The sequence below is a fragment of the Heterocephalus glaber genome, unplaced genomic scaffold, assembly GCF_053883595.1.
Source record: "Heterocephalus glaber isolate CG9 unplaced genomic scaffold, H.glaber_assembly_v1.0 deba00000594, whole genome shotgun sequence".
Taxonomy (NCBI): domain Eukaryota; kingdom Metazoa; phylum Chordata; class Mammalia; order Rodentia; family Bathyergidae; genus Heterocephalus; species Heterocephalus glaber.
In genome coordinates this window covers 18,399,519-18,469,925 of record NW_028258151.1, presented here as the reverse complement: position 1 = coordinate 18,469,925, position 70,407 = coordinate 18,399,519, and the positions used below count along the sequence as shown (strand labels likewise).

General features: G+C 52.7%; 2 long non-coding RNA genes across 4 annotated transcripts; one reads left to right on the top strand and one right to left on the bottom strand.

Annotated features, from left to right (window-relative positions):
- The first annotated feature begins 19,287 nt into the window (after positions 1-19,287).
- On the top strand, positions 19,288-44,001 carry LOC147829526 (uncharacterized). Of its 3 annotated transcripts, none has more exons than XR_015448947.1 (4): positions 19,288-24,570; positions 25,075-25,207; positions 42,038-42,154; positions 43,350-44,001. It is a non-coding gene; the product is annotated as an uncharacterized LOC147829526 (long non-coding RNA). The 3 variants fall into 3 exon arrangements; XR_015448945.1 differs by having other exon boundaries at positions 19,288-24,725; XR_015448946.1 differs by having other exon boundaries at positions 19,290-24,725; positions 42,041-42,154.
- Positions 44,002-56,008: 12,007 nt separating this feature from the next.
- LOC110350606 (uncharacterized) lies at positions 56,009-62,034 on the bottom strand. The gene is made up of 2 exons (XR_002397277.2): positions 60,096-62,034; positions 56,009-57,253 (listed from the first exon to the last, which is right to left on the bottom strand). It is a non-coding gene; the product is annotated as an uncharacterized LOC110350606 (long non-coding RNA).
- Positions 62,035-70,407: the final 8,373 nt, after the last annotated feature.

Below are 70,407 nucleotides of genomic sequence, written 5' to 3'. Positions count from 1 at the left end.
AGCAGAGCAGGGTGAGGGCCATCAGTAGGGGCTTCCTGATCTCATTCTCACATCTGATTGAATGGGGGTTCACAGGCAGGGAGGCAGACACGGCTGCCCAGGTGTGGCCCAGAGGCAGAGATGGAATGGTCCCCCTCAGCCAGGAAGCCTGGGAGCCACAGGTCAGTCACTGTCCTGTTTACATCATGCCTGAAACGCCACAGTTGTCATCAGGGATGACCCAATATGGGTACATTTATTATCAACTGACATCTATGGCTTTCCTTAGAGCCTTGCTTGGAGTTGTTAGTTTCATGGTCTTTGCCAAATGTGTAGTGTCCTGTGTCCACCATCACAGTGACATACAGAATAATGTCCCTGCCCTAAAGCCCCTCTGTGCTCCTCCTGCTCAATGCTCCCTCTCCCAGCCCCCGGGGAACCTCAGATATCTTTCCTATCTCAGTAGTTTTACCTTTTCCAGAATGTCAAAGAGGTGGGATCATGAAGCACGTAGCCTTTCAGACTGGTGCCTTCCCCTTAGCAATATGCATGGAAGGCCACTCCATTCTTTGTCCTTATCACAGAATGAGATTCCATCACCTGTGGTTCCACTCACCTGCTGAAGGGGCCTGGGGTGCTTCCACATTCTGGTGATTGTGGATCAGGCTGCCATGAACACCCTTGTGCAGGTATCTGTGAGGATGTAAGTTTTCAGGTCCTTTGGGTAAACAGCAAGGAATGAAATACAATTGTGGGATTGTATATTATAGTATGGTGAGACTCTTTAGCTTTGTGAGAAAGTGTTTATTTTCTAATGTGAAAAATAAAGAATGAATTTAATTAGGAAAAAGACGTACCTTTTAAGTCCCAGGGATGAGATTATACTGTCTGCTTTCAGCACTGTGGCCGACAGGGCCTCACCTGCTTCCCAAAGAACTTGCCTGCCATGGTGTAACCAGGAGGGTGCTCGGTGCTTCTGAAAACAGCGAGCTCCTCCGAGCTTGGGGTCTTAGACCCAGTCCCTCCAATCCTTCCTTCCTAGGCACATTATTCCCCTCCCAGGGAGCCATCTGGTCACATTCTGCTCAGGGACCTTTTCTTTTCTCACCTGTACACCCTCAGCCTCTCCTGAAGCCTTCCCACAGTGGCCTTTGGAACTCAGAGGAGGCACTGGCCACAACCCCAGGCTCAGTTTGGGCTCCTCCCAGGCTGCTCTGAGATAAGGACTGGGAGTGGGTGGTTTACTAGGGAGGGGTTTCCAGGAAGCATGAGTAAGATGGAAGAGGGAGCCCCACAGTGTGTGCTTTGAAGAGGGCTGGCTGGTGGCACCTGGGTCAGGTCCGTTCCACAGGGGTGCCAGGGCTCTGGGGAGCCGAGTACACACATTCCAGACTTGTCCTTTGAAAGCAAGAAGGCTGGAAACCCGGGTCCTCACTCATTGGCTCCTTTTGCTGGCCCAAAGGGGGACAACTCTAGGGCCCCGTGCAAGGCCCACTGAGCCAGAGAAGCCCCAGAAGAGAGAGAAGTCCCCTCATTCTTCAGTCCCCACAGGAAGGCCACCTGCCTCCTGCCCACCCTCCTCTTGCTTTGACCTTGGGCCACTGACTCTGCTTTCCGCTCTGGGATTATCTACCCATCCAGGGTGCCCTTACTCCTGATGAATTTTGGTTCTGGATTTGCTGTCACTCCCCACCACGTCACTCTTGGCCCAGCCATTTAATATCCCTAGGGGAGTCCTGGCCCCCCGGGACATTCCCCTCTTACCGCCTGGCCTTCTCCTTGACCCTGCTTTCAATACCTCCTCTCACACACGGGCACCCAAGTCCCCCACCTCCAGTACCTCCAGCCCCCATGGTCACCACTCTGGCCTCTCACCTCTGCCCTAGTGTCCCTTGGTGCCACTTCTCTGCTTCTGCCTGCTGCACTTGGTGCGGCTGAGGCCAGAGCAGCATAGCCAGCTGACCGTCTCTCTGAACATCCCTGCCATCATTCACCTGGTCACAGGACCTCGTTACTGGGTGTCAGGATTTCCATCTCCTCTGCCCTCAGCGACTCTCTAGGCCATCATTTCTGCTCAGTGGTCCCTGCGTGCAGGATGCAGCCTCCCACAAGTCCTCACTGCAGTGCCCTCCCCTCGGTCCCAGCAGTGCAGCTCTGCCTGGTGGTTCCCATGGGTGTAAACATGCCTGAACCTCAAAAACACAAGTGAAAGCCAGGTGTGGTGGTGCATGTCTGTAATCCCAGCTCTCAGGAGGCTGACGAAGGAAGACTGCTGTGAGTTCAAGGCCAGCCTGGGCTACATAGTGAGACCCTGTCTCTGAACAAACAAACCAACAAACACAAATGAAACCTGCCTGAACCTCACTTCCCCTTCTGGCTACTGCCCCATCTCTGTTCCCTTGCAGCCAAACTGCAAGTGGTATTGGCACCCTTGCCACCCCAGCACCTGTGCCTTCTTTTCAGCCTGTGGCAAGCTATTTGTGCCCTGCCCTACCCTCCCAGTGGCCTCCTCAGTCACCTCCCTCCCCTCATGCTCTCGGCTTCCTTCTGCCCTTCGTCCTCTGTTTCAGGTTCCTCCCCATGCCATGTGTGGAGCCTTCCCAGCCCCTTTCCTTCTTCCAGGGTCGCCACTTGCTCCCATGTTCTCTCACTTGCTCTCCAGGGAAGGCTCAGCCCTCTCTCCTCTGGTCTGGACTCCAGATACAGAGATCTTCCCACCTACCCGATGTCCCTGGGCAGCTGAGTGATGCATCTCCGTGTCAGTGTCTGGCACCGCACAGTCTCCCTGCCCTCAGACGGCTGGGTCTCCCACCTCCCCAGTTGAGCACACAGCATCCCCTCTGCCCCCTTTCTCTCTGGCTCTTTCCCTCTCTCTGCATCCTGGCAGCTGTGAGGTGAGCAGCTTCCTCCACACCACGCTGTTCCGCCATGATGTTCTTCCTTGGAACCAGCTAGTGGCCATGCATTCAAACCTCTGAAACTATGAGCCCAAATAAACTTGCCTTCCTTAATGCGTTTTTCTCAGATATCTTGTTACAGGGACCAAAAGCTGACTGGCACAGACCTTACCCGTGGCCCGACTGTGCAGTACCCCCCAGCCCCACTGCCATCTCCAACAGCCCACTCTGGCCTTGCTCCTCATCCCTTCTGCCCCTACTATGGGCAGCCTTACTGCATCTGCCCCCTGTGCCAGCCATCCTGGCCTCCTCCTCCTCCTTCCTTGCCCATTCCAGGTGCCTGCACAGGACAGTCCCTTCTGCCTGGAAGGGTCGCCTCAGGCAGCCCCAAGTGCGTTCTCACTCTGCTCCAGCAGAGGCAGCCCTGGCCACCCCATCAAACACAGTCATGGCCCCTCCCTGCCTGGAAAACCATGTTCTTCCCACCTCTGGGGAACAAGCTTCTGTGCCAGTCAGTCCCCCAACACAGCAGAAATCGATTTTTTATCCACATAAAGTCCAGGTGGTGATCCTGATCCATGAGTGGCTTGCTTTCAGGGGGTGACTTCCAGCTGGTGGCTGTGCCATGCCCAACCTCTTGGCATCCTGTGCTGGCTCCCTGGGCTGGCCAGCATTTGGCAGAGGGGACACAGAGCTATGCATGGGAAGTCTCCACGGGCCAGGCCTGGGGGGAGTGTGTCCTGTACCACTAGGCTACTGGCTCAGTGAGACGGTTTGGGTGTGATTTGAGTGTCCTTATGTGTCAGTCCTGAGGGTGGTGGTACTGGGAGATGCTGTGGACCCCTAAGAGGTGGGGCCTAGTGGGGCAACCTTGATTACCACAGGTATGTCCTCGAAAGGAACGGTGGGGCGCCAGTCTCTCTCTCTGTCCTTAGACACTCCCATTCCCTGTCCTGCCATGACATGCCACCTGCACAGGGGCACAAACCTACCAGGCCCTCAGGCTTGGACTGAACCACCAGAACCATGAGCCAAGCCACATCTCTCCACTTCACAACATGTGGCCTATGTCTGGTGTTTCTCCACAGTCACAGAGAGCTGCCTGATGCACTGGGATGCAGCCATAGTGGCAGTGGACATGCAGCGTGTGGTTGTCTCCTCCACGATGTCCCACCTGCTTAGCTCCCCCTCAGCAACCTCCCCTCTGACGTACTATGTATTTTATTAAATTTTAATTTTCTTAGTACATGTTTGTGGTACATAATAATGACATAGCTTGTGTGGAGTTGGTACATGTTCGTAATGCATCTTAACTTCTTTTTTCATCTTCCGTCCCTCTCTTTCCTCCCTTCTCTTTCCCTTGATCCTCTTCCTGTTTGAGAAAGATCTATCTCCCTACTTCTTATGATCTATCCCTTATTTTGTTCCTTATTTATACTTTGCATTTCTCACGTAAGAGAAACCACACCATATTTAAGCAGTGTGTCTGATGTACTTCACTTAACATTATGGTCTCAAGATGTATCAATTTTCTCACAAATAACTCATTCATCATTATGGCAGAGTAATACTCTATTGTGAATAAATACCAAGTTTCCTTTATCCATCCGTCTGTTTGTGCAAATATAGATCACTTCCAAGATTTAGTTATTATGAGTTATGTTGCTATAAACATGGGTATGCATTTACGTACTGCTTACCCTGTGACTCCCATTCAGACGAGCAGAGCCCCAGTCTGTCATGTTCACCACATTGTCCCTGGGCCCTGAGCAGCTTTTGTGACAAGCAGGTGCTATGGCATCATCTTTGGGTTGTCAATCACTTGGGGGAAACACCCAAAGCTATCTCTGGTCCACATTCTCCTATCTTAACATTGGCTTGGTTTGGGGGCCACCTATGCCTTTTTATTTGCTCACTTCACCATTAACAGAAAATGTTTAAGTCTCTAGCCTAATGATGCTTTGTGACGGTCACACTTGTAACCATCTTGTGGATGTGCATTGCTTCTCCAAACAGCGAATATAACCCCCCCATTATTTTATTGATAGTGCTACAATCCAAATATTAACAAATTGCATAGCTGTGTTCTGTGGAATTATTTTCTTAGGGAATTTTCTGTGGGATTAGGATGTCAGATGTGTGTGTGTGGGGGGACCTTTTCCGCCCCATCCAATGGGCTGGACAAATAAATGAACATATGGTGGATGCTTTTCTCTCTAATGTGTATACAGCAATTCTTATTTGAAATTATAATATTTCCTGATTATGAAATTTAAAATCATCTGGAGAAATTTGGTAAATACAGAAAATGATAAAGAAAAAAATTCTGATTTGGAGACGCATGCCTACAATTCTAATGCTCTGGGAGGCTGAGGCAGAAGGATTGTAAGTTTGAACCCAGCCCACGCCACTTAGCAACTCAACAAGGACCTGTCTCTAAGGAAAAATTGCGGTGAGGCTGGGGATGTAGCTCAGTGGGAAAGGACAGAAGGAAGGAGGACAGGGATATCTTGGGTCTTCAAAAATACTTGGCTCCCAACATCACAGTGTGCACTGGGCAGCCTTCTGGATCCAAGATACTCAGGCTCCTTTCCTTTGGTAGACATGGGGACAAAGAGGCCTTGCTGGCTCCAGCCCAGCACTTTCAGCCCCAGTCCTGGACTTGGCCTCTCTCTGCCCATGGCCACAGCCTGGAGCACAGAGTGGAGTGAACGGTAGGGCTCCGGGAAGGAAGGGGAAACACCGCTCTCCCTCCCTCCCTCCCTCCCTCCCTCCCTCCCTCCCTGCCTCCCTCCTTCCCCTCCTTCCCCTCCTTCCCCTCCTTCCTTCCTTCCTCTCTCTCTCTTCCTTCCTTCCTTCCTTCCTTCCTTCCTCTCAGTGGCATTGCTGTCTGTGCCAGCACTGCTCTGGGGGACATGGCAGAGGACAAGGTGCCTGCTCAGGGCTCACTAGGTTGGAGAGAGGCTCATCAAGGAGACTGAAGCTGAGGATCTGGGCAGCTGGACAATGGCAGGAAGAGTGGGAGCACTGGAGATGGGATGGGGGCTTCTCCTATGGAGGTAGGGGAGCCCGAACCCTCAAGGCCATGTAAGCACAGACCTGAGCATGGTGGGGAAGAGCCCATCTCAGGCAGTGGGAGCAGCAGGGCCAATGCCCTGGGGCGGGATCAGGCCAGCATCCCCCAGGAAGCGTGGAGGGCCTAGGCTGGAATGGGGTGGGAGAGGTTCTGGAAGCTCTGGACCCAGCAGGCTCAGCAGGTAGTATTTTACTGAAGGTGAATTTCATCATATTTAACTGACCAGAGCCATCATGTAGGTCTCAGAGACCCCACTCCCTGGGCCAGTGGCCGGATGACGGAGAGGGGGAGTTCCCAGCAAGCACCACGGCAGGGATGTAATCAACAGCCCGAGCGGTTGCCCCAGCGTTGTGGAATGGCAGCCAGGATACTGAGGGAGGCAGCGGCTCAGGGCAAGGCTCATTCTTGGAGCCCCGCCTCCTGAGAGGACTCAGGAGGCAAGATAGGGCCAGGGTGGCCCCGACTGGGTGTGTAGCAGAGGGCAGCCTGGTGAGCAGGTCCCACAGCAGCCCTTATGCTTCCTGGGACCCAGGGAGTCCTGGGGGTCAGCCCCTCCTGCAGGCCAGCCCTGGTGACTCCCGCACCCCCCACATATCACCCACCTTCACCCTCATCAGGATGAGAATTCTCCACCTTGGGCTTTTGCTGCCATTTCCGGAGAGAGGGCTGCTGTAAGCTCCTTGGGGCCTGGCGATGGTGGCAGTGACTCACACAGACCTGATTTCCAGTCACCCCTCTGCTGGCTGCTTGCTGGACCTTGTCCCAGCCCCTTCTCGTCCTTGGTCTCTGTTGGAGTGATGCCTGTGTGACTCTCCAGTCACTGCAAAGACCAGGAGAGGCGGAGGGTGCTGAGCCCGGGCAATGTCCAGTAGGTGCCAGGACACAGGGGTGGTGGGCACCCTCTCCCCACCCTCCCCAGTGCCTTAGGTAGAGTGTGTAAAACCCAAACTCCTCCAGTCCTAGAGGGAAAGAGGAAGCCCGGGCTCTGGTTATCTGTTTATCTATTTACCCAGCCTCTCATCTACTTATTTCCAACTCTAACATCATCTCATTAAGGAGGCACCAAGAGGAGGAAAAAAGCGAAATTGATACAGGTCCTTTTTAAGTGGGGAGAGGGCTGCCTGCGGCCTCGGAGGGAGGCTGCTTTCTGATCTGCTTCCAGCGTGCGGGTGCCCTGGGGCTTGTGGAGCATTTTCTAAGATCCCTCTCCATCCCAGCCCAACCACCTCCGTCCTCACCACATCAGGGGGTGGCTGCACGCTGCTTCAAAGTCACAGCCACACTCTGAAATTGGAAACACGCATGTTTTGCAAAGTATCAATTTAGCAGCTAGCTCAGTTGGCAGGGCAGGGCAGGCCAGCTGGCTGGATCTCTGCTCAGGAATGTCCCACGGTCTGGAGTCCAGAGGTCCTGGGCTCGAGTCCTGGATTTGGCACCAATCAGCTGGGTGACCTTGGGTAAGTCCATGCCCCTTTCTGGCTCAGCTGCAGTTCGTGGAAAAAACACCTGAGCACCTTGATCGATTGGCTCAGGTGCAGGGCAGAACCAGAAGAAAAAGGTTTGCAAGACCTAGTCCTGAGACAGTGAGAAGAGGGGCTCATTACACACTACCAAGCCCAGCTCTTGAAATGACCGTGGAACTCGCAGCCAACCTACTCCGGGGTGGGTGGGGGGTATCTCTACCAGTGAGAGCTCTTTTGTGGTAGGAGGCAGAAGATCCAACTTAATGTGGCTCACTCAGCTGGAAGGTTTGGTGGCAGATGGGCTTCAGGTGCAGTTTAACCAGAGCTCTGGCTTCACAGTCCGACAGTTCTCTTCCTCTGTGTGCCTCTGACCTCTCACTGGCCAGAGTGAGAGACAAGTCTTAACTGAAGAGAGGTCTCAAGGCCTACTGTGGTTGGACCAACCTGGAAGATGGCCATACTGGCCTAGACCAATCAGTTTGCTTCCAGAGCTGGCGAGGACCCCTCCTGTTCTGCTGAGACCCAAAGTTGGGATGGTGGGGTGTTCTTGCCATCAGACTGTCAGGCTCTAGGCTGGGTAATCCATTTGGGTTCCCCTCTGGGACAACCTTGAATCTGGGCTCTTGAATGCGGCTCCAAAGTGACAGTGCCTGTCTGCAACTATGGTTGAGGAAAATGGAGGAAGGGAATGCACATTTATTGATTTCTTGCTGTATGCTCATCTCCTGTGCCTGCGGATGGGCCATGACCGCTTTTGCAGGTCGGGAAGTGGAGGCAGGGAGAGGTGAGATGACTTGTTGCTTGCCTTTCGTGTGTGGCTGCAGAGCTCCTGGTGGCCTGACAGTCACCAGACCAGGTGGGTCATGGAGGTGGGGTTGGAATATTCTGGAATCAGGGATGATAATTTGTGCCAATAGTCAAGTCCTTAAAGGTCACAGGCATCCTGAGGTGGGGGCAGGCTGATACTTGAGAAAAAGCTGAGCTGGATCTGGGTCCACAGCCCCTACTGTGATTCAGCTTTTTGTCCTGCTGGATGTCCTGCTATCCACCAGAAACGGGACACAGTCCTGTGTGAGGAGTGAGCAAGTCTACAGTGCTCCCCAGAACTTTCTAATGGGAGGACGAAGGGACTCCTCTCCTCAGCCATCATTCTGTGTCCCCAGCCACCTTCCAGGGGATGGAATGGCCCCTTGGGTCCTCTGGATTCACACACTGTCTCTGGTTATGGCACGCTGTGCACATGACTTCCCTCCTGGCAGGATCCTATGAAATGACAAAAGACATGGCAGGGAAGTGTCATGAGAAAGACAGTCATTTGTGTGTTAGAAGTCAACGGGGGCAGGCACAGGAAAACTGCCACAGCCCAAAGTCTTCTCAGCGGGCCTTGGTGAGGATAGGGAGCCACTTCCAGGACAAGGGATCTGGGAGGAGAAGGCGGGAGACAGGGTGGGCAGGGACGGTGCGGCTGTCCTCCACACACCAGTGTCCTCACGCAGCATGCGGCCAAGACATTTGCCCAGGAAGCACAGAGTTCACCTCCATCCCTGCCCAGCACCATCACAGGGGAAGCTTGGTGACTGCAGGGACACAGGCACAGGCCAGCCCTGCACCACAGACTGGGTAGCCCGGGACCCCAGGCACTGGACCAGCAGGTGGGAAAATGAGCTCCTATGGAAATAAAGGTGACAGAGCAAATGAAAAAGAATCTTAAACACACACACAGAAAAGAAAAGAACCAACGTGTGAGTCAAACATCCCAATGGACAGTGACCATGTGCTGACATCGCAGTGAAGAATTTTCCCAGGATGCCAAGGCTCAGGATCAAGAGACAGATCCGGATGTTCCAATGTCTGCTTATGAAACTTCCAAGAGGCACTAAAAGAGCACACAGAGACGAGGTAATGACGGGAGGAACCGTGGAAGGTGATTTCCCAAGTGGGACAAGAGGTGAGTCCTCAGATGGCAGGGTCTATGCAGAGGCAGGCGAGAGCTGGGGCAGGGGAAAAGATTCTGGGAGAAAATGGAAAAGCAACTCTCAGCAAAGATTAAAAATTTACTGTAAAAATGTGAGGCGTTTGTTACAATGATTTGAAGTACAGACATATATGAAAGGTTCTTACAGGGAAGTGATTTGACATAGTTCTCAAGTCATACAGCTACCTTCTTCTTTTGGGCTAAGAGCAGCTGAAATCTCTTAGAAGTTTCTGTTACGCAAGTACGCAAGTACGCTATTATTATCTGTAGTCTCCTGCTGTACCTTATTTATCTTATCTAACTGCAACTTGGCGCCCTTTGACCTATATCTCCCCCCACACCCATTACAGATTTATGTGGGTGAAATTTCAGCACAGCATGGGTAGGAAGTCCTGCAAGCTTTCAGGGGTAAAAACAGGTCATGTGCAAGGACAGGAGAATCTAATGGAATCAGCTGCCTGCCCTGCGGCCACATCAGACACTGGGCCCAAAAAGTGCTAGGAAACCCATGAGGAATCTTAAAGCATGCTGGGAACTCAGAGTTGGCCTGGCCAAAATGCAGCATTCTGTAGAAGGGAAGATGAGGCCACACCCGAGGAAGTGACTTGCACAGCTACCTGGCTGGGTGGAGCTGTGGCTGAATCTGGGGAGAGGTGGGCGAGGGCATAGGGGTGGAATTTCTTCTCCAGGTGTACCCAGGGTTCCTGGATAGCCCTCTCTGAGCTGTGGTGCACCCTGGGTGCAGTGACAGAAACAGAAAAACAAAACCAGACACCATCTTTATTGTCTTGCAATTCATGTCCTCCTGGAGGAGAGGAAAAAGTGCCAAATTCTAGTTCTGGAAGCTGGGTATGGAGGGGGCAGGGTCTCGGGCTTCCCAAAGAACTAGATGATTTTGCTGAGCTCCGGAGGACCAATGGGATTGGAGGAGATGCATAAAGGCCTTGTGGTAGAGAGAAGCATGTGGTGGCTAGAACCCAGGAGCCAGGGCCTGTGGAGAACAGCTGTCAGGGCAAGGCTGGTAGACAAGGTGGGAGGATACATGGGGGCCCTGGAGCATCTGGCAGCTCAGGTTGGCATCTGACACAGTCACTCTGGCTGCAGAGAGGAGAATGGACTGGAGGTTGGAGGATGTAGGCTGGTCAGAGGTCGTTGGTATTGTTAGGGGAAGACTTGGTGCATAGACCAAGCAATGGCTAGGAGGGAGCAGCAGTGAGAAAATGCAGACGGATGGAGAGACTTTGGGGTGGGACGTGGGAGATGTGGGTGTTTATGATCCAGACTCTCGTGTGAGTGGAGTCAGGCAGCGCATCCATCTGGGCTCGTCCTTCCTCAGCACCGTGTTTGGTCACTTGCAACCATTGAAGGGTTTTAATCAGGTTGGAGACACGTTCAGATCTGCCTTCCAGAAAGATGGCTCAATACCACTCATGCAGCCAACCTGTTCCACTGCCCGGAGGGTTCTTGGCACCCCATCCCCTCTGGAACCAGCTTCCCTCTGCTGTCTCTCTGAGGCATCTGTCCCAGCTGTCCTCTATGACCAGACCAAGAGCATCTGGGCATGCAGGGAGGAGTGGGCCACCCCTGGGCCATTTGTTAGAGGAGTAGTCCAGGTTGGAGTTCCCCAGAAGCTCAGGTGTGCCTGTTCTGCCCTCTAAGTTAAACAGCTAGATTGTGCAACCTGATTTGCCCAGGTGGCTCCAGGGACACAGGGTCAGGGAGACTTGAGAACCACAGGAACTGTAGCTTTAGGTGAACTGGATCCTTAAGGTTAGGCCAAGTTGTAGGGCACTTGCACTGGCACAGATCTCATGCAGAGGGGGCTCAGCTGAAGTTGCTTGAACCCCATATTTGGTTTGGGCAATGTCCCATTCAGGAACCCTGAGACTCGGCTTCTAGACGTGGCTCCTCCATTGCTGGCTGTGTGCCCTCACGCAAGCAGCACAACCTCTCTGAGCCCCAGTTTGCTCCTCTCTGTGGTGAGCATCAGGCCTCTGGCATGCCTTACTGAGAGAGCTCCCTACAGTTGACCCATGGGATGCTGCTGCCTTCTGTGACTCTTGCAGCGCCTGCTGGGTCCTCCATCTTCACCACCAGCTGTGACCATCTGCATCCCACTGGGCTGAGTGCGTTGGAGGGCAAGACTATGCTGTAGGGACATTTGTCCCTTTCCCCTTTTCTGTTGTCCTTTTGGCAGCCTGGGATCTGAGCTGTCTTTCTGCTGGGAGCTTCCTCAAGGTACCTATCCTAGTGGGACTCGGACTCAGGAGCTGATGAAGTGGAGAAGCAGGGACTGGGAAAAGGAAGCTGTCACTTTGGCAGCCCTTGTCCACACAAAACACAGTGAACAGCGTGTGTTCCGGGCAGGTGGCCACTCCTTACCACATGTTCAGGGCCCTGGTGGTTCTGGGAAGTCTGGGTTTCTCTGTGTCAGCAAACATCTGGGGTCAGACAAAGTCACCATATGGGGCTGTCTGGGGTACAAGGGGACACATGGAAGAGTTGGAGCAGTAGGAGGCTGGGAAACCAGGGTTTGTGGCCGGGATGCTGGAGCTGGGGGCAAAGCTCTCACAAGCTTCCTGTGCCAGGGCAGGAGCCAGCCAGATGCAGTTGTAGGCAAGGAAAGCTAGTTGCAGCTGAGTGTCTCCAGAGGGCCTGGCAGCCTGTATAGGGGGTGAGCTTTCCATTCCTAGGATTAATCAAGCTGAGGTTCTGTCCCAGGCCTCAGAGTACTGCTGGGAATCCTCCCATTTCCTGTTTGTGCCTGACTCAGTCCCCTCTGTAAGGGAAGGGAGAGATGGGAGGCAGAGAAGGAGAGAGGGAGAGGAAGAGAAAAGAGTGGAGGAGAAGAACCCAGTTCCCAGACCCTCCCCTCCCCACCCGCTGCAATGCGGTGAACACTGGCAGCTAGGACAACTAGTGTGCACCTGGCCCCTGCAGGAAACCTCTGCCGCACTGGCCTTTGGGAGATGAAGACCAGGTTAGCTGGCCACCATGCAGCTAAGGAGGAGGAGAAGTGGGGTGAGCCTCTTGTGTCTCGGACCCTGAGTGTCACTTGTGTACAGGATGCTGATGGCAGCCCCAGCAGTGAGGACAGGGGCTGCCATCGGGGTGGACATGGGAGCTGGGAATGGCCTCTGGGAGGCCTGCAGACTCAGGGGAGGAGGGAGCGGGTGCGTGGGGACAGTAGAGTGTGAGAGGGCAACTGCTTTGCTGACCCAGAAAGGTTGCAGGTCCTGGGGGCTCTGAGTGCTGCCATACTCAGGTTCCCATCTTGGGCATTGAGGGCCCCTCTGCTGCTCCCAAGGAGGGATCAGTGTCTTGGGTTCTTTTGGATTTTGTGCACCCTGGAGTTCAAACCCACTTGTCAAATGAAAGACCTACCCCTTCTCAGCTGTTCTAGACCCTGAGCGTCACCCCAAAGCAGAAAGCCAGCTGTGGGTGGTACCTGTCCCTGGCAGTGTCTGAATACAGGCTGGAAAAATCATTCTGCTTGAGACCGAGTCACCCCAGGATCCTCACCCATGCCTACTTTCCCCAGGCTCCCAGTTCTGTCCCCGCACTTCAGGGTGATCTTGAGGATCTCCCAGCCCTGCCCACAAGGCATCCCAGGTCCTAGGGTGCCTCAAGGTTTCCAGGCAGATCAAAGATACACCATGTTGATCATCTAGCCAAAGCCATCTCCACAGCCATTGTGTGAGTGTACCCATCGGGTGCCAAGCATGCCCCTTGGGGAAATGCTCCTCTGCACACCCCTGTGCGGGTGAAGATCTGCAGGGTAAATGCTCTAGGGCTCACATGGGGAAAACACATCTGTGTGTGACAGGAGTCTTGGGAGTCACCATCCTCTCCTTTATGGCTCTTGGATGGATCTCAAACTCTGGCTCACAAGAGTCACCCAAGGATGAGGCACAAGGTCCCCACACTGCCATCCTGGCTGATAGTCACATCCAAGTGGCAGAACAAGCTGGCTTCAGGGCAGCTTGGTGAGCTGGGGGCCTCACTCCTGGCCCCAGACTTCCAAATTCTGCCCCTCAGCCTCCATCTGTCTGCTATGAGTCAAGATAGCCAAGTGGCCAAGTCTTCAGATTCAGACGGGGTGGGGCAAACACTTTCACTTTGCCACTTGCCAATCCAAGGGACAAGTTAATTGTTAATTCTAGGCATCACTTTGCACTTGATGGGGGTAAAATGACATTTGGAAAATTAGCGAAACAGGATGACAATCATGTCTGCCTTCATGGGTTTCTAGTAGTGTTGGTGGGGTAGGAAGGATCAGAGGGAAGCGAAAGCTCCCTGTGGAGTCCAGTGGGTTTTGGGAAGACATTCAGGACCCCCGGTGTGATACCAGGCCCCGGCATGCCCTCCACATGGGAAGGCAATGGCTTGTGTTTGCAAACAGATGTGTTACTTTCCTGCATTTGGCAGTTAAAAATAACGCTGTGACAACTGAGAGCCGCCTCCATCATTGATCTCATGAGGCTGTTTGGCAAGAAACAGACGACCTCGAGGATCCTCCTTCCAGCCATATGTGACATAAATAAGCCCAACCTCAGGAGCTTGGCTCTGAGGATGGAATAGCAGCATTATTTCTCAGTCGTTTCAAATGTAAGTTACCACGAAGCAGCTAAAATGATGAGTGTTGCCCAAGTGACGACTTAAACATTTCCATCGGACTCCAGTTTGCTGGGTTTGACAATTTTCCTATGCTACAGGGAGAGGAGGTGCCCTGTGTGTGTGTGTGTGTGTGTGTGTGTGTGTGCTAAGTCTCTTCATGGGAGGTTGAGACAACAAACAGAATCCAGGGTCATGGGTTCGAGCCCCCGCTCTGCCTTAGTTTGCTCCTGGGCCTGACCTGCCTGGGCCTCTGTTGGAGGGAAAGGTTTGCCAAGGCTCTGTCCCCTCTCCAGGGACCAGAGCTGAGTTGTGGGTCTTCTCCCTCCACCCCCTCACATGGACAGGAATGCTGATTTCCCTCCTTCCTTCCTTCCTTCCTTCCTTCTTTCCTTCCTTCCTTCTTTCCTTCTCTCCCTTCCTTCCTAGGGATTGAACCCAGAGCCATTCACTGAGTGACATCTGCAGCCCTTTAGATCTTAAAAAAAATTTTTTTTGAAACAGGGTTCCACTAAGTCCTTAAGTTGCCCAGTCTGGGCTTGAACTTATGATCTTCCTACCTCAGCCTCCATCAGTGCTGATTTCTGAGGATCCAGGGATGCCCCCTTTCTCATGAGCTAAATTGGTCACTGTCTCCAGTGCTTCCTTGGTTCCTGCTGACCCAGTATGGCCATTTCTAGCGGCTGAACTGCATCATCAAATGTCACGCCCAGTTACGGTTTGAACTTTGGGTAAATGATCAACCACTTTTTATACCAGTATTCCCAGTATAGGCACCAAATATTGCATGAGACACACTTGCAATTTATTTTATTTTCAGTAAAAAAATTATTTACAATTCACCTATAACTGGGCATCTTCTTTTTGGTACTAAACTTTGCAAACCTATCAGAGAAGTACGTATACAGAGATTCTCTGGGTGGATGGAAGAAAATGTCCAATGGCCAGATCTTGGTGGTCGTGTGGATTTATGCACATGTGTAAAAATTAATGACGGCTGAGGTATGGCTCAGTGATAGAGTGCTAGCATACTAGCATGCACAGAGCCCTGGATTCAATCCCCAAGCCTGAGGGAGAAAATTTACCAAGCTTGTGATTTGTTTGTACATTTAAGATGTATTAGTTTCATTACATGCAAATGAATTTTACAAAACCTCAATAAAAGATATGAAAAAGTACTACAAAAGGCATATAAAAAATAAGCAAAACTTCCCAAACTATCCCAACAACTAACATCATACATTAACAATGAAGACTAGATGCTTTCCCTCTAAGATCAGGAACAAGATAAGAGGGCTACCTTTACCTTTTCTGTTTAACATTATTCCGCAGGCTCAAGCCAGGGAAATTAGTTAAGAAAAAGAAATAGAAGTCACCAGGAAAGTCACATGGAAAGAAAGAAGCAAAACTATGTGGTTTTGCAGATGATCTTACACGTAGAAAATCCTTAAGGCATTCACTTAAAAACTTTTAGAATTAATGAGCATGGTTGGAGAATACAAGACCAATATATCAAAAGTCAGTTGAACCATTCAAAGGGGGCAAGAATAGTCTTTTCAATGAATTGGTGCTGGAACAATTTGATGCCCACATGTAAAGAATGAATTTGAGAACCCACCTCATAATGTATATACAAATTAACCTACCACTAACTGAAGACCTAACTGAAAGAAACAAAACTATGAAAACCTTAGAAGAAAACATAGGTTTAAGTCTTCATGACCTTGGTTTCTTAGATATGACATCAAAATAGAAAGGTAATCAAAGAAAAAATAAATAATTCCATCAAAATTTTAAAAATATGTACATGTCAAAGGAGACAATCAAGAAAGTGAGAAGACAGTTCAGAGAGTAGGAGAAAATATTTGTAGATCTTATATTTGACAAGGACCTAGTATTCAGAATATATAAAGAAAACTTACAAGTCAACAATAAAATGACAAATAACCCAGTTAAAAATGGACAAAGGACTTGAAATAGACTTTTCTCCAAAGAAAACATCCAATGACCAACAAGTAATGAAGACATTCAACACTCCCAGTCACTGAGGTATTGGAAATTCAAAGCAGAATGAGATAAATGCAAGTCACTAACTCAGAGATCTAAAATGAGTGATCCAGTAGGGGTGGTGGGAGGGGAAGGGGAAAGGGAAGAAGGGAAAGGAAAAATTATGAGAAAGAAAAAAAAATGGAAACAAAGTCTATGTAAATAGGGAAGGGTGGAGGGGGTGAAGGGCACCTAAGTAATGAGGGAAAAATAAGAACCAAGATACATCATGTTCAGGTACAAGCACCCAATGATAAATGTAAACGTATACCTAAAATGTACCGATAAATATATAAATAAAAAAATAAAATAAAATGAATGATCCAGGTAGTGGGGAACAGCCGTGAGGTATGAAAAAAATCAGAGCCTCAGTCATGGCTGGTGGGAAATGTAGAAAATGGTGCAGCTTCTGCAGAAAGCAGCGGGTGGCTCCTCAAGACGTTAAACACACAGTCATCATATAACCCAGCCACTCTGATCCCATGTACTTGCCCAAGAAAAGCAAAAGCATTTGTCCACATGGAAACTTGTACCTGGATCTTCATGCAGCATAAAAGCTCCAGTGTGTCAGCAACTCAGTGGCCCATCAACCAAAGGATGTAAAAACAGCTTGTGGCCCAGCCATACAGTGGGATCTTACTCAGCTACAGTGTGGATATAAAGTGGAAGAAGCCTGTGTGTGTGTGTGCTGTGTGTGTGTGCTAGACATTGAACCCAGGGCCTCATGCACACTAAGCAAGTGTTCTACCCATGAGCCACACCCTACTCCTTTACAAGATGTCCAGAGACAGAAAGGAGAGCACCGTGTAATGTGTAATGTTTTCGGGGCCCCAGTGGGGAAGTGGGTGTGGACTGACTGCTGACAGGTATGGGGTGATGAGAATGTTCTAAAATTAGATAGTGATAATGGTTGCACAACTCTGTGAATACACTAAAAACCACTGAGTTTTACTTTTTAAAAAAGTTAAGAGGAGATATGGGTAAACAACTAAGCACCAGGGATGAGATGAAGCATCCTACTATGGTGCCCAGAACAGCCTCCCCCTCCTGCAACAAAGAGTGATTGGGGCCCCAAATGGAAACAGCATGGTGACCAAGCACCCCCAACCCATGAGGATCCTCAGTCTGTGGGATGAGCACAGACCCTGGCAGAGGGCGCCTGGCACAGCAATTCTAATGCCTGACATGGGTTGAAAAGATGCTCGTTTTAATTTCTGACTTAAAAGTGATATATGCTTGTTGCCTAGAATCTGGAAAATATAGAAAAATACCAAGAAGAAACTCACCTGGCACCCTAGAAGAGCCACGGTAAGAATTTTTTTGGGGGGAGGGGAGGAGAAGTCACCTTATTCACCAAGGTCAAGGCGGCCAGAAGGCTAATCAGAGAATGAAGCTGTTGACGGAAGGAAGAAGAGCAGTAAGACACATGATCTTGGTTATCAGCATCTTATTTAACCCCAAATAGCATAAGTGTACATTGATTTGATGTAGCAGCTGCCCCTCCTCTCATTTTGAAGTGGGATTTTGGGGGTTTTTCCAAGTAATTTATCTGTGTCAATGTTTTCTAAAGCATCCGGCTTTGCCCTCATAAAATTAATAACTGTCTTTTTGTACTTAGGTTTCATTGGTGTGTATACCAATTAACGAAGTCAATCAGATTATACAGATATAATGAAAAATGAGGAGGCATTAACAGTTGGATGACTCAGCTGTGCACAGCTGGCAGATACAGGTGACAGCAGATGGGGGCAGTGGGAGTAGTCAGCAGGGCTGGGGTGTCTGTCAGATGTGGCAGTTGGCTCTGTGGGGCTCGACCTACTACAGGTCAGCCGGGTGGGCAGTTAAGGGACCTGCTAGGGTCTTCCAGTCTTTGTTTCTCTGCATGTGGATATAAGGTTGCAAAACTGCGATCCTACTTTCCACGCTGTTTTCTCACCAGACAGCTCCACGTAAGTACCCACGTTCCTGATGTGGTGTTTTGGTACCTTGGAGGAGGAGCACAAGGCTCTCTCTGTCCCTGGCCCCAGATTTTGGGGCTGCACCAAGAAAAGGAACTGTGAAGTTGGGAGGAGGATGTCCAGGTGGGACAGGGCCAGGTGGACAGGCCAGCAGCCTCGTTGGACTCTCAAGGGTCCATTGCTGTGAGCACTCTGATGCTGAGTCTACAGGCAGGCGATGGGGGGATGCTGAAACCCCTCGGTCAGAGCTGTGTGTGTGGCAATGCCTTCCTGGGCAGCAAAGCAGGGCCCTTTCTGGGTTGGCGCTTCCCCTGGTTGGTGGAAGTGGGGGCATGTCCATATTGGTAGGACCTCCCAACTGGCGGCTTTCGAAATTCTCTGATCGCTTGGATATATTAGAATTCCTTCTCGTTGGCAAAACAAAACCCATCTGGAAAAGTCCCTGGGCTTTGGGTCTTTCCATACTCACAGGGGATTTCAGAGTGCACAGGAACCGGGCTGTGTGACCTGGCAGGCATGCCTGGCTACCGGTGTCCACAGGCTCATCGTGTGCGGGGAGTCGGCCTGGGCACTGATCGGCACCTCCCCAGTGCAGAGCAACTCGGTTCGGGGAGACCCTGTGCCTTGGGCTTGAGGGTGACTGGGTGCCATTTTATTTGTAAGAGGAAGGGCACAGCTTGTGCTGGATGTGGACAGCTCCCACCCATCCCCACGGCTGAACCCCAAGTGCGTCGACTGTATCTGTGCACATCTATTCCTTCATTCCTCCCTCGGTCCACTGCTCACCTATATATCCATCTTTCTTTCCCTGCCCCTTCTTCCCTTCCTCCTGTCCATCCTTCTTTTCTTCCTTCTTCCTTCCCTCCTTTCTTTCCTCCCATCCATCTTCCATCCATTTTCTATTCATCTACATTTCTAGTCTTCCTTAAATTCTTCCACTTGTCCAACCTCCCTTCCTCCTTTCCTCCCTTCCTCTTTCCTTTCCTCTCCTCCTCCCTCCATCTCTTCTTTCTTTCCATCCAACAGATTCTCCTGATCCCCCGCCATTGCCAGACTGGGTCAGATCCCCGAGATAACAAGGGGCCAAACTTTACCCTCAATTTGTCCACAGCCTAGTTGGACAGGGGCAGGAACTGTGGCTTTTCCTTAAGGGTGATGCCTGCCTAGGTTCTTGGGAGCCCAGAGAGGGTGCTTGGTCCAAGCACTGGAGAGTGGGACTCTCCCCTCCCACCTGTACTGGGGAGAGAAGGCAGCCCTAGAGCTGGGGGTGTCCAGAAGGTAGGAAGTTTGCTTATAACAGAGGCAAGCCATTGACCTGTGGGTGGCAAGGAGGGTGGGGTGCATGGAAGTGTAGGGCAGGGTCTTGTCTGGTCAGGGGCAGGGCCAGGTGGGTAGGATGTGCTGAGGCTGGACCCTGTTCAGGGCCCTGTACCTGCATGTGCAGAGACTGAGGTGCTGCCTACAAGGACAGTGTACCCACTGTGCCTGCTGTCCAGCAGGAGCGGGCTGATGTGCTCACTGCTCATCCTCCCTGAGCTGTTTGGGGTCTGGAGTGGGGACTGAGCAGCAGACAGCACACTGCCAAGATGTCCCCTGTGGTCAGGCCAAGGGCCCTCCATGGCTGCAGGGATAAGGCCTCCTGATCTCAGGAGAAGTGGTCCCGGTGCTGGCTGACATTCTGATTGGCCTCGGGGAGGTCCCTTCCCTCTCTAGGGAGCTGTCCTGGCTGAGTGGATGTGACAGCTGAAGGCACAGGTTTCAAGTTGCAGGTTGACATTCTGGCTGTGACCTCAGGCAAATGATGTACCCTCTGGTCCTGGAGGCCCTGTCCTGTAAGATGGGGACAGTAGCACTCCCGTGTGCATGTGGGTGGCGGTGATGGCTGTGGCCAGGACTTAGTAGCCCACAGTGAGTGTTATTCAGGGATCCCAGTGCTGGGCTGTGGTGTGCTCAGTAATTCAAAGCCTGCCTTATGGGGAACACTTTTCAGGATAAGGGGATCCGGACCCTCCAGGATCCAGGCTTGGGAAAAAGCCCTCTGGCCACAGGGATGGAGCAGGAGAGCCCAACTTTGCAAACCCAGGGGCCTCCAGTCACCCCATACACCCCAAGAGATAGGATCTAGCCCCACGTATGAGAGGGAGCTTCCTACCCACAAGGGTCTGCCATCAGGAAGTGACAGAACAGGAGGGTCTCTTGGTGCACACCTACATCTTCTCTCTCAGTCTTCATCAGAGGAGACTTCCAGGTCACCCCATGTGCAGGCTCCCCTGCGTTGATGGTGTTTGTCTAAGTCTCTAGCGGGGGAACAGTGGCTGGTCCTGTAATCGAGACGCTGACCACCTGTGGTGCGTCCCACGGGGACTGGGTCGTCATCACGTGCGTTTTTAATTTGCGCTGTTAAGTCTAGAATGGTTCTATATTTACAAAAAAGAAGTGGACGTCATACAGACAGCTCCCTTATATTCCACCCAGGTTTCCCTACTATTGCTATCTGACATTAGCATGGGATTACCGTCCTGAGGAACGAATTGGTATCAACACATCACTGTTAACCAAAACCCATCCTATGTGCAGGCTTTGTGGCTGTGCTGTAACACACCTCTGTCCCTGGATCCCATATGATGTCCTGTGGCTCTGTCTCCTCAGGCTCTGCTTGGCTGTGACAGTGTCTCAGACATCCCTTATTTTTGCTGACGGTCTCGTGGAGGATGGTCAGGTACTGTACAGGGTGCCCCTTGGCTGGGATCTGTCTGATGTTCATCACATGATGAGACCCAGATTTTGGAAGGAAGCTCAGGCGGTGAATTGCCCTGCTCACCACTTATGTTAAGGGTCCATGTTGTTGACATGCTCATTACTGAGATGTTGACCTTGATCTCCTGCTGAAACACATGTGCATCCTGTCCTCTGAGTTCACAGAGGTGAACTGACCCCAGAACATTGCCTGGCTGGGAGCAGAGTGGGTCTCACCCTCCTGCATCCATATCTGCATTAGCATTTTCATAGTGAACCCAGGGGACTGAAGTCCCAAGCCATGCTGTGGGCTTCCAGGCACCCTGGAGCATCAAATAATCCCACTCCCATCTCTCCATGGGCCAAGACAGCCACCCTGTGCCTCCCTGCTAGAACAGGTCCCCTCGGTCCAGCCCCTAGGAGCATGGTCATCATCATTCATGGAGTGGCCGGGCTGCTGGGGCTGCTGGGGCTGCTGGCACACAAAGGCTGGCTCTGGGGCTGTGCCAGGCAGGCCACATTCTGGCACATTCTTGCGGCCTGCAGCCCAGCCTGGACAATAGCTCCCCTCTCTCCCCACAGGGCTGGCCTCCATAAGCCGAGCTCAGGCGGCAGCCAGGGCTGCTCTCACTCCTGAAGAATTCCAAAAATGGAACAATGTGTGCACGTCCTGGGACTCTCGGGCAGCTGCCCAGGGTGTCCCCGGAAGGCTGTGGCCTCTGCCTGGTGATGCTTTGTAGCTGAGCGTTTGGTTGGCATTTCCATAGGAACTGGGGTGGAGGCGGGGGCAGAGTGGAAATGGAGGACACCCGGTCTCTGGACACCAGCCAGCACCCCTCTGGCCGCACAGTGCCTGCGCTGAGGATGCTCCAGAACTGAGGTGAAGCAGATTGTGCTGTCTACACCAGCTCTGACTGCCATCCGAGACCTGAGCAGTCCACCTGTCTCCAATAAGTAAACGAGATGTCTTGGGAGATGCAGAGTGGGGAAGGGGACCCCAGCCAATGCCTGGCCCTGCTCCTTTCCAAAGAGATCCTGTGCCCAGTCCAAGCAGGGGTGCCCTGTCCCTCAGCACAGCCCTTTTGCACCCAGCCCTGGCAAAAAGCTGGAAAAGCCAGCTGGGCATGCTGGTCCTTGGCCATTGTCCTGAGGCATCTCCACTGTGGCCCCGTTGGCATTGGGGGCCGGGTCTCTCTTTGCTGTAGGCTGCACCCTAGAGGGTGCTTAGCAGCTCCCTGACTTTACCCCTAGGTGCCACTAGCAACTTCTCCCACCCCCTCATGACCATGCAGAACATGACCAAGCATTGTTGCTGTCCCTGGGGGTGCAGTCACCCCCCTGCTGGGAGCCTGAGGAAGTTTGAAGCACGACTGGCTGCCACTGCAATCTGAGGTCTGTGTCCTCTGTGCCGGCATCTGGGTGGGCTCGTGCTCACCTTGGCCAGTAAAGAACAGTGACAGTGACACCATGTGACTCCCAAAGCTGGGTCATAAGAGGCTTGCTCTTGGGTCCTGAGTTGCTCCCCAGACAGCTGTGCTGGGAGAACCCAGGCCACAAGGAGGCTGCAGGCTGCTCTCCTGGTTCATGTCCAGCCAAGGCCCAGCCTAAGGAAAGACAGGGTGAAAAGGCTTGAGACAGAAGGTCCTATGGCCCAGCTGAGGCCTAACGTCATGGAACAGAGGTGTTTCATCCGCTGCACTGTGCCTGTCCCATCCCCAAACCAAGAAATTCGAGATGAAGGATGGCTGGCCCCTCTAGGAGCAGGGTTTAGCACAGATTTTGCAGCAAGCCCAGGGTGGCTTAGGAGGGTCCCATGACCCCACATTGGCAGAGAGACTCAGGGACAGATGGACAAAGCCAGACTCGAGTGAGTCCTCCTCCATCTTCTTTCCAAGAGGTTGCATCATTGGCCCTTTGGATGTGCCTGAAGCTGTGGGCGTCTATGATGTGGCCTGCTCAGTGTCTGTTCCAGTGCCTCTGGCCATGGCTCGCTGATTTTTCTGGGGGCAGCCATGCTGCATCTACTTACTCTCAGTGTCAGAGTTCAGTGGGGCTGGATCTGCCCCCCATCCAGAGTGAACATCTGACTCGAGCCAGGGAAGCAAGAGCCTGGGTCAGGCCAAGACTTGAGTTCAGATTCTTGGGAGAAAGAGACTTCTGATTACTGGGACCAGAGAGAAAGGATCTACCTGCAAATGACATGGAGTGACAAGGCAAACAGAGCTGTGGGGGAGGGGGTAAATGCCAAGTTCAGGTGATGGGTGCCTGGAATCAGCTATACCTGAAGCTGCTCTATCTCCACAAACCCTCCTTTGGCTATAGCCAGTTAAGTTGGCTGTGTCACTTGCAGCTGGAAGATTCTGGTGAAGGCTATCTTCTTCACGCAGCAGCCAGCTGCTGTCTCCCCACAGCCTCTCATGGTCAGGCAGGAACTGCATATCTGCCCAGCCTCGTGTCAGCTGACTGCCTATGGTCAGAGCCCTAGGGAGTGGGGAGAGCCAGGCGTCCTGTCCTCCTCAAAGTGTGCTCACCACCTGCAGTGTCATCACTTGATGACAGTAGTGTCATCCTTGCTGCTCCTGCCTGCTCATCCCAGGAGTCTCTGCCATCCAGCACTGCCTCCTCCCTTCTTCCCGGAGCCCGGAGGTACTCGGGACAAGGGTCCTTCTGCACACTTTGCAGGCCCAAGAGGTGAACACAGAGGTGCTGGAGCTGGGACTCAAGTCTCCACCCTTTCTATCTCAGTTTCCATAGTGGAGGTATGGCCTGGGATCAGCAGGGCTCACCTTCCCTCCCAGCCATGCCCATGAGGCCCTGGGGAAGAGGCCAGTTGTGTCACCAGATTTGCAGAAAGCACTCTGCAGGTGGGAGAGATGCAGAGTCCAGCTGGCCCCACAGGGGACAAGGACACTTATGGGAAAGGCGCTCCTGAGCAGCGTGTGTGTGTGTGTTTGTGTGTGTGTGTGTGTGTGTGTGTACATGCATGTGCACCAAGTCTAATGGGCATATTGAGGGCAGCTTCTTCCACTGCCTGGGCTCTAGGGAGGGCGCTGGGTGGTCTCAGTTGTCACTTTCCTCCTACTGCCATCCCATCCTGGCACATGCCTCTAGCACCCCCGGGGCACAGCAAATCCCACATGGACACAGCAATACTGGAGAAGCTTCACAAAAGTGGCCAGGGTCTCCCTCCAAATCCCTGGAGCTTCCAGCCCTCTGTGTCTCCTGTTGGAGATGGGAATGCTGGGGACTGGGCTACTGTCTGCATGGCTCTTTCCCAGGGGCAGAGTCCCAGAGGACTCTGAATCGCTGTGGTCGGTCACATCTATGGGCTGCATCTCACCCGGCTCTCACTGATACTCAGACCTGGGGAGCTTCTGGCTGTTTTGCTAGGAGCAGACTCCGCCTGTTCAGGGTCACCATGGTTCCACATGGCCCTGGAGTCTAGGACTTCTGACTCTGTTGGGGCTTTTCCTCTGTCACTGCAGGTTGGAGGGGCCATTTCCATGGCAAGGCTGGCTTCCCCTGTGGCCTAATACCATGCTCTGTAGAAAGTCTGGTCTCCTAGCCCCTCACCTCCTTGGTGGGGGTGGGTCAGGCCCGGCTACGCCAGAGAGGAACATCAGTGAACCGCCGGATGGCGTCGTACACAGAGAACAATTGGGTGATGACAATGGAAGGAAGGTGGAGGATCTTGTCCCAGTGCTTCCTGTTTGGATGTGTGGGTGACCCAGATGTCACTGATAATGTCATGGAGATGGTCCTGCAGGGAGGATGTGGCTGCCCAGGATGGGGGTGGCGGCTCCAGAGGGCTAAGCCGATGGACTTGGTGAGTGGTCGAGGGGCACCTGCTCTAGATCAGTGTAGAGTGGGGACCAGGCTGAAAGATCCCCACTTCCTACCACTGGGAAGCTATCAAGATGACCGCACACAGGTGACAACCATGGCTAGAGAGCTGTGCTCTGTATGGTGGGGCTGCAAGGGGTAAGTTTCTCTTCGAGAGAAGTACAGGGGGACATGGAGGTCTCCAGCCTTCACCCCAGAGCAGAGGCTGCTGGCAGCATTGCTGTCTGGTTTCCCTGGCCTCATCGGGGAGGCTGGGATGTCAAGAAAGCCTCCTTGAAGGTCGGAGCTTCTTTGTCCTTCCACCACTGGACAGCTTGCCTACCAGCGTCCTCTCCCCACCCTGGGCCTCAAGCTACCCCAGGTGCCTGAGGTTCCTGACCCCATCTTCTGTGCATGCCCTTTGTCTTCTAGAGTGTTTTGGCTGTCTTCAGCATGTTTGCTTTGTTTATAATAGCCCAACCTCGGGGATGACCCCGATGTCCTTCAGGTTGTGGCCCATCCGGACAATGGGACAATATTCAGCATGGAGAAGAGCTGAGCTGTCGAACCAGGGGAATATGGAAGAGATGGAAGTGTGTACTGGCAAGAATAAGAAACCCGTCTGGGAATGCATGTGCCATGTGAGTCCACTTCCATGACATTCTGGAAAAGGTGGAAATGGGGAGACAGAAAAGGATCCGTGGTTACAGGGGCTGTGGGGGAGGGAGGAAGGAATAGCCGAGGCAGGGAGTGTTTTGGGCTTCCCTGTCCTGTGTAATGCTGCGATGGTGGATACGGGACATCATACAGTTGCCCAGCCTTGCAGACTATACAGAGGAAAGAGCAGATCCCATCAGTTAATAATCATGTATGAATATTTTTCATCAGTTGTAAAAAACAACTCTCACCAATGCCAAGATGTCAATGATGTGGGGCACTGTGTGCCTGTGTTCGGGAAGGTGAGTGTGGGAATGCTCAATTTTGCAGTGAACCCCAAACTGCTCTAAGAAGTAATATGTTACTTAAAAAGACTGAAGGGAAGCTGAGCAAGCCACACACTGCCTAGGACCATGAGAGCTGCCATCTCTGGCAGGCAAGTGCTCCTTAGTCTCCATCCAGTTCAGACCCTTGGAAGAGGGGCAGATTCTACAGGTTCCAGCTGTTTGCTGAAATCTCTTTTATTCTAAGGTTGTGGAGATAGTGTGAGCACAAAGTTGGGACACACTTGCACACCTGGCAGCTCTGATGCAGCCCTAGAACCAGAATGAGTGGACAAATCACCAAGTCTAAGAAAGTGAGACAGCTTTCACTGTGAACGTCACTGTGAGGAGGGACATTTTTCAGGATCCAGCGTGCAAGGGGAGAGAGGGCTGACTGGCTGTGTGCTGGTTCACATCTGGGGGGCCTTGCCGAGGCTGTGACATCGCTTGGAGCCCAGGTGGTTTCACCTCCACGTCTGTCTCCATTCTCAGTCCACAGCATGAGCGTGACGGTCCATACCACCATCGAAGTGAGCTAAAACGCACATTCAGTCTCTGAGTTCTGCAGGCCAGACCTCCGACCTCCAGTCTTGCTGGACCACAGTAAGGCGTGGCAGGGCTGGTTTCTTCTGGAGGCCCCAGAGGGAATGGCTTCCCTCTTGTTTTCAGCTTCAGTGGCTAATGAGGTCCAACACCATCTCTCTATTCTCCTGGCTGCTAAGCTCCAGCCTCACGGGGCCTTCTTGCTGTCCACTAATACACCTGCCCCGGGCTGTCCCCTCGTCCTGGCCATCCTTTCACAGTGTCCCCTGGAATCGCCACCCCCATGCTCCAGATGCTTCCTGCGCTGCCCGCTTCCTCCACATCACTTCCCACAGACCCCGCCTTTTAGTTATTTCTTCTTTGCCTGTCTCTTCCCCCACCAATGTGGTGTTGAAGGCCGGGTTTTGTCTGCCTGCCTGCTGACCGCAGTGCCTGGCTCCAGGGTGCTCCTTAAAGACCTGTGGAGTGTGCGTCAGGGCACAAGCGGAAGTGGGCAGAGGCAGGGAGGCAGGAAGAACAGAATGCAGAGCTGGCTGCATCTCAGGGGCCCGGGTGTGCGGGTCTATGGTTGGCTCTGGGCTGAGTGGGGAGACCCCAGCTAGCTCACCAGGAAGTCAGAACCCCTCTCTGCTCTCTCAACCCACAACTGCCCTGCGTTGGCTCCTCTGTTGAAGAGCTTTTTGCAGCAAACACAGTACCATTCATTTGCTCAGCTGCAGTTGATGGGGCTGGTCTGGGTTTGTGGATGCTGGGATAGGTCCCAGGCTTGTGGAGTCAAAGTTCAAGGTGGGGAGACAGAGGAAAGTGCAGGATCACACTGATCCAGCCTCTGCTGTGTCCCTCGAACTTCCATTTCATCCTCCCACCTGCGCCTGTCTGCTCAGGTGCAGTGTGACGGGTCCCAGACCTCTGCCTTCAGCCCTCCGCCTTCAGCCCTCCAGCTATTGACCATCTTGCCTGGCCAGCAGCAATCCTATTCTTGTAGAGAGACCCTCCCCAGGACAGGGGCCCCTCCCAGGCTCCTCATTTGTCTCTTCCCCTAAACTGGGGGCTCCTGGAGGTCAGGGCTGGGGTCTTCGATGTCCTCACATCTCAGGCAGCTGGCGCATAGCACATGCTCAGAAAACTAGCGGATGGCGGGCTGGCTGCATAATGAGTTGGTAAATGAATGAATTCCAGGGGGGCCCAGCTTGGGTTAGTGGGGAGAGGCCCCTCACCCCTCCTCAGGGAGGGCTGCAAAGTCTCCTGCCTGAGAGCAGTCCAGAAAGGTGGGGGAGGCAAATGTCTTGGTTCCCCTGGCTGAGCCCAAGCTGTATCCTAAAACTGGGGCCCCAGGGGGATCCCACTGCACCCGAGGTGCACCTGAAGAAATGGCAGAGTCGGGCCTCCATAGCAGTGGCCTGAGCTGCCTGGCAGAGGCATCTGGACTGTCCTCTGGCTATGCTCCAAGTGCCCACAGGGCTGACTTTCCAAGCTGGTCTTAGGCCCAGCCTTACCTGCTTTCCAGAGCTCTCTGCTACTGTCTGCTTCAATATCCCTATGTTCCCAGATGAGTTTTGTGCTGGGAGGAAACAAGGATTCATTGACCATCTTTCTAGCTGCTCTAGGCTAGGTACTGGGGAGCCGTGGAATGTTTTATAGCAGAGGAGGAACTGGAAGAAAGTCTGCCCCTGCCAATTGTGGTGCGTCATTGGCTTTGGGGGTTCTTGGTCTTCACTGCACACCAACTCTTGACTGTGTGCATCCCAAGACCCATGTTTGGGCAGGCCTGGCTGCCTCAGAGGGCTGTGAATGGGAATCTGTGTGGATGAGGCTGAGAACTAGGGATGGAGGCTTCTCTCCTTCCCAAGATGTGCTCGGGGTAGGAGTGGGGCAGCTTCCTGCTGTCCCTGGACCAAGTCCCTACTGGGCAAGGATGAGGGGCTGGGGGCTGCACAGTCAGAAGTGCAGGCCTGTTTCTGACCTGTAGTGGGCAGAGTGTGGCCTTGGGCAGAATTACCCCACACTCACAGGGTACAGGGTAGAAGGGCCCCTGCTTCAACAGGCGCTGGCAGGGCTACCTGGGATGACACCGCCACCCCTGGGGGGAGGTTCCCTGGGGACCAATGCCTAAGCACTCAGGCACCCCGGCCTAGGGCACCCTCTTCACCTTGAGTGTGCTGGGTGCTGAGGACAGGCAGGAACCCCCACCCACCAGGGAAAAGACGCTCCTTCCCTCCAGACCATGGTCCTAGAGGAGCAGCCACAGAAACCCCAGGGGTCTGATTTTGCCTTTTTGATTTTGCAAGTGAGACTCAACCCTTGGCTTCTGGCATGGCCACTGCATGGACGCCTCTGGGCCCCTCAGGGCACCCACAGCCAACCCAGCAGCGCAGGGGACTGGGGTACTATGGCTGGAGCATTTTCCCACTGCCCGAGGCTATTCTTAACAAGCCTCGGGCTCCAGGGCTAAAAATATAGCCCAGTGGCCTGTGGGAAAGCTACCCTGTCTATTTCCGCTGCTCAGTGCTCAGGGCCAGGGTCCCTGCATGCTGCCAGGGCAGGGAGGGGATCACTGGGGTCCCTGTCTATTTCAAGGGTCCATGGTGCCTGGCTGCAGCAACCTGCAGCATCGGGGAGGCTGAAAGAGCCTGAGAGTCTCAAACTCCATCATTGTGGTTTCAGGGTGAGCAGCTCCAAGAGGGGAAGAGAGGTCCCTGGGGTCACAGCGTGTCAGTAACAGGAGGCCTGCATCACAGAGCTGGGCCCAGCTCTCCCTGCTGAGGCACTTGGAGGCTGCACTGGGGCTGAAGTTCTAAGCAGCTTCTCATGTCCATCCTCCTCTTCTCTGCACTCCAGAGCTCCCACGAGCTTTCCTGTCCCTATTCCCATGCTCTCCCCCAGCTCAGCAGGGGAGGCAGGGCAGCCTGTGTCCCTACCGTGCTGACACCAAGACCAAGGTCCAGGTCACTCTGAACCTCAGCTTCCGTCTCCATGTCCTGTCACCCATGGCTGGCCCCACCCTCCCAGCTTGGGGATTCTGGTGGTGTCCGGGGACCTCACGTTGCCCTGTCCATGGTTCCCTAGGCTTCAATAGGCACTGTGTTTCCAGATGAGAGGGTGGCATTCCTGAGTGTCTAGAGACTGACCTGCCATGGGCAGCCCCTGCATCTGTGCCCGTTAGCCATGTGTCCCCAGTAAAAGAGCCTGATGGGCGAGCATGGTGATCGCCCATCAGGCTGCACAAGGTGCCATTGTGTGGGGGCCACCAGGCGGTTCGTCAACTGCCTCTGCCCGCAGCCGGGGCTCAAGTGATGCTGTGGACGGCACTGTGGGTCTCTGGGGCCCTCTGCAGTGCTGGACAAAGGCCCCTTCTATGTGCTCTCCTGTTGCCCCTGGAGAGGTGTGGATATGATGCCCAGCTCAGGAGCTCAGAGGAGCTGCTGGGGGGGGGGGAGTCGGGGTGGCCCTGGTCAGCTTCCCATTATCGCCTGTGCAGCCCAAGGGGCCAAGTCTGGGAGTTGTGGCCAGCTTGGACAGTTGGCAAACCTCTCTGAGTCTTGGTTTGTACTCTCCATGCCCCCTAGTAGCAGGTGTGATCAGGTCCGGGGTATTGGAGTGGTTGTGCCCAGGGAAACCTTCTGTGGCCTGGGGACAGGTGAGTGTGATGTGTTGTGATGCTGGTGAACCGATGAGAACAGTGAGACAGGAAGGAGCCTCTTCCACCAGCTCCTAGTATGGGACCAGCCAGGGGGAGAAAGGCAGACCTTTTCAGGGGACAAGGAGAGGCTCCCCTGCCTGAGTGGGGTGTCCCGCCTGGAAGACCAAGGGCCTTGGGGCAAATCCCTTCACACCTGTGCCTCAGTTTCCCTCTGCAGAGTGATAATCTTCATCTTGGCCCTTGGAGGGACTCAGAAAGACAAGGGATGCAGAGGCACGGCTGCTGCCAGGTTCCCTCTGCAGGCAGGGGCTGGGACCTATGACAAGATCCCCTTTGCACCTGAGTGGTGCCCCTCTCACTCTTTGTGGGCTACGTGGGTCCCTTGGGGCCTGCTAGGAATCCCACACCTCATAAGAAGTCAGCCACAGGAGGCCTGTTCCAGTGACTGAGGGCATAGGAACCCAAAGAAGAGGGCCACACATGGCCACCATGTGGCCCTTCTGAAGATGAGGCTGGGGCTGAGCCCAGTACCCCATCAGTCCGGTGCTGACTGTGCCCTGCATGGGGCCTTCTCATGGAGGACAGAATGGGACCCAGCGGGGATGCTCGCTTCCACACACAGACGGTTGCCTCAGTACTTTCTGATACCCCCGGGGCCTATGCCTGCTCTGGACTCCCTCTCCTACCCCCATCCCACCCCAGCTGTCTCGCAGGGGCTCCTTGGTCCCTTCCTCCTCTCATCTTCTGCCTCCTCTCCTTCCCCCTTTCCTCCCCTGCCAGCTCCAAGCACCCCACCCAAGCCTTGGGGACTCACTGGCCTCCAGCATTCCTGCCCTGTTTTCATTTAAGGGACGCCCCCTAAATACCAGCCTTCACAAGGTGGTGGCTGCCTGGGCCCCTGGGAACTCACTTGAAAGCTTGGGCAGGGCAGTGGTGGCAGCAGGGTCCCCATGATGAAAGCTCAGCAGTCCAGGGGCCGTGGCCAGGAAAGGGCTGGGACCCCCAGCGTGGCTTTAGGCTTTTCGGGTTAACCCAGAGGAGGAGACAGGGCAGCTTGAGGCCAGAAGGCGACCTCAGGAATGTGGCTGCTCGGTGCTGACATCCACATTTTCCTGCCTGCCCGGCTCCCAGCTTCAGGACAGTGGGGCAGGGCCACGGGCCTGGCTGGAAGTTAGGAGCCCTTCCCTGGAGCCCAAGCCTGCCTTCCATGCCTGAAGCTGTAGAGCTCTGTGGATGGGCCGGGTCTTTCCTGGCTCTGACCTTCAGCTCTGGGAACGGCCCTACCCAGTGTCCACAGGCTGTCCCCTCTTTCTGTACCTTGGTCTCTGGGCACACGGTCCTCCCTCAGGAAGCCTTCCCAGGATGGCCAGGGCAAAGGCAGACACTCCTCTGGGTCCCTGCTAGAGCTGCCAGACTGAGTGCTCCTCAGCCAGGAGTCCCCTCAGCAGAGGTGCAGCTCTCTGGGCCACCAGAAGGCTCCAGGAGCTCGGGTCACACTCCACCAGCACCTGAAGGAGGTGCACATGGGCTCCGAGTACAGACCGATGCTCAGAGTTGTCCAGACATGGCTGAGCTGAGCTCCGTGCTCCCCTAGGCATCCCCACCTGTCATTATCTGTGCCCTCAGCTAAGTCACCAGGGGTGCTGGTCACAGGAGACCTCAGGTCCCAGCAGCAGGCCAAGGTGACCCAGTGGTCACTGTGTGCCTGGGAGGTCCAGGGTTGCATTACTCTAGATGAAGCCCTGCATCCTTCTAGGCCTGAATTTCCTGATCTGTCACGTGGGAAGACCAGGGCAGTCCTGCCTGTGGCTAAGGAGGGGCCCAGAAGAGAAGGACTTCAGACAGCAGCACTCGGATGTAGGAGGAACAGGGGCCCTCAGTGAGAGACTCAGGTGCAGCTGAGGATGGAGAATGAAGAAGGGGCTCCCTGTCCCTTCCCCCAGGCTGGTCCGGGAAAGTGCTGGCTGAATGCCACGCCCAAGCGCACGGGCTCCAGGAGGCAGAGTGGCTGCAGAGCCGGTGGCCTCCTCACAGAAGCCTGTTTGCCTCCCAACCTCAAATACTGGCTCTGGCAGGCAGAGGGGTCAGCATCATGGGCTGGGATGCAGGCACCAGTCAGTCACCCTCAGATGCCAAGGCAGAGGTGCATGCAGGCTGGCCCTGTCCCCACATTTGCCTGGGGAGCAGGCGTACCTCTGCAGCAGGTACAACAGCAGCAGAGGCCTCCTGAGGGTCCCATCTCATCCCCAGCATCAACATCACTGTTCCTGCTCTGGGACCAGAGATGAGGGGTGAAGCCTCCCCTAGCTCTTCTGGCATTCGGCATAAACATTTGTGGAGTTGGTGCTATCACCAGCCCTGACTGCAAGACCATGGACTGGAGCCACCTTTCCACTCATCCTGCCATCTGCTCACCTTGACAGAGAGGGCAGGGAGAACTAGAACCTGCAGGATCTGGCCAACTTCCAGCTCCATGGCATGCTGTGTGCCCTTGGGAGAGGCCCTCCATCTCTCTGACTCTGTTGCCTCATCTGTACTCTGGGCCCCGAATTGTCTGAGGTGTAAGGTCAGCTTGGCTCTCAGAAGACCTGCCTCTGCAGGGCCCCACTCAGTTCCCCGGGCTGATCCCAGACACTCGCCCTCAACCTCTTCCCCAAGGAGTTGCTGGTCAGCAAATAATTGTCAATAACACGCATTACAAGATTCTCTGTACTCAGAGCAAGGAGCCTGTGATGCCTTCTGTGTTGTGGGTGGCTTGTTGGAAGCGATGGCCTGCAGGTGGTCCTGAGTACTGGGCTTGAATCAGCAGGAAATGCCAAGCACAGACTGAGAGCCCTTGGAGCCCAGGCACTCTGATCCTGGCCTCCAGGAGCTGCTCTAGCACTGAGTGCCAGTGTCACACAGGCCTGGCTAGCCTAGAAGTAGCCGAAAGGTCCTTCACATTGTAGACATCGCTGGGCCTTTTCTATTGACAGAAATACTCCTACACCCCATTAAGATCCTGAAATCTCTTCCAGGGTGAGGAGACCTTTGTGAAAATCTTTCTAGTACAGATTCTCAGGGGGCAGGGGAGTCGTTGGAAGTCAGTGACAGCTCAGACTTCCATGGGGACAACAGGTCAGACCATTCTAATATATTGCTTGGTTCATTCATTAATTCATTCATCCATCCGTCCATCCATCACAAGAAATCCCAGACAGCAAAACCCTTCCAGCAGTGGACGAGAAGCAGATGCTGGGGCCTGGGAGGGCCCAGTCTCCATGGCAGTTAGCAGTTTGCTCTCCCACCCAGCCTGTCTGCCTCAGTGCTGGGCCTGGGGCCCATTCCGACCCTTTTCTGGGCCTGTAGCTCCCATCATCAGCAGGGGGACCTGGTCTGGAGGCCGAGCCCCAGCCTGCCTGGCTTCTGCCCGGTTGGGGTTGCATCGCTTGATGACTCTGCTCTCGACCTGGTGGGTTTAGGAGTGCAAGCTTGGCCCCCATCAGTGCTGGGGTAGGAGTGTCAGGTCAAGGGATGCTCTCAGAGGATTTCCATGCTCCCAGGATTTGGAGATTCAGAGAAGAGGAAACAAAGGGTCCAAGAGGAGCCCCGAAATCCTGACCTAAGAACCCTTTCCAGCATACCAAGGGAGTGACGACTGACTCGGCTGGAGCCTTGGGTGCCCATGAGGGCCGCATCTGCATCCCGGGGGCCTGGGCCACTCTCCAGGCCGCTGAAGACTCCTGGGAACTCTCCCTGGGAAGCTGCTGGGGTCCTGGGACACACTCGGGGTCAGGCCTGCAGAAGGGCCAGAGCCACGGTGGGTGGGAACCGGCTTCTGGCTCCAGCCTGGGCTCGTTGTGTGTGGCCCAGGCCCACTGTCACCTCCATCCCTTGCTGCCCCTGGAGAGAGCATTGCGAAGGCAGCCAGGGCAGACTCTCGGTCCTGTGCCTGCTGTGGGGCAAAGATGTTGGTCCATCCAGGCTGTGCTGGCTGCCAAGCAAGGCCTTGTCCCCTGCCCTGTCTCACGGGGGCTGAGGAGTTCAGTGAGTGGTTATGGGGGGACAGGACAGTCAGGGAGGGGTCAGCGAGCCCTTGCCCAGAGCTGAGCTGGCCACGCCTGGGGCTCTGGCACAGGGGGAGAGGCAGGAGGGGACAGCAAGGGGACTTCTAGGGTGGGATCCCCAAGCCAAGGGACCTGCAAAGCCTCCCCTGAAACGATGGCTTCTAAGCAGCCACAAGCTAGGAAGCCATGCATCTGCCAAGATGGGCAGGAAGGCGGCCAGCTCGGGGGCCCACCATGGGCACAGGTGGCACAGAGGCCATGACTGCTCTGGGGCAGCCAGGCGGGGAGGAGTTGTGCTGTGGCCACACTGGACCAGCTCCTCTGCCTCCTGCCTTCCAGTCACCTCCAGCAGCCCCTCTTGTCCCCAGTGTGCATGACAGGGCATATTTCTGGATAAGAAGATCATGTGTTCATTGCAAAGCCATCAGCAAACGCAGAAGCGTACTAATGGGCGTCCTCGGCCATCCTCCCCTCCCCAAGACAATCGCAGTTGAGTTTCGGCCAGCTCTTCTTATCCTGGGTGTTTGCTATTCTTTTCATACACGTTCTCTCCTGGTTCTTCTTTAAAAAAAAAAAATCCTATCACTGTATTGTTCCATAAACTTCCTGGGTTTGTACAGGAAAAAAATCTTTTTTTCCCCCTCTTTATTTATTTTTTGGTTCTGGGGAACCCAGGGTCTTTACACTGAGACATCCTCAGATATATTTTCATTTAAAAAATATTGTGAGACAGGGTCTTGCTAAGTAGCTAACTTGCCTAGGCTGAATTAAAAGCTTCGATCCTCTGGTCTCAGCTTCCCAGAATGCTGGAATTACAGGAACCTGCCTCTGCAACCAGCTTTTTCTTTTGAATGTTAAGAGCTTTCCACCCAGCTCAAGGCTAGAGAGTGAGAGAGAAGTCAGAGGTGGGCAGGAGGTGACTGCTGAGGCACCCAAAGGCCCTGGACGCAGCTCAGAGTGGCCCTGAGAGCAGCACCCGGAGGCCTGGGCCCCATACCCCTTGGCTGTGAGAGGAATCAGCAGGGAGGACCCAAGCCAGACAGGGGCTGCCCTTCTTCCAGCTGCCCATCCCACAGACAGCTGTCGGTATTCATGGAGCTTCAGCTACCCAGTCACCTATCCGCGGTGGCATCCCCAGTGACACCCTCCTGTGGCTCAGGGAGCCCAAACAGGCAGCCTTGGTGTTTGCTGTTTGCCATCACCCTCCACCTGGAGTGAACGTCCCAGGAAAGGATGGAGCCCATGAGCAGGACCTGTCTAGCACCAAGCCAACTGCCACCTGTCATTTCTTACCTTCCCCTCCACAGGGGCACGGGCTGCACCCAGAAGGCCCTGCTTTGGTTACTGCTCTGGTCATTTTGCTGTAATGGGACTTCAACCCAGGGCTTTCACTCTGAATTACATCTCCAGCCCATTTTAAATTTTTATCTTTTATCTTGAGACAGCGTCTCACTAAGTGGCTGGGTGGCTCAGGCTGGGCTTGAACTTTTGATTCTCCAGCCTCAGTCTCCCAGAGTGCTGGGATCTGCTGTGACCATTTTGGAACAAGGGTCCCACTTTTGCATTTAGCATGGTATCCCACCAATGATGGAGCTGCCCACTGTCTCCCTTGGAGCTCTGGTTGGCCAGCGGAGTCCAGTCTTCTCTCTGTCCCTGGCTGGGTGTGGTTTTACCCTACAGGGTGCTGGGGAGTTCAGCACCAGTGTTTGCGACTCCCGAGCCAGGCAGGTGGGTGCGGGCCATGGACACACAGGTGTGCATGAGGTCAGTTCTGTGGTTGGCCTGGAAGCTGGGCCCCAGGGTGGCAGTGTTGAGAGGTGGTACCGTAAGAGGTGGGGGCTAGTAGGAAGTGATCAGGTCATTTGGGGTATGCTGCGGAGAGGGATGTGGACCCCCCTTTCCCGCTGGCTTCCTGTTTCCTTTCCTCCAACATTCTCTCTGGCCTTTGCCATTTTACACGGGGAGTAATTCCATGGGGACACTTTCTAGGCCTGCACTATGCTGTTTAGACTTGTAGCCTCCCAAACTATGTGCTAAATAAACCTCTTTTCTTTATAAGTTATCCTGCCTTGGGTATGTCACAACGGTAACACAAAATACAGTCAGCACGTCCCTCTCCGAATGCTGGGTCTTGGATACGGTGGCCCTACCTCTTCAGAGGAGAGGCACCCAACTGTGACAACCTGTGAGGATCTGGGGTTGCCTGAGCCTCCTCGCCCCCAGGATAGAGATGATACCATGCAGGGAAGGAGGGGGGTCGGTCAGAAAACCCTGCATTCTGGGCTCCATGTGTTTTTGATATGTGTGTGATCTAAGGCAAGTTATTGAACTTAATCTGAAAAAACACAAGCTTTGGTAAAGCTCACAGGAAATGATAGACAAAGGATGCAGGGTAAACCATAAAGTGCAGTGACTACACAAACAAGAGTCCAAAACCAGAAAAGCCCTGGGCCAACGGACAAGGAGTCTACCTTGATGACAGAGGATGATGCTATGCTGAATAGAAAGGCCCACACATGTCCATCCCACGACGGCCCCTCACCATCATGTGTTTGTGGGACACAGCTGTGACTTGGGCAGAGGTCTCACAGCGACCAGGGGAGAAGGCTCATGGACCACCTAGATAGCTGCTTGGGTGTTTCTGAGCCCTCCAGAGCCTCAGTTTCCCCTATGTAAATTCTTGCTCTGCCCATATCCTGGGGGTTCAGGTGGGCTGGAAGGCATCAGGAATCTGCAATGCTTTGTAAAGAGCCAAGAACAGAACCTTCCACGTGAGCCACGCATTCTCACTTGGCTCCCACAGCCATTCAGAGGGAGGGATGTACTCATTTTCTAGAATGTTCTTCAGACAGGGATGTTTTGGGGCCCGGTCTGCCCCTGTACCTTCTGTGCCTTGAGCTGGAGAGTGGTCTGGCCTCCTCCTCAGCCCCACAGCCTCGCCTGGTGGGACCTCAGGACCCCCTGACATGCTGCTGGCTGTGAGGAGCTTCCCCAAGCAGCGCTCCCGGTGGCCTAATTTGAGGGAACAATGGGCCCCATCCATGTTAGTGACCCTCGAGTGACCCCTTTTGGTGCCTTTGTCTGCGGCGTACAGGGAGTAATCAGCAGGGTTTCTGGGGGTCTGGCCTAATTTAGAGGGGCAGGGCTTATCATCACTCAAGATTCCAGTGATCCAACCTGACACCTCCGCCACCGCCTGGGCACAGCGTCCATGTCAGAGATAGGCTTTGTCACAGCAGCAACCCTGGTGGGCTGGGGAGGGCAGAGGGGAGGTAGCAGTCGTGGGGGGGGGAGCTCGGAGCGAAGAGGAGGTCTCGCCAGGGTCAGGAGGAGCAGGGTAGTGGTTAGCTTGGGCTGGGAGTGAGGTGAAGGCCACTCCCCTGGACATGTGTTTTCGGCCTCCCACCCGTAAGCGTCTGTTGGCTGCCAGTGCCTGTGGCTGGGTGGGGATTCTGGCACAGCCTGGCCTCCCAGGAGGGGCCAGCGGAGCCAAAGAGCTGGCTCTGGGCACTCGTTCTGCCAGCCAGGGCCCAGCCACCCTCACCTCCTCAGTGAAGGCAGGAGTGGAAGCATTCAGCTGGCCCTTGCCTGAAATCCCTGTGGTGCCTATTTGCAGGAAGGAGCTGTGGTGCCCTAACAAGCCTTCTGGGCACTGCTCAGGTGCCAGGCACCTCGTCAACAGCAGGGCCAAGGTCCTCACATGCTGGGACAGGAGCCCATCTGAGGTCACAGGGCTGGCGAGTGGCAGGCTGGAGAGACACATCAGGGAGCTGCTCCAGAGCCCTTCAGAATGTTCTCATTGCAGGTGCTCACCAAGCTCTCCGGGCCTCCCTGCCTGCGGCTGCTGTTTAGTTGGATTTTCCCAGAAGCAGAGCCTGAGGCAAGGATTTGAGCCTAAGTATTTGCTGCGGACTGGCTGTTTATGTCCTCCAAGTTCATAACCCCCCCCCCCCCCGCAACGTGATGGCATTGGAAGTGGGGCCTCTGGGAAGTGGTTAGCTCTTGATGGTGGGGCCCCAAGATAGGATTAGTCCCCTTTAAAGGAGAGACCCCCAGAGCTGGCTCTCTCTGGCCTTCTCTGTGTGAGCACAACACAAAGAGTCCACTCTCAGAGAATAAGGAAGGGCCTTGTGGCCCACTCCATGTGCCACCCTTCAATCTTGGACATCCTTGGGCACCTTGGCTGCAGGTCTTCTGCCCTTCAGCAGCTCCAGTCTCCTCCAGCCTTGCTTCCCTTAGTATCCAGCCAGCCATATCCTGTCACCCTCCCTGCCCTCAAATCTCCTCATCCAAGAGGCCTCCCTGGACCCTGCAGAGGTTCTTATATGATCCTGGGATGCCCTTCACCTTCAGCATATGCCTGTTCACCTCTCCTTCACTGCCTTCCTTTTAGGCCAATCTGTGCTCTTGGTTTCTATGATGAGATAAAGCCCTGACTACAGCATCAGCAAGTGTATTCAATCCACCTGTCACCCTTGGGTCCAGCAGAGTTTCCCAAGTTTCTCTCTGAGTTACTCAAGCAGTGCCCCCAGATACCCACCTCTGACCTGCTCCCCAATCTAAGGAATAAACAGATGAAGAGGATGAGTAGACAGTGCCCATCCTGGAGTTTTCAGACAGAGAAGAAAGGTAATCTTTAAAATATCACTGGCCCCATCAGCTACACACCCCGAGCCTGGCCAGTGTGTCATAGTCTTTTGCTTGCCCAGGCAGGCCAAGACCTAGTAAAATTGGTTCCCATCCCAAAGACATTCTTGGCGATAAGGCTGTGCAGTGACTAAGTGAGAGAGCCCAGAGTTATTTATTCGACTTAATTTAGTTCATTTCAATTCAATTCAGTTCATTCAATTTGACTAACCTGGGCTCATCCAGGTCAATGGAGTGAGTATTCTCTGAGTGCCTGTGTGGGGTGGTGGGTCAGCCTGCACCCTATTTCCTGTCTGATGCTGGGACACAGAGGAAGTGCGCCTCCCTCACCTGCCTTCTGAGCTCTTCCAATCTAGTGGGGCTGGAAGCCACTAGAAATACATAGTTGGCACAGCACAGGGGAACAGCAGGTGCAGGGGCGAGGTGGCTGGCCAAGGGCTGCGGTCCTGGCTTCACTTTTCCTGAAGTGGCTTTTGCATTTCTGTGGGCTCCCCTGGTCAGAGCAAGGAAGATGGTGCTCAACCCTTGTCTATCTCTGGCACTGGACCGCAAGTCCCTGCCATGCCATCTGAGGCTCCCAGGGAGTGGGTGGATGACACTGTGAGGCAGGGGTTTGCAGCCCTGCCTGGGGGGCAGGGTCCCCTGTGATGCACCCATCTCTGCTCTGCAGGCTGGCATGGTCAGGAGAAGATGATGGGGGGCACTGGAGCTGAGCTTTGGGATGGGGACAGAGCCAGGCCTGGAGACAAGTGGGAAAGAGAGCGACTGAACATAGGCCCTTTGTTGCCTGGATGCAGACATCATGAGCTGCTTGTCATCCAAAGCCCTGGTCACTGGGAGCCCTTGGCAGCTCCGCAGCCCTGGAGAGTGACTGAAGTGTGAGAAGTATGAGAGTCCTTGGGGTTTGGAGAGCAGATAATGCAAGTAGGTGTGGGGAGGTAATCTGGTTGAACACCCATTTCCCCAAGGCATCAAGTGAGTCATGGGGTGGTAGGCCAGATTCACCCCCATGTCTGCTACCTCCCCACTCAGTGGGTACCAGGACACAGAGAGAGATGTGCCGAAAGCAGAGTCAGTATCCCTGGCAGTGGTCAGGTGGTCACTCAGGGTTAGCCCCTTAGAAGGGGCTCCTTGTTTGGCTCCTGGCCATGCTGTCCCTGGTGGGGATCCCTCCATCTGTGCATGTGGCTCCCCATTTTCACATTGACCTGGGCCCCACAGTTTACGAAGCTGGTTGTCTTTATTCCCCGCAAGGCACAGGCAGCAAACAGCACACGGTCCTTCTCCGTAAAGCATCGGAATGAAGGTGTGAGGGGGAATGAAGGGCAGGATGGAGCTGCCGAATTTGGTGTGACAATGTGCACTCAGAGGTGTGGTGGAGACGGCTCCTTTAAAGTGCTCTGCAACCCATTCTGGCGGGAGCAAGGCTGGGCTCAGTAGGGGCCAGGCCGCCCCAGGACCACAGTGGGCTTAGGCCCCATCTGCTTCCTCCTGGCTCCTGAGAGTCATCTTGTTCCCCACCAGCTCCCCAAAGCCAGACTTCTGTCTCCCCTCTGCCCACCCTGTCCCATTAGGAGGGACTGGCAGCCTCCAGCCCTGCCTGGCCCAGTCCCCCTTGTCCTGAGGGCCAGGTGGCATGGAGGCTGTCGCCAGCTGCCTGTCATCCCCAGCAGAGGGGCCTGAGAAAGTGAGGGGTGGGCATGGGAGCTTGATCCTGGCTGTGGGAGGGGATCGGGCTCCTGAAAAGCACACAAGCCACATGACTCCGACAGACAGGGTGCCTCTTCCTTGGCAGTGAGGACAATGAGGAAGACCTCACTCAGGATACGGCGCTGGCCTGGTGCATGGCTGAAGGTTTTTGAGACAAATTAGCAGGTGATGGTGGAGCACTCTGTGGCCATGGAGGGCATCGGTGAGGCTGGGCACCAGGGCTTCATCAAGGCTTGGGATGAGAGGAGGTTTAGGGCCTCTTTCTTTACTGTCAGGGAGAACAATGTCCTGGCAGAGCCTGGCTTCCCATTATAAATCTCCAGAAGCCCATGGTTCCCCTCTTTGCCTAGGGGTTCAGAGGGCTGGCTCAGAGCAGGAGCAGAGCACCAGGCCCTGGCTGCCCAAGGCCTGCTCTGAGGCTGTCTAGAGTCCCGGGGCACCCAGCCTCAGGCCTGCTTGACCTTTCCGTGGCTTCCTCAAGCCCCATCTATGGGAAGGTTGTCTGGTCTCAGCTCCCAAAAGCAGGACATCTTGGGCCACTAAGAACACCAGGGGCTGATCACCCCAGTGATGACAGTGGGGTGCTCAGAGCCCACCTTGAGACCTGGAGGTCAGGAAAATGCCAAGTGTCTGGCTCAGTGCTTCCAAGGTGGTTAGACAGACCCCCAGGGCCTGCTGGTCTTCCCCCTGGTTCTAAGAATGCTTTACAAAGCAAAAAAGAATCCCAGAGAGGGGCAGAGATCTGCTGAGGGTCACACCAGGTGATGGTGGCACCAGGCAGGGCAAGGACCCAGCCTTCTGGACCCAAACCCACTTCCCACAGCTAGTGAGACTGGACTTCCTCAAGGGCCATCTGCTCCAGAAGTGGCTCCTCACCGCTTGCTTCCTCTGGCTTCTCATTTACCTGCCTTCCACTGGCCTGTTCTCCACTGGGGAGACTGCAGCCTGGCCCTCCTTGGGGACAGACACAACAACAGGGAGAGGCAGGTCAGACCTAGAACTGGGGCACCTGACCCTTGACTGATGGCAAGGTCTCCCCAGAAGGGCCCAAGACCACGAAGGGTAGAGGTTTTGGGTTTTAGAAAGGTCACTACGTGCAAGCAACACATGGGATTGCCCCTCCCCCACAGGGCCGCAGCAGCACAAAACCCACGAGCATTCTCCCAAAGGAGAGAGACACAGGGATGCCAGTCCTGCCACTGCCAATTCCAGGACAGGTCAGGTCAGGTTAAGTTGGTGCCAAATAAAAGCCAAGGAAATCCTGGGATTCAGAGCCGTTTAGAGTGCAGAGTTGGGTAAGGGGGTGCCTTTGACTTGGAACTTGGGTTCCACACTCTGCAATGTCACGTGGCTCTGCTACCACCTCTCAAGCACATCAGGACTGGTGCCAAGGTGACCCTCAGCCTTATTTCCTGTTATCTCACAGGAAGTAAAGTTCAGCCTCACCTCTGTGAAGCCAAGGAGCCAGGGTATGGTTGCCCCTTGTGCTCCCCTCTGTTCCCCAGCAATCTTAGAGCCTCCAAAATCCTTAGCTCTTGCCTAATGAGTAGAAATTCCTACTGAGCCCGTGATGTGGAATATGAGCAAGATGCAAACTTTGTAGTTTTTTTTTTTTTTTGGTATCAGGGATTGAACTCAGGACCTTGTGCTTGCAAGGCAGGTGGCAGCACCACTGAGCTAAATCCCCAGACCCCAACTTTGTAGTTTTAAACCATGTGAGCTCTGGGATATTTGTTGCTGCAGCAAACCCAGCCCATCTGTCAGCTGCCTGTATATCTTGTCCTTTTAATTGTTTTTTTCATGACCCTTGTGTTTTCTGTGCATTTATAGTATTTTTTCAACATTCACTTTTCAGAGTTTTTTTTAATATTAACACTTCAAATGATGTGATTGTCTTACTACCAGCAGAAAATCTCCTTGCAAAGATGGTTGGCCCTGGTATTGAACAATGGTCAGAAGGAATGGCGTAGATCCAATGGCTCCAAAATCGAAGAGTTGTTTTTAGCCTGCTCCTTTGAACAGGTAACTAACTCAGCACTGCCAAGTGTGGTGGGACACCCACGGGTTTATATCTCAGCTGCTCTCTGTGGAAGTCACCCTGGTCAGAGCTTAATGTTCCATTTGTCCCTGGCCTGAGAGTTCTATAGCAGTTTTTGAAAATCATCAGGGTTGGCTGATATCATGACAGCAGTGTTTCTCAGCCATTGTGCCGGAGAGCAGTTCCTTGACAGCAGTTCCTGAAAACGGTAGATCTTGCAATCAGGGTGTCGTGGCCAGAGAGTGTGGCGAAGCCAGCATGTGTGGCTGGGAAGGGGTGCTGGGCATCACTGGCTTCACTCTGGGCACCGTGGTTTCTCAGCCACTGTGGCCATGGAGAACTACAGTGTCTCACTGATGAACACACTGTGAAATAAATGTTGGACAGTTCGAGAACCTGCAGGGAGTTTATCTGAGAAGTAAAAGCAGGGGCTCGGGTCACCATGTGGCCGGGCTTGGAAGCAGAGCCCAAATTAGTTTTTGAGCATGCTCAGGGCTTTCAGTGACCCCCACCCAAATGCAACATAGGGTCTCCCTTCGCCTATGGCTTGCCAGGGGAATCTCCCTCCCCTCTATCACCAGTGACCTGGGCTCCCCCAAGGAGCTCCTGGATTCCCTGCTGCTGGAACTCACCAGACTGTAAGTCCTGGACTCTGCAGGGTGACAGGTGCCCCAGCTCCCTGGGGCCAGGCTTCCCCCACGCTGCTTCATGGAAATCACCCCTTATGCACCACCTAGGTTAGACTGGAGCCCTCATGAGCCCCAGGGGAGCTCAAAGCTTGTTCTAGCACACTGTCAGGTTGGAGCACCAGGCTCCAAGACGGCGGCTCTGTCCTTTGATCTGATCTTCGAGGGGTGTGGATGAAGGGGTTGCAAGGTTTGCTTTGGCTCCAGTAAGAAATGGCTCTGGCTTCCTCAACACCAGCCCCCAGACAACCACAGGCCCCTCTGCCTGAGTTTATCCCCGGCAAGGGGCCCAGTCCACAGTCCTGTCCCCAAGAATGCTGCAAGAGAAGGCAGTTTGGAGGCACTGTTGCATTTGTGACATGTCATAAGAAATTCCTCTTCTTTTTCAGAAGTAGCTGTAGCCCAGCAGCTCCCAGTAGCTTGTTCATTTTATCCTGTGCTCTCTGTAAATTGAATGGAAGGGTGTGTTTTCTTTTTTTGCATTGGCTTCCAGGGAACTCAGAATTGAATTTGCCATGACAACCAACGATAAGCATAGAAGACATTATGGCATGCATTTGGACCTCCATTTCATCTTATGCTTCTTTCCCGACTAAAAATCATATTGTATTTTGTATATGCTTGTAGCCACTTCAAATCCTCTTTTTGTGACAAAGCAGGGACACAATGTGCCAAATAAAAGACACAGTCTCCTTTCTTCTGGCTGTCCTTGGCAGAGTTTCTGGCTCTCACCTCTTTGGAGGATTGTGCAGGCTCTGGCCTCCCCCACTACTTGGTGACTTCTCCACATTTCTCTGCCCACACTCTGTGAGCCAGGCTCCTTGGTGTCAGTCTCAGGGCACTTTGGACTCCATGCTGCTCGATTCCCTAGCCTCCTTCCCTCAGGAACCTCACCGACTGCATCTTGCAGCCAACCATAGACTCTCAGAGTCACCTGGAGGATTCTGGGGCTGCTGCTCTCCACACCGCTCCCCTCCACCTGACGGTGGGGCCCCAGAAGTCAGCGCTCACTGCTGTTTCCCTGCATGTGCCAGGGTGAGGTGCCTGGTACAGGGCCCAGCCCATGGGCATAGGACACTGTCCCTGGGCCTCCCAGGGCCTGCTCTAGGGTCTCTGTGAGGCTGCAGCCCAAAGTTCTGCTCTGTCCAGACAAGACCCACTGGCACTCAGACAGCCCTGGGCATCACGGGAGCTGAGGAGCTCCGGAGCATGGCAAGGGGCTCACAGCAGCATCTCCAGGGCCACCCTTAGGGCATCTTTGGCTCGGGTTATACGTCAGCCTGGCTCCCGCCTGGCGCCCACTGCTTAGGAGCTGTGTCTCTGAGCAACTCCTTCTCTCTCTGTGCCTCACTTTTCTCATAAACAAAACAGATAAGAAGAACAGGGTCCTCAGGGTGGGGGATTGAGACAGGCAGAGTTAGCCATGGGCTGAAGGATGGAACCAGGTGTGACTGTGTCCGGGGCTGGCCACTGCTTCCCTCGGGCGTGTCCCTCACCTGCCCAGTGGGGACCTGGTGGACTTGCCTTTGGGGAGGTGAGGCTGAGGCAGGAATGGATGGTGACACTGTTGTGGCTGACAGGTGTGTGATGCTTTGAGGGTGAGGGGTCTGCTGTAGATTTCTGACTTCATCCTCCCAGCCTTCCCCTCCTTTCCCTATAGCCACCCCTGCATCACAGAGGACCTCGGATCCCAGCCTGGACTCCCAGGAGCCAGAGTGGACTGGTGTTCCCCGCCCAGCCAGGGACAGTTGGTCCCAGCCCCACGCTTTGAGCTGCCTGCCGGGAGGCTGGCTCCAGGGGCTGTTATCATGGAAACCCGGGCTGATGTTCTCTTCAACAGCTCAGTTCTTTGTGGTTTCTCTGTGAAATGTCCCAGCCTCACAGGCCAGGACAGTGGCTGGGGAGGGGTGGGGAAGGTGGAGCAGCCCCAGGGAAGGCCCTCACCCTGCCTGGGCCTCTCCTCAGGGAAATGGTCCAAAGACACCGAGATGCTGGGAGAGGAGGAAGGGTGTGTTTGGAAAAAATGTGCTGAGATCATCAGGTTTGCATCCAAAAGAGCTTCTGTGGGGGCGCCCAGGGCCAGTATGCTTCTTACTAGGGCTCTGGGGAGGATCTGTGGTGCCCACACCACCCGCCTGGCTGCTGGTTGTGCCCAGGGAGCCCTGTGGAACCTCATCAGTCCAAACCCGTGCTGCCTCAGCTTGCCTGTATGAGCTGCAGCTCCTGGTACCACTTAGCCTCAGTTTACTCACCTGTAAAATGGGAACAGCATCCCTTGGCCAGCCTGGGGTCAGGTGAGAAGGGCTGAACTAAGGGGTCCTGAAAGCCAAGTAGCTGCTCTTTCTGAGAGGCTAGGGATATTCCACGGGGGCTGGGGGTGGGGGAAGGAGTCTGAGGATAAGGGAATTGTGTAGCATCCCCAGAATCAAGAACTACAGCTTCTTCGCTTGTAAGAAGGGAACTTGAACCAGGCTTATGAAAGACATGGGCACCTGCTCCACAGCTGGGTAAGCATGGGCCACAGAGGGCAGAGCTGTGGGGACAAGCAGGCTGGAGGGGACTCTGTGCAGCTGCTCTGGAAGATCCTTTGGCTCCTGACCAGCCAGAGTGGCCATGGGGGTGCTTCAGGCCAGGTCCTGGCCACATGCCATGGGCCCACATCAGACCCATCCATACCAATCCAGCACCGCTTGGTGGTGGCTGGCATGGGTGGCCAAGGGCTTATGAGCGGTGACATCTTCTTGGAAAGGTTTCCAGCAGGAGGAAGGGAGTAAAGCTTTTAAATGGTACAAAGTAATTCTGCACATTCTGGCCAAGGAGAACAAGTCACATATGAGGTGCCACTCCCCTGTCAGGCGCCACGGTCGTCTCTAATTGATCACAGTACCATTTCCTGCAGTCTAGACTCTCCCTCCCAGATGTGCCTCAGCCTGGCCAAGCCCACTGATGCCCACCAGCCATGCTTGCTCAGGAGACAAACCCTTGTGCCCTCCCAGTGCCAGATTATGGGTGATATGCCCCCAGGTAGCAATCTCCACAGACAGCACCTAGCCTGTGGCATGTGCAGAGCAGGGTCCACTCTGATTGGCAGCAGCCTTACTGTCCAGGTCCCACATGCCTTGGGCTTTCTTAGGGCTGCATGTCTCTTTGGTGTCCCAGCTGGCTGGACTTGCCATGAGCCAACATACAGCAGTTGTTCTCAAAGTCTATAGCGCCTTCGAATCATCAGGGAACCCTATGAATTTTGACTCAGCAGGTCTGGGGCTAGCCCTGGAGGCCACTTCTCTAACCAGCTTCCCAGGCTATGACAGTGGTGCTGACCGGAGGACCACAGCAGGAGTGGCCAGGGTACAGAACACACTGAAATCATGAAACAGAGGCAACAAGAGTAGAAGAAGAAGAACATAAGAGAATGGAGCCTGTGAGCCAAGATTCAAAGTTTGACTGGATGAGAACTGTATTAGTCAGCTTTCCTATGACTGGGGCAAAATACTTGACACCTACAATTTAAAGGAGGAGAGGTTTAATCTGGCTCATGGTTTGTGAGGTGGGGGGTTCGGTCCATGGTTGGCTGACTTCAAGGCAGAAGCAGCAGGGTGGAAGGGCCTGGTGGAGGAAAGTTGCTCACCTCATGGCAACCAGGAAGCATGGCAACCAGGGGAACAGTGCTCAGGAGGAAGGGGCTGGGGACGAAGGTCATGCCTCCATGGCCCACCCAGATACGCACCCAGAGGCATGCTCGACTAATGTGCTAGGTATTTCTTAATCCAGTGAAGTGAAAAATGGTCATAGGAGCCAGGAGATGCTTTCCCACGCCCTGCTAAGAATGCAGTGTGTACGTAGCTCCACACAATATGGGACAGGCTGCCCCCTGGCGCCCACAATTCACTTGCCTCCCATATGCACAGTGTGCTTCTTTCTTTCTCCCTGTTGCAGCCTGTCACCAGCTCTTGCCACATCATGTTGCAGTTTCAAAGTCCAGGTCTCACCCTCCCATTGTCACAAGTGGTGATGATCTTCAGATATGGCTTCTTGAACACAGCTCCTCCATGTAGCTCCTGGTAGGGTTTCCCTTGATTTGCACAACTGTGAGCCAGAAACAAGTCATCTGCCTGCACCCCAGTGCAGGGGTGGGTACACAGAGGAAGCCTCCACAGATGCCCGGCTTAGAACACACGAGTACGCCAAATGCAGGGGAGTAACTGGTCCAGAGCCATTCTGAAACCCAGTGGGCATCTGATGCCTGATCACCACTGGGGCTCAGTCCCATTGCTGGGGAATGAGTCACAGAAGCTTTTGGCTCTGTCCTCTGAGCTCTTGGTTCCACCCTCTGAGTCAGCCTTCCTCTTCAAAAATATATAGCCCATGTTGGCTGACAAGTCATTGTCACAGCCTGGTTCCTTCCCATAGAAGTTTGGGGTTCAAAGGCCTCTTTTTATTCTGTACTGTTTGTCTCTGTTAGTCCAAGCTGATACAAGTCTTCAGAAACTTTGTGGGCTTTTTATGCATCAGTGTATAATCTACTCTGCCAGATAGGAGCCCCACCCACAATCTTCAAGGTAAATTCTCTGGCTTGGGCTTCCTGGAGAGTGCTGTGGGAAGTCACTCTTAGGGTCGGGAAGGGGACACAGGCCTGCACCTAAGGTCCTCAGAGGGCCCTGGTTTGCTGGGCAGTACAGTCTGGTGCCACCTCAGCTCTCACCGGGATCTCAGCAAAGCTCTTACTGTTTTGGTCTGAGTTTGATCTTTACTCAAGCCATTGCTTCATCTGGGAATATTGGAGATACTGGAAGTGAGGATCAGCTTTATTTTCACACTCAGAAAGACTTGACTCCTTTTTCTGCAACAGTTCTTTCTCTGATTTGTCTCTCTTCTCTCACTTTTACCCTGGGCAGCAAGAAGCCTGCCAGCACCTCACCTCTGCCCAGGGAGTTGGCTTCTGGGACCATAGCCGGGCTCCACTGTAGGCTGACTCTCCCACTGATAACAACAGTGAATGTTGGATAAAAATTAGAAGCACCTGAAGATTCTGAAAAGAAAAAAAGAGCAGGAAGGGTGTTGGAGGTAGTTAAAACCTGGCGGTAATTCTCCCTGTTTATGGCTTTGCCTACAGCATGGGCTGCGGACTCACAGCAACATGTGTGGGAGAGGTGGCTATGACGCCAGCAGAATCCCCACCATCTTTCTGGTTGGAGGAAGCAGAGATGTGAGTCCAAGCAGCCATGGGCCCTTGAAAGTAGAGGAAAAACCAAGAAGGGCAAAAGATAAGATCTAATTTTACATGGGCCCACCACACACACCTCAAGTTGCCCAGAACCTCACACACATATGACAGACTCTGGACAGCTTAGCAGAGGCTTAAAGAGTTAAACTGAGATTCAAACATTACACATGGAAGTTAAATTGGAACTGATAATATTCACCTTGTGAGTCAAACCAGGTTAATTGCTAGGTAAAAAAAAAAAAATCAATCAATCAATCAATCATTCTTCAGTGAAATATAATAAAGCTAGAGTCAACACAGTATAATAGTAACAATGTCTAGAATATAACTTAAATTACTTGGCATACAAAGAACCAAGAAAATGTGACCCATTAACAAGCAATGCATTTTCACCCTAAGTGATTCACATGCTGGAATTATCAGACAAGAGCTTTAAAACAACTATTGTAATTAGGCCTACAGAGGTGAAAGAAGATACACCAAAAAGGAATGAAAAAATTGAAATCTCAGTAGAGAAGAAATACAAAAATGACCAGAGGGAATAGTTTAACTGCAATATAAAATATTTTAAATTTTTCAAATAGTCCAAAATAGGGTAGAAGGAAGAAATGGAAAATAAAAACAGAGAGGACAAATAGTAAACAAATAATAACATGGGAGACCTAAATCTGATCATATCAATGATTATACTAAATATTAGTAGTATAAACATTTTAATTAGAAGGAAGGGGTTATATGGAAAAAAATATAAGACTCAACTATGTGACTATAAAAGAGATGAACTTAAAATATGAAGTAAATAACCGGAAAAGATCTACCATGCAAGCAGTAAACATATAAATGCTAGAGTGGCTATATTAATATCGGATTTAAAAAGTCTTCAAAACAAAGTGAGATAAAAAGGGTCACTTTGTGATAATGAAAGCGACATTTTATCTGGAATTCACTATAATTTTGAATATGTATGAACCTAACAGAGACTCATAACACATGAGCAGATGAAAAGATAGGTAATTCCACAACCATAATAGAGTATCCAACTCCCTCCCTCTCAGCAATTAATAGAAGAACTAGGCAAAAAAGTGAATATGTAAAAGATTTGGAAAACATTATTAATCATCCTAGCCTATACATTGATATTTGTAGAAACTGTTTTTGAGGATTACAGAATAAGCACTCTTTTTAATTCCACATGGTATGTTCACCAAGACAGATAATATGTTGGTCTATAAAATAAGTCTCCATAAAAGTATTGGAATCCTAAATGATAACCAGAATATACCAAAACAGGTGGGAAGCAGTAAAGGCAGGGCTAAAGGGAAACCTTTAAATAACTTTCTATTAAAAAAGAAGAAAAGTCTGAAATCAATGATCACCATTGCTAGAAAAGCAGGAGAAAAACAAAGGAAGATGAAAGAAATAATAAAGAGAATGGCAGAAACCAATGAGACATAAAGCAGAGAGACAACACCGAACATTGACAAAGTGAAAAGCTGGTACACTGAAAAGACAAACAACAAAACAAACTGATCAAAAAATCGATCAACAAAATTGATCAGAAAAAGAGAGAAAGAACATAAAGCACAAATGTCAAGAATGAAAAGAAGAGCCATGGCTCTCACAAACTTACAAGAGATCAGGATACTATCAACAAATAGATGCTAAAAACTTGACAACTTTGATGTAATTGAAAACTTTCTTAAAAGATAGGTTAATAAAACTGGCACAAGAAGAAGTAGAAAGCCTAAAGAGTCCCACATCTAGTTCGAAAAATCAAAATCATTATCAAAAAACCACATTAGGTTCTTTTTTTTTTTTTCTTTTGGTACCAGGGATTGAACTCAGGACTTTGCGCTTGCCAGGCAGTCGTGGTGCCACTGGATTCATTCTGCTGTGCTTCGAGAGATCAGAAGTGTAAAATCAAGGTGTCCACAGGGCTGTATTACTTCTGGAGGCTTCAGAGAGAATCTTTCCTATCTCTTATCAGCTGTCAGAGGTCACCTTGGTCTGGGGCCCCTTTCCCACATCACTCTGATCTCTTGCTTCTGCCATTATATCTCCCATTGGTACTGACTCTGATTCTCATGGTCCTTTTGATTATATTGTGCTCACCTGGCTAATGCAAGATCATCTCCCAGTTATAAGATTCTTAGCTCCCTCACACCTACAAAGTCCCTTTGGTCACCTAAATTCACATAGTCACAGGTATAGGGATTAGAATGTGGACATTTTGGAGGACCATTATTTTGTCTATCATAGTGACAATGTTTTTAAAATGCTTATTGATTCTATGGGTCAGGAATCTGCCAGTGCAGTGGGGATGGCTTATTTTACTCCACAGTATCTGGGACTTCAGCTGGGAGGTCAGAGGCAGGTGCTGAAATGCATTCACTCGCATGTCTGGTGCGTGGCATGAGTCCTTGGCTGAGGTTCTGCTGGGGCTATCAATGGGGACGCCTACACTCAGCCGCCTATGTGACCTGGGCTTCCTTATAATATGGTGGCTAGGTACCAAAGGCAGTGGTTCTGACAGAGAGCACAAGGAGGAAGCTGGGTCACTTTTGAAGTCAGGCAGCCTCTTATCTGCCATTTTCTATTGGTCCTGGTGGTCACAAAGCTTCAGGGGAGGGGAAAATAGACTGCCTGTTAATGGGGAATGGAAGAGCACATAGCACAAAGGATAGAGCTGGGGCCATTATGGAGAATGTGATCTGCCAGAGGTGCTAAACAATCGAGATGAGTAATTGCTGCCCTTTTATGAGGAATTACTGTGCTCCAAGGATTGTGGTCACCCACGAGACAAAGGGGTTTGTAGTGACCAGTGTGATGTATTGACCCAACCCCCAACCCCTGCTTTCCTCCTCTATACTGTCTTGAGCTGGGTTCATGCAGCAAGATGGACGTGGCAGGAAGTCCTGTCATCACTTTTATAGCTGGACCTGAGAATGACCCCATATATCTGCCTGTATCCAGCCCAGGAACTCAGGCCTAAGTCAATTCAATGACTGGCCACAGGTTGACAAAAGCCAGTGAGATGCAATAGAAAGGTCCTTCAAGTTTTCTGGAGAAAAGTATTTCCTTTCTCCTAAGAGTACATTGGGAGGAGACATTCCCCAAGCCCCAATGTCCTGCCCTTCCCCTGTGGTCACTGCCATGTGCAAAGGTGGACATTGCCTTGTGAGCCATTTGATGCATGGTGAGCTTTAGATGTTTCTCCCCAGACTGAGAATGAAGCCACAGATGGAGCAAGGCAGAGCCAGAAGTAGACATGATATCCCCGATTGTACTGATCCTGATGCCCATCTGACCCTGGACTGTCAATGACAGCAGCCAGCATCTTTCTTGATTGTTTAAGCTAGTTTGAGACAGGAGTTATGGTATTAAGAGCCATAGGGATTCTTATGACATATAGTTTTTCCCAGTTTTTCAGCTACAATATCAAGTCTCAGAGAGGGGAACATAATCCTCCCAAACTACCAAGTGCATGAGAAAGCCCTGGAGATCTTGCTAGAATGCAGATTCTGAGTAAGTATGTCTGGGATAAGTAAGTATGTCCTTCATGTCTGACACATTCCTGTCATGTGGGTGCTGCCAGCCTTGAGCAGCAAGAGGGTGCAGAATGTGCCCAAAGCCACATAACTGTGAGTGACAGAGCCAGGCTGTGCACAAAGCTCTGCTTGACTTCGAGCCCATTTTCCCTCCACCACACCCTTGGAATGGCCAGATGCCAACCTGCCTTTTTCCTGTCACATGTTGGAATGGGTGATTGCAGAATGCAATGCTACACTCCAGTCCACCAGGTGTGAGCCAGGACACCTGTTTTCTGGTATCAGAGCTAGCATGGCAACACGTCAAACCCATGTGAGACCACTTGCCCTTGACATTCCTAACACCTCATTTAGTCTTGTGCTCTGTCTAAGCCCCCTGGAAAGTCAGGCTGTACCTGTCTCCAGATTGCTAAACAGGGACAGATTTCCCAAGATTGCTATCTCATAAAAATCACAGGGGGAAAGTGCTTTGTAAAAATGCAGACTTCTAGGCTCCACTCAGTAGGGGTAGGGGTAGGGAACCTACATTTCTGACAAGCATTTGGGGAGTTTCTTAGGAGAGAACAAGTTTGGGGAACTCTTTTTTTCTTTCTTTCTTTTTTTTTTTTGGTACCGGGGATCGAACTCAGGTTCTTGTGTTTGCTGCACAGGAGGCAGAATTGAGCTAAATCCCTGGCCCAGGGAACTCTTGACTGTAGGTATGTAAGAAGCGTCATTTTTCTTTGCGTAGGTCACACAATTTTGTGTTATGGCCAATATCTCACAATCTCCAATCCTCACGATAAGCATGGGTGGTACAATTATTTCCATATTATTGTATGGGAAACTGAGGCAGAGAAAGATTTTTTTTTTCCCCCTGATTCTTGCTAGTCCCGGGCTAGAGTTCGAGCTTGGGTGGCATCTGGCTTGACTTGGCTTCACTGTGAGTCCCCAGAGAAAGAAAGAAAGAAAGAAAGAAAGAAAGAAAGAAAGAAAGAAAGAAAGAAAGAAAGAAAGAGGGGAGGGAGAAAGAAAGAAAGAGGGGGAGAAAGAGAGAGAGAGAAAGAAAGAAAGAGAGGGAGAGAAAGAGAGAGAGAGAGAAAGAAAGAAAGAAAGAAAGAAAGAAAGAAAGAAAGAAAGAAAGAAAGAAAGAAAGAAAGAAAGAAAGAACGGACCAGTGTCCTGAGCTCCTGGCCTGGTCATCAGACGTTTGTCCTGATGGTGTAACATGAGCCTAGCTCTGTGTGGAGAGCCAATGTTGATTATGGCCCAAGGCTCTGTATAGACACATGAAACCCCTGCACCCCTGCTTGTCTTTCAATGCCACTGTCTCCAGGGAGAGATGGTGCTGGGTCCGAGGGGCTCTCTCTTACCTAGAACCAAGGGGCCATTCATCCCAGTAGATCTAGGACCTAGGACAAGATATCCAACACAGGTTCTCAGAGGCAGTTTCCTTACTTCCCCAGGAGTGGTCGAGGTGGTTTGTGTGTATCTGCCTGCCCTTGACATTGACCAGTCCGTGTGCTCTCCTCAGATTAGCTTTCTCTCCTGGGACAGTTAGGGGCTGGGGTCTGTCTGGTCACCTCACATTGAATACCAGCTTCCTCTCCAATGTTCTCTTTGGGGACACCTGTGGACAAGACCCCCAGAAAAGCCTGCCTGACTGGCTGAGGGGTGATCTTGACCTTGGAACCACCCATGGCCACCCTAGTTATTGTTGCTGTCCCTTGGACTTTCCTTTGGTGGCCTCTTCCCTACTCCATGCTTCCTGTTCTGTGCCTGAAGTTGACACCAGAGAAGTTTGGAGGGGGATCATCTTCTGTTCTGCAATTAGCCAAGGTCCACAGAGTTACTCAAAGTGGGCCCCAAGGCAGCCTCATGAGCATTGCCTGGGAACTCAGAAACACAGCCCCAGACCTGCTGCATCAGGACCTCCACAAGCCCACTGAGGCCATCCCCCTGCAGAGTGCCAATGGAGGAAAGAGGCTTCCACTGGTGCACTCTGTCAGTAGAGAGAGGAACTTTGGGTAGGCAATTAGTAATTTCTGCCTCAATTTCTCACACAGATTTCATTAGGTGATCAGGAGAGTGTCACTGGCCACTATGTTGGTAAGCTTTCCATTATTGTAACAAAATACATGAGACAACTTATAAAGAGAACAGGTGTATTTTGTCTCAAAGTTTTGGAAGCTGCAATCCATGGCTGATTCCTTTGGGACTTGTGGCTAAGCAAAGCTTCTCACTTCATCTCCAGGAAGCAAAAGAGGCTGAGGAAGAGGCCAGGGTCCTGCAATCCTATTCAGGAAATGCTGCCAATGACCTAAAGTCCTCCCTCTAGGCCCCACCTCTTAAAGTCTCTGCCACCTCCTAACAGTGCCTTTCTAGGACAAAGCCTTTACTACAAGGGCCTTTGAGGCACACTCAAGATCTAAACAATAGCAACCATGACACAAAAAGTCTTCAAAATATCCTTTATCTGCTACCCTTTCCCTCAGAGTTGCTTGCCAGACAGTGGTGTTGTCCCCCAGCACTTCAGCCTCCCTGTCTGGCCTCAATTCCATCCTTCTCCCTCTTGCTTTTCCTTTCTACCTAGGGATTGTCTTTCTGACTCCAAAGAGTCTGGGCCCAGCCTGACAGGTCCCCTGGCTCTGTCTCTGCCAGCCATGTGCTGCCCTCTCTGCCCTTGCTGTCTTGTCTGCTCAGCAGCCATCAAGAGAGGAGACAAAACGCCACATGTGAGGGTTTGGCATGTAGACAGCATTGTGTGCATGGGGCCTGTTGTCACTGGGGCCAGGGCTAGGCTTGTAGACAGGCTGCCTGGGCTTCTGTGGAGAGGAGCTGTGGGATTGGGAGGATTGTCCATGGTTGTGGAGGAGGTGGGGCAGAGGACAGCTGTATGGACTTGTTCCTGGAGCAAAGCCATTTACTGTATCTTGGGATGGGAAGACATAAGGGTTCCTGGGAAGCAGGCTTTGCATACTGCTGTGAGGTGCAGCAGTCATCAGGGGTCCAGGATTTACCTCTGTAGGATTTGTTCACTATTTCTTCCTGGGTGGGGGGTGAATACAAAGTGTACCATGAAAGGACATGGTTGAAACCATCTTGGTACTTCCTGGCACCCTCCATCTTCCCTCCTTCCATCTTTCTCTCCATCCCTCCTCTTTTTGTCCCTCCCTTCCTCCTTTTCCCTTCCTTTGCTTCTTTCCATGCACTCATCTCTCTACCCCCATCTGCCCATCCATCTACCCACCCACCCATCTATCCGTCCTTGCTTCCTTTAACCCACCCATCTATGTATCTACTCTTCCTCCTTCCCTCTCTCCCTTTCTTCCTTCTGTCCATCCATCTACCTTCTCTTCCATTCTTTTGTCTATGTAACAACCCATCCACTCATACATCTGTCTTACTGTCCATTCATTTTTCCCTTCCTTCCCTCTTTCCTCTTTTCCTTCCTTCCATCCTTCCCTCATGTGACTCCTGATGGCCCATCCCCCTGCTGGGCCATGAGCCCTGGTGCTCTAGCTCCTTCCAGCCAGCCTGGGGTGGAGGCCCCAATCACCCTGCTCCATGGTGGAAATGGCCCTGATGCTGTGTGAACATCCTCAACCATCACAAGCTGGGCTCTGGTCTGGACAATGGTCCTTTGGTGAGATTGGCCTGAGTGCTCTGACAGGCATCAGCAGCCTATCCCAAAGGAGGCATCCTATTGCTCCCAGGAGCAAGGCCATGTGGCCCCTACTTGGCCACGTTCAGAGGGCTGATGGGGACCTTCCAGGGACACTTTCTCCACAAACAACACACAGTGGCACTAGTTCCATTGCCAGACTCATTTCCTGACAGTGTCCAGCTCCAAACAAGGCTCATCCCATCCACTCCATCACAGAGAGGCCTGGGCTCCAGGCATTGGCTGATCTTGCAGGCACCTATTGTGGCCAAACTGCCCAGGAGGCATGTGCATGGTTGCAGGATACAACTGGCCTGGAGACAGGGCACACAGAGCAGTGCAGGTGCTGGGGAGCCTCCGGCCTACAGGCAAGGCCCGGGGCTCCTTTCCAGAAGGGAGTGGTAACTGGGCACTGCTTCCCAGCTGCAGTTTCCATGTCATCCTCTGGGCCACTCTGCAATCCTACTTGTGCCCAAGGGAAAGTCCCCTTGCCCCCTTACCTGTCCCATGCTTACGTGGACACCCCCAAGATTAACTTGCCTTGAGGGGCTTCAGCTTTCAACCTACCAGGGAAGTAGAGACAGCCCAGTGCAGGAGGAGGGCTGCAGGCTGCCAACAGTCCCTGTTCTCACCTGCCCATCCGCCCTCAGCGGGGCTAAGCGCTGTCCATCCTGAATCTTGGACGAAGAGAAAATAAACAAATAAGACAAAAAACGATCCTATCAGATGCCAAAAAATGAAGATAATACAGGAGGAAGTTTATTTTGATGAGGAAATCCCTAAATGTTTTTGAAACTATGCTTGGAATGGCTAATTAGCACTGGGGGGCTCTGGAGGAAGTGCTCTCTGGCAGCAGGGCGACCTCCCGCCAGGTTTCCCTTGCACTTAGCCCTTATCTGCAGGAAACGGCTCAAGCTTCTGAATCCTGACAGCAGGCCCATGACTCACACCAGGCAGCCGGACAAGCCTCTCGGTGGGGATGCAGCAACAGCTCAGGGGACAGCCTCCTTCCCAAGGTGATGGCCACGGGCTCCCTGTAGCGCTGGGAAGACAGTTCCAACTTCAGTGTTCCTGGGGTGCACATCTTTGAGGCCCCAACATGCCCACTGGACCTGCTGTGACTTGGGCTTTGAACATGTGCAAAATTTGCACAATAAAAGGGACAGGATAGAGAGTGTTCCAGGGCCAGATGTCACCCCTAATGCCACGTGACACTTAGCCATGGCCTGACCATCAGCGTGTGGCCAGTTGGTGCTTCCAGATGTCTGTCTGCCTTGGAAACTAACATTTTCCGGCAGGGCCCATGGCCCAGAGCCCCCAGCACAGGAGGAAAAGGCTATTTTTGGAGGCAAGCCTTCAGAGGTAGAGCCCGGATGACCCCAGACCCTCTAGTAGGAAGAGCTGTCGGAATCAGAATCACCTGACTTGCTGACAGGCAGGTCTGGAAACAAAGACTATACCAACTTCTGGTCTCACGCCTGGAGAACTGACCACACAATTGATCACCTTGGAGCTGGCCCTGCATCCCCTGCCTTCAGGCCACTTTCTCTGCTGCCTGTGGAAGACTACAAGGGCCACTGCACTGGCAGCCTTGTGCTGAATTGGGTGCATCACTTGACAGGTCCCATGCTTCCCCAAAGCCACAAACCCAGAGTGGGCTGGGGACAGTCCATTTCTCAATGTCTATAGTGATACTCAGGCATAGAGCACCCCAGGCCTTTCTGAGCCTGCAGGAGACTAGAAGAGGTCGGCCTGGCCATTTTTCTCTGGGCAGAGCTCCCTGGGTCCCCGTAGCCATCCAATGCCTCTTGGTCAGGGAAGGTGGAGCTGGCATGGGTGTCTACACTCCAGGTTCCACCTGGATACACACCAGCCAGCTGAATAAAGTTGCACATTTTGATGCCATTTTTCCAAGAAAAGATGCAGCTCTAATGTATTCCTTGCCCTTTCATGTTCCACTTGTCCTACCTCCTCCTGAAGACCTGGAAGTCAGAGGCAAAAAAGATGGAGTGAGGTAGGGCTGAAAGCCACAGGGTTGGGGGGAGAAAAGGAGGGGTTTTTCACTTCCCCACCTCTGGACTCCTCTGCTTAAAATGTCCACTTTCCCTTGGCAGCGATTCTCCTTCTTCTGGCAGGCGATCCTCTGCCCACCCAGCAGAATTCCTGATTCTTGTGCTATTCCCATACCCTGCCTCATGCATCCAAATTTCTCCTGTAATAGATAAATCTCTTTGGGCTTAACAGGGGACCTTTCTTGATCATTTTCTTCTGTTTTAAAGTTGTCTTTCCATGCTGGGTGATTTCTGCAGGGCCCAACTCACAGTGGAGGGATCTGCACATCTGTGAAGCTGGAGGTGCAGGAAAGAGAAAAGCTCCTGACCCCACCTGGGCTGCTTCCTGCTCCCCAACTGCTGCTACAGTGCAGATGGCCTGTGGGCTGCAAGGAGACTTTGCACTGATGATAGCCCTTGCCCATCTCACCAGGCTCTCCTTGGTTTCCATGAGCAGCCATGGGTACTTCTAAGGCAAACGCTTGGTGCAATGGTGCTGAGTGTTTATTTGTTATTTTCTCCTTTGAAACCTGACACAGGGTGGCATATGGCTACCTGGCTTCAGGGACACAAATTCCTTTGCTTGGTGAGCACACATGGAACACCTACTATGTGCACGGCAGTTGCCCAGGCACAGGGGGTGATGTACAGAACAAAAACCTTCCCTGAGGGGGCTAATATCCTAGAGAGTGGAGGCTTAGCCTAATAGTCAAAATAAAGTTCCAGGGCTGGGGATTTAGCTCAGTGGCACTGTGCCTGCCTGGCAAGTGCAAGGTCCCGAGTTTGATTCCCAGTACCACAAAAAATAAAATTCCAAAGTCATTTGGAAGGAGACATAAGCTTCGGGGACAATTATACACAGTGGATGCATAGAAAGCCGAGCAAGGTTGGGGCTAGGGCAGGGGCTAGAGTTTCAGAACAATGTGGAGGCAAGCTCTTGAGAGTGGAAAAAGGCCTGACACAGGGGTAAATAGACAACTGGGGGTGCCACAGAAGATGCGAAGGTCCTGTGCTAGTAAGATGCCTGAGCAGTGCCAGGACAGATGGGAGGGCAGGTCTGCCAGTGGGTTCAATCCCGTTGGAACCCCTCCCTTTCCTCCCTTTGGTGGTCTGCGTGGATCTGAACAGCAGCTAGGCCAGCCACATGACTGGCCATGTTCTCCTGTTCATTATTGACCAAGTTTCTTTCTTCTCCTCCCCTACTTGGGAGTCTCACCCATTCCTACGCCTGGGCCTAGCTTCTGAAAGTTACACACAGCTAGCACCACCTACTATCCCATCTCAAAAGGACAGCTGGGTTTGGAAACTCCCTGTGCTGGGTACTCATGTGACTCACCCTGGCTCCAAGACAGCTCGTCCTGCTCCGCAGATGAGCAGCAGAAATAAACTCATGGTTCCAAGCTAGGAGAAGTGGAGTCATAACCGTGGTGCTGCTCTGAGCCTAGAGGGGACCTAGACAATGTCTGCTCACATGTTTTGGGGCCCAGGCACCAGGTCTTCTAGCTTGTGAGGGTGGAGCCTCAAGGCTGTTTACAAATAGGTCTAGTCCACTGCTTTCTGGCCAAATAGAAAGATTGACCTTCTCATTCTCTGGGAAGTCAGCTTGGCCACATGTTCACAATGTGAAGAGAAGGCATCCGGGTCACTCTGGCAGAAGTTTCAAGAACCAGACATGGGTCTGGTCTCTGTGGTGATGGAAGCATGGGTAGACGTGGAGAGCACACTTTGAGCAGAGTCCCACCCCTCTTTAGATATGCGGCACAAGTGAAAAATCAGTCTTTGTTATCTTAAGCCAGGGGTCTGCAAACTCCAGCCTGTGGCCTGAATTTGGCTCACCACCCATCTTTATAAATAAAGTTTTATCAGAACACAGCCTATTCATTTATGTATTATTTGGAGCTGCTTTTGTGCCACAATGACAGAATACAGAAGTTACAACAGAGACTGAATGGTGAGCAAAGCCTAAAATATTTATTTTCCAGCCCTTTACAGAAAAAATTGCCAGCTCTGCTTTGAGCCATTAGGATCTGGGAGACTGTTACTGCAGCACAACCTGACCCATTCTGACCGATACACTTTCAATTATGCCCACAACTTCTGACTGTCATGTCATGTGCTACCACATTTTAAAACACACTATATTTGTGTGGCATGGAAAGTTTTTCTAACTGTGTCCACTAGCTGCTCCTGAGCCTCCATTATAGTCACCAGTCTGCATACGAGGAAAGGAAGCTCCAAGGAGGTAAGTGGTGAGTCTGGAAGTTACTTAAGGCTCCTCCATGGCCACTGATGCACGTTAAAACGGGTCACTGAGTATCTTTAAGTTTTCTCTCATTGCTGAAGCCAGAATGCAGAGCCAGACTGGGAAACTCCTGGGCCTTTCTACCCCTAACACCTTCTGTTTAAGAAAACAGACAAAAAGAGGCCCATATGGCCTGGAGCAGAAGTGAGAAGAGGTAGATTCTAGTTCCCACTCAGCTGGCTCTGCTTCCTGCTTCCTTTATTTGTGCTCCTTGGTCCCCACCACCCAGCCTTATGTGGCCCAGGGCAGCACTAGCCGTGGGCCTTGGCATTGGTTTCCTTGCCCTGCAATGTTCACCCATACGAGGAGAGCCAAACAGGAAGGCCCAGGGGTGGGGGCACCCTTCTCTCCCCACCCCAAACACAGAGGCTGCTGGGGGGAGGTGCTGGCCCCTTGGAAGGGCGGAAAGAGGGACCCACCCTCCCCTTCCCTGCAGCCTGCGTCCTTGGCACCTCTCTGCTGATTCCATACCTCACATTCCCCAGTCCGGTTCGGACAAGCCCAGGGCTGGAGTCTTCGTGGCCTGGGAAGGCGGCTGAAAGTTGGAACAGCTGCAGAGCTGCCCGCCCACTCTCCGGAGCCACATGCTTGCTTCCCTTTTGATCAGCCTCTTGGGCTTACGTAACACACTGGGAAGTCAAGAAGCTAGGCCTCCTTATCGACGGCCCCCAAGGGGTTGGTGAAACTCTTGCTATGAAGAAATCTTTCCATTGAGAAAACTTCCCCTGGCACTCATCCTCAGTGCCTCGTTTGTGCCACTGCAGGGGTAACTGACCATGGCATGAGAAGGGGGTCCCTAGGGCTCTGGAGCCCACTGCTCCCTGCTGGCTCTGTGTCATGCTCCCGGTGCTTGGAAATGAAATTCCACCCTCTCTTTTGTCCTTTGTGTCCTGCTGACGTCACCAACAACAACCAAAGTTGGTGACTAAGTTCTCACCACGTGCCAGGCCCCGTGCTGGGCATTTCACCCAGTGTTCACGTGACTGTGGCTGTGTGTTCTTGTGCCACTTTGTAGAAGAGGGCCCTAAGGCTCAGAGAGCAGGCAGGCTGCCAAGGCAGCTGGCAGGTACCCACCCACACCGCCCTGGGGAAAGTGCAGAAGCAGACCCCTTCCCTGTCTCCAAGGCTCAGGAGGGCCACTCCCCCAAAAGAATAGGACACCAGCCCTTGCAGGCATTTAAGGCACTGGCTTAACAAGCTTCCTCTTGCCACAAGAAGAAAGGAGGGTCCCATCCTGTGGGGATACCAGGACATCAGCCTACTTTTCAGAGAGCAGGCATGTGGGATTCTGAGCTCGCCTTGGCCTTGTGTCATCTCGGGCCCCAGAAATTGGAAGATCTGAGGGCCAGGGCTTGAGGACAGAGGCCAGCCAATGCCATTTGGAAGAGTCCTGGCTGAGGCCCATCTGTGACCCGCACAAGTGGTCTTTCACGAGGTCTCTGGAAACTGGAGCCCTGTAAATCCAAGAAGATGAAATTGTGTTAGTCTGGGCCACAGCTATAGGCTCCGACTCGGCAGGCAGCCGAGGGGCCCCAGCCTCAGAGGGAACTCAATGAATTTGTTAGGGAACTGAAAACAGATGATTTCAATCAGCAGGGGGAAAAAAAAATGACTTCATGGCCACAGTGACTGAAGGAGGCAGCGTTTGCCTGCCAGGCCCTGTCCAGGAGGTCTTCCAGAAAGCCTAGCCTGTTCCTCAGCCTCTGGCCGGTGTCTTCCCTGCGAGGGGCTGGCCGCAGCGTGACCAGGACTGAAAGCCGGTGGCCTAGAGCAGCTCGCGAGGCCCAGTGATAACCTCCGGCGCCCTGCCCCCGCGCTTTCTCCCGGCGCTTTCATGAATGGCCCAGCTTCCCAGGCAGCGGATTGGCTAAACCCTGAGCGGCGAGGCCCAATCAGCGTCCGAGGCCTTCTTGTCTCCGCGTGGGGCCTGTGCCCCCCCAAGCCATGAATGGCGTGGCTTCACTGCCTGCCAGGGCTGCCGCCAGCCGGCCCCTCCCCCAAGGGAGGAGGCAGAGGGGAAGGGGATTTTTTTTTTTTTTTAATTCCTCAGACCGTTCAGGGTTCTGGTGCAATTGTGTCATTCTGAGGCTTGGCTGCAGCTCCTGACAATAGCTTGGGGCTTCCCTGTTGCCGCCAGGGTTGACATTCAAGGTCTTGTGACAGGGAAAAGACTTGCTGGTTAGAAATGCATTTCTTTGCCTGTGTCTCAGACTGACGTGGAGTCAAGGAAAGAGCTCCAGGCCTCCAGTGTGGGCAGGCAGTGCTTCTGCTGGGAATTTCTCCTGCAAATCAGAGAGCTCAGTCACCCCCCCATCCCTCGGTCACTGGCCTGGTCCCATTTTCATGTGCCGCCTTCATGTGAGCCTGGCGGCCCTGGTGGGGAGCCCAGCCATAGAGCTGTATTTCCTGTTAAGTAGGAAAACATGTTCTGTTTGCTGATATTATAAAGCAGGCATGTGTTTACAAATGCTGGTCGTGAGTGTGCCTGCTTCCGGCCTTTCCTCCCCAGACGGAATGATTTGTGCGGCTGACAGAGCGGGCCTGCTCTTCACAGGGATGCAGTGGCTAAGGAAACTTGGACTCAATGGAATCCGCAATTCAAAAGATGTACAGAAAGTTGTCTTGCAAAGTGGGTGGAGGCCAGGATGGGGAAGGCCTTGAATGCCAACTGCAGGAGGCTCTTCACCACCCTGGGGTGTCACGGAAGGTTGGGGAGATGGAGAGTGGCATTTTGGAGCTGGCTTTCCCCCACCCCCAACACACACACCCCAAATGGATTTCTCTGTCAATCCATCTACCTTGTGTGTGGCAGGGGCTGACTCTTTCCACAACTTCCCCATTAGGACTATGCACACTGCTTCCTGTGACCTCAGCTGCTCCTTTTGAAAGGCTCCTGAAGTGTTGCTCCATTTGAAAGACGAGCAAACGGAGGTTCAGAGTCACCTGCAAAGGGTCTCACAACTTTAGAGGCTAAGTCCATGCCACATGGCCACAACCACAAAGGCAGGTGGGTCACTGAGCACCAGCTGACACTGAGTTGTTGCTGCGGGGACTAGCAAAAAATGTCTCTGCTTTCAAATGTCTGCACACCAGACCCTCACCTCCCAGGTGGTCATGGGGGGCACTAGTGTGTGGCCAGGGCTGGCCTGACAAATCCGGGCTGTTTCCATTGTTGCACATTTTCCTATAACATCCAGCTCAGTTGTTTGTCCAGTTCTTGGTCTGGAAGCCCATTTGCATCTTAAAGATTACTGAAGACTTGAAAGAGATTTTGTTGATATCAATTTTCTCCATGGGCATTTATTGCATGAGACATGGAAACCTAGAAAAGGGTAAATGCACAGATCTACACGGATCTACAAGCACTGATCCACACTAGCTGTCATGGAGGCAGGGTCATCCCATGTCATGCAGCTTCTGGGAAACTCCACTGTATCCTTATGGAGAAAGGAAGAAAAAAGCAATCTATGTGTTAGTGTTTTCGTAGAAATAAGTGACTATGGTTTGAATGTGTCCCTTAGAGTTCACATATTGGAAACTTGGTCCCCAATGCAGTAGTTCTGAAAAGTGGGGTCTTTGAAAGGTGATCAGGTCATGAGGGGTCTGTCCACTTGAAGAAACAAATCATTCCACTCCTGGAGAGTGGCTTTGTTATAAAAGCAAGCTCTAGCTGGCATATGTTTTCTGTCCACCATGTGATGCCCTCTACATAGTATACAGCTTTGCCAGGTGCCCAGCAGAGGCCAGCACCATGCTGGGACTTCTCAGACTCCAGAACCATGAGCCAAACAAACTGCTTTCCTTTATAAACTTCCCAGCCTCAGGCATTCTGTTAGAATAACAGAAAACTGATTAAGCCATATTTTCCACCTCTCAGACTTGAAACTCCACTTGGAAAAGGGGTGTTTTAGTGTGCAGAGAGAAGTCAGGGCTGGACCACTTCCCAGCCTTGCTGGGCTGAGTCTGACCACATGGTATCCCGGGCCTGGGATGTAAATTGTCCTCTGTGGTGCTTAAAGGCCATCGTCTGCATGAGACAGCTCAGCTCTATAGAGCAGGTGTTGTGTCCAGTGGCCACATTTTGTCTCTGAGTCCTTGTAGACAAGGGACACCCTCAAGGCTGGAGCTTCCCAGTATCACACTGACATGTTAGTCCTGGATTGCCCCCCACTGGGCTCCTGTGGTAGAGGGAAATCAGTGCCTCTGGTTTATGTACCTATCTGGGGAATCTTGTCACAACCTACTTGTCTGAATCCTTATCAGTGTGTCAGGGCCGAGCCTCGGTTTCCTGCTTCCACTGTATCTAGGAGAGGTTGGATGCACCACCTTTCCAAACCTGGGGGCAGTTGAGCCCATGGCTGGAATTGTAAGCTGGTGTGACACCCCATGACAGATGAGCTCCTTTGACACCTGCTTATGGTGCTGTCATTGCCTCAAAGCACAGCCCAGGAGAGGACAATGAGGTCACAGCTGATGGGGAGCAGGAGGTTTTCATGTCCCACAGCTGCCATGCACATCTCCCCTGACATTTACTCTCCCACAGGGCACAGAATCCAGGATCACGGTGTGAGCCACATGGGTTCCTCATGAGGCTGTGAGGAAGAATCGCCCATGTTTCCCACTTGTGGTGGCTGCCAGCAAGCCCTGATGATCTGGTCCTCTAGATGCATCACTCCAAGCTCTGCCTTCATTGTCATGTGGCCTTTTTGCGTCCTCTTGGGGAGAGCAAGAGGTGGGGCAGTGAGCCCTACGCCAGGGTCACAATCCAAGGTGCACCCAGATTCACTGGCTCCATTCCCAGCCACCATGTGAGCTTTATGTAACAGACCCTTGCCCCAGTCTCTCTGTCCTCTCCTCTCCTCTTCCGTTGTTAGATTTAGGACCCACCCTACTCCAGGGTGACTTCATATTGAGACTCTTAACTTGCTTATGTGTGCAAAGACCCCTTTTGCAAATAAGTCTATGAAAGTTAAAGAGATCAAAATGGAGTCACTTGCGTGAAGCCCTAACCAAAAAGAAAAACAAGAAATAGGCCAGGAGAGTATGAAGGAAGGGTTCTCACACAAGTGTGCTGATACCAAGAACTCTCCCAGAACACCTTGCCAGAATGCAGCTTCACACAACTTGTATGAAGAACATGCCTTCCAGGACGTGTGACCACAACCATTCACCCGTGGACTACTGATCCTTAAACAGCCTCCATATTAGTTCTGGGGCCCAGGACTATCATGTCAGAACATTTTGGGCAATCTTCCACTTTTTCAATAAAACCTTCCCCTTGCCCCAACTTTTTGAACACATCCAAGCTCACCATGGCTCACACATCTCCCTGCAAGGCCACTCCGGAGGGAACTCACTGAGGCTTGGAAAGTCTGTCTGTTACTGAGGTAGGCGAGTGATGTCTGCAGGTTCCCATAGATGTGGCTTGGAGAGGCAGCAGCATCCAGCCCCTATACAGCTCTCAGACGAGGTTGAGGCACAGACTGCACCCCCTAGGACACCCGGAAGGCTTCCCAGAGGAGGAGCACTGACTTGGATCTTAAGAAGAATCCTTGCTGGGAGGAAGGGGAGGAGTCAGTAGGGAGACCTAGGGTGCACAGAGGCCTGCCTGGTGTGGGTGTCCTAGGGGGTTAGTGGGGAGATGGGAAGCCTGGGGGTCCTTGAGGATGGAGGGCTGTGCATCTCCAGATGGGGCCACTGTCCAGGTGTGGGTATGAGGGCTCGGTCCATGGGCGGCAGGAGTCCATCCTGGGGTGCGGGTGACCTCAGTGTGTGCAGGGCAAAGGAGGAGGAGCCAGGTGCTAAGGAATCCTTACCCGGTTCCAGGAAATGCAGTGTGCTGCCTTTGTAGGGCAGGAAAGAGTTAACTGAGAAGTGCGCCCCTCTGTGATCAGACTAGGAACTTGGGGCTGAGCTGTAACCTTGAAGGACCCTGCCACTTGGCCTGGAGGCAGGAGCCCCTCTGCATTCTCCTTGGGAACCCCAAAGTCAGCCTCCCCCAGCTCACTTGGGGGTCTCCTAGTGGGCCAGTCAGGCCATTAAGTCTGGTCTCAGTGAAGAGAGGGGGGCCCAGGCCCAGAGATCAGGGACGCCCCTCCCATCCCATGGCCTCCAGCTTCCCAAAAGGGATGTCACCTCCTGCCACCTCCAGGGTCACTCTGGTGGGAAAGCCTGGTCCCCAGGGTCACCAGCCTCTGGATCTCGCTGTTTCTGTGTCTCTTCTGAGGCCTGTTGGAAAGCCAGGCTAGCCCTCCTCACAGAGACTAGCATTTCGGGGAGGGTGGAAGAGCCCACATTTTTCCCAGGGGGAGTGTTGGGGACTGTTCACTAAAAAACCTTGCATATCAGAGGCTGGAACCACCTGCCTCGCTGGGGACCCTCCATGCTGGGCTCAAAACTGGAACAGAGTATCTAGTAAGAGGAAATCTGCAGCTCTGTCCATCTGTCTCTGTGTCTCTCTCTGTCTCTGCCCACTGTCTCTGTGTCTCTGAATCTAAGATTCCATCTGTCTCTGTCTCCACCTCTCTCTGTCATTGTCTTGTGTCTCTCTGTCTCCATCATCTCTGTCTCTGGTCTGTCTCCTCCAGCTCTCCCTCCCAGGGCAAGGTTTCTGCCTTAACCCGGGTGAAATGGGAGCCCTGGGAAGTCCAGCCTTTCAGGGCCCCTGATCTGGGGCTTTCTTCCCTCGGTTAATTAACAGTGACTGTGCTGCCTGGGAACAGGGCAGAGCTGAGGGGCCAGAGGGAAGGCCAGGAGAGCCAGGCAGACATAATAAGCCTGGTTGGCCACATTCCTGGGATGCCAGGCCACCATGTGTCTCCACCTGTGGGCCCTGGTGTGCCGCGAGAGAGTCTGCCAGGGACCAGAGGCTCTGAGGCCTAGCAGGCGGACTGGCATGAGCCTGTGCCCTCCACGCCTCACCAGCTCTGGCCTCCCTGAGAGGCTGTGGCCTGATGGTGAGGAAAGCCACTGTCCCCAGAGTCCAGCAGGCCCAGGCAGCAGCCCATAGGATTCACTCCTCTGAGTGACTTCACCATGGAGAGCCTCAGTTTCCCCCTAGAAAGTGGACATCACTTTTGAAATGATGTCATGAGCTGCTGGCTGAGGGGAACGGCTCGAGCAGCCACAGCCTTGGCTCACTCTCCTCTGATGACAGCTCTATGGCCATCTCTGGTGACTGCCTGGGACATTCAAGAAGCGGGGTCCCTCGTGCTGGGCTAGGGCAAAAGGGTTCAAACCCTCAGTGACTGTTTCAGGAGCACTTGGAACCCAGGCTGGCTGCAAAAGGGCCTGAACAGAGCCCCTCAGAGACAGTCAGCTTCCTGCAGAAGGTACAGATGCCAGTGACAGCAAGAACAGTGCCCAAAGTGGGGTTCTAAGAGCCAAAGGCCTGGCCTTCGGAGCACAGTAGACAAGTCTGAGATGGGAGGGGCTCAGGGTTTTGTTTTTCTCCAAAAATCTAAAAGGCTTCCCTGGGAGCTGTGGAGGGATATTCATCCTGGGGAGAAGGGCAGCGGACCCTGAGCCTGGAGAGGAGGAGAATCTGCCTAGGAGCAGCTGCCCCAGGCCCCACCCTCGCCCCCTGCTCCTGGCCAACAAAGGAATCAGATAGATTGCTTTCCTTTCTGAGCCTCAGGATTTGTTTTTTTCTTTTTATCTTTTTTCTTTTTTCCATCTATAAAATGGGACAAGAGAACTTACCCCAGGGCACGGAGAGGTCTCTGAATGTATAGACACATGGAGGTGATTGATAGAGCCTGTCCCCACTTCTTACCTAACATGACAATCTTCAGAGATATTTTTCAGGGACGTAACCACCGAGCAAGTTCTGAGCATTCAGCTCCTGTGCTTTGAATTTCTGATTCAACCTCTTTTTCACCATGGATCGGTAACAATGGAAAGTCACCATGGCCGAAACACAGCAGGGCCCTGTTGGGGTCCCAAGGCACTTTGCAGGCTTCAGGGTGGTCTCGTTTCCTGCCTGGAAGTCCCTGCTGGATACACTGAGGACCAACAGAAGGTAGTGTGACTAGGACACTTGGGCTGGAGGGAACTTCCTGGATAGGGCTGAGCATCTCCTCTGCTTGGCCCCATGGCTTCCACTGACCTTCAGGGATCTGTACCCACTTGCCTGGTGCTCTCTTCTTGCCCCATCTCCACCCCACACCCAGCTCTGTGCTGGGCATTTGGGGGCAGGGGAGTGTCACCAGACTAGGTCTCAGAAGGTCCCTGAAGCTGAAGTAAGGAACCTAATCCATTCTTCTTGTAGAATAAGTTTGCAGTTTTGCTGACTCCCATCGTGGAAAAAGAATTTTCAGGACCAGTAAGTAAGAGGTGTGGGGAGGTTTTTACTAGGCAGAAATAAGAGAGGATGTGCTCATTTCCCTGAACAGGAAACATTTATGCTTCTCTTGAGGGTGGAAACCCTGGGAAAGAGTGGCCCACCTCCAGAAGGGTAGCAACTCATCCTATACATATGGGCCTAGGTTTGTTTTTAATAGGTAATTTAAACATTTTTTGGATTCTCTCAACCTGATCCTTTATCTCAGGATCAGGTTCCTCCTCTTTACTTTCTCAATTAAGCCAACTTGTGAACTTACACTATTCTTGAGGAATTTGGGGTTTGATGAGTCTGGAAGGAAAGGAGTCTAAACTAACCGAGGGAATGCCTGTACGGACCGCCTCGGGTAACTTTGACTGGGGCCCAAAAGTTGCAGTCTTCTTAAAAGTACAGATTTTAGTTATGATTTCCTTGTCTCCTTTTTACCTATCTTGTATTTCTTCTATCCTATCTCCGGAAGACAGGACGTGTGGGGACCTGGGGGTCACATCCCAAGGCCTGCAGAGCCCTTGGGCCACCAGCTGCAGCCACAGCCTCTTAACCCCTTGCTCGCTCTGTGCTTCTTCACCAGCCTCCAGCTAGAGTCTGGGAACAGGCCGAGCTCTTCCCGACTTAGGATCTCCCCACTTTCTTCTGCTCTGATCTCGTCACTTGGGTTTCATCCAGGGGACATCCTAGACCACCTAGTCTGGTTACCGCCCCATCACTCTATTTCATCCTGTGTCAATTTGCCAGAACTGTGGGGACAAAGGACTGGGCCTTAAACAATAGTGATTTGTGGCCTCCGGCTCCTGGACACTGGACAAAGTGAAAGTGTCAGCAGGGTGGCCCCAGAGGAGGGGCTGTCCTCTCCTCCTGGCTTGCTGTGCTCTATCCCACCCCCAGCCCTGTGTATCCCATGTCCCATTTCACAAGAACACCAATCTTTGGATTAGGGCCCATCTGTAAAGGCCTGTCTCCAAATAGGGCACATCCCAAGGTCCTGGAGCTGCAGGCTTCAGCATAAGAAGTTTGTTGGCCACAATTCACTCCATAGTACCTTCCTTCATCATATTTTCTCCAGCACTTAGTACTGTCTCCACATTACTTAGGAGCTCATCTCTCTTTTTCTGTTTGCTCCTCTGGAATGTAAACCCCACGAGCCCAGGGTCTTTTTCCCCCTTCCTGTCTTCCTTCCCACTGCCAAAGCTGTAATTTCTATGGTGTTGGCTGGCATGAGTCAGGGGAAAGATTGCAGCTAAAAGGCGAAGGAGCTCTTGGCACAATGTGCAGTGTGCAGGGCCAGGTGTGATGTGTGCTTGTTACCCTCCCATGAGTGGCCACGCCTGGCTAAGGCTTAGTCACTGAGTGACGTAGGGGGTCCAAGCTCCTGGCCAAGCAGATCAGCAGCCCAGTTTTTTTTTTTTTTGGTACCGGGGTTTGAGCTCGGGTCCCTGTGGTCGTGAAACAGGCGGCAGAACCACTGAGCTAAATCCCTGGCCCATTTTTTTTTTTTTGGTATCGGGGATCGAACTTGGGTCCTTGCACTTAGGAGGCAGGTGGCGGAACCACTGAGCTAAATCCCCGGCCCAGCAGCCAAGATTTGCAAAGTGGAGTCACCTCTGCCACTCTCTAGGCCTGTGGGAGCCAATTCCGTGCTCTGGTCGGAGGGAAACCAGCCCTGCAGCCCCAGCAATGCCCACATTGAAGAGTGGGGAGAATCAGAGATGGGGAGGCACAGTCTCACCGAAGCTGCTGCTGGCCTTGGTTTTGGAGCCTCAGTGAGACCTGACACCCCAGATCACCCACGAGCACCCATTTCAGCCTCCTCATTCTCTGACATGGACACACCTTCGTTCTCCTTACCTATTTCCAAATTTATTTCCCAGCGGCTTTTGTCTAGCAGATTCCAATGGATTATGCAAAAAAGGCTTGCCAAGAATTTGGGGCTGTTTGAAGACTTCCGAAGGCGGCCCTGGACCTGCCTAGGGGACAAAGGCCTGTCTCTTCCTCTGAATGTGAAGGATCAAATTAAAGTTGGCTTGTGTGTTTCCCAACCCTGTTGTCGGTTGCAGTGTTTAGCTAATTCGAAGGCCCAAAAGGCCTCGGAAGAGAGCGGCAGAAGAAAGGGCCCAACACAAAAGGGGCAGGACAAGAGGGCAGACTGCAAAGAAAACCTCCAGGAATGCGGCTTGCTCCTGGACAGGCCCTCCCTCCACTGCCCACCCCAGCGAGCGGTGGGAGCGGCCCCTGACCTGTGCCCACAGCCTGAATTCCTAACATCTGGCCCAGGGAAAGGACATGGAGCGTGCTCTGGCTAGATGTTAAGCCTACACTTCCACGGCAACATCCGTACCTCTCAGGCTGCGGACTGGACACTGAGGCCAGAGCCAAGGGAGTGAGCTGCCCACAGCCACGCAGCAGCAGTGCAAGTGCCAGGGGCTGTCTGGTGCCCAAATTCAC